Below are 72,089 nucleotides of genomic sequence, written 5' to 3'. Positions count from 1 at the left end.
CTCGGACATCCTTGGGTTTATGAAAATGGAGTGGTTCCATCTACTTTTTATCAATGCATGAAATATATGAAAGACGGTGAAATAGTCTGTCATGCCCCGGGGGGTATCCTAGACGTGGCCAGTACTTAAAGACCATTGCTGGTCTTCAAGTGAACCACTTGGTCCAATCATACCTTTATCTAATCATATTCTATCAGCGGAAGAACAAGAATACTACTCATAAATAAGGCCAAAGGCCAACCATCTATCCAATCAACAACTAGTAAAAATGAAACTTGTCAAAACGAAACAAATCAACATCATCAACACTCTAGTCTATGAAGCCTCTATTAATAATCTAAGAGGTGTCAATGACAGTTTCATGGCTACCACAAATCAAATAAAGGAAAGCTAACTCAAATCTGAAAAAATAACTTCGGTAGCCTCCAAAAATAGGAAGGACTCACCAACTAGCTAGAAGTGAATAGATCCTCAACGATGCGCCTGTTGATGATCTCTAGTACCTGTCTCTACATCATGAAATGATGCATCCCCAAAATAGACGTCAGTACATGGATGTACAAGTGTGTAAAATGGCAGAATGAAACATGCATCAGGGTTGAATCAAATCAAGTCAGAATCTCAACTCAGAAGAAGGAACAACTTAATCAAGATGTCCTAAGTCTAAAAAAGAATATGATTTAGACAAGACCAATCATATAAAATCCAATCCTACACAGAGTACTATCAAGACCTATATGTGAGTTTTTCTTATTCGACAACTATCACTTATGAGCCAGTGATAGTACAAAAAATCGACAATGTTGCCACATCCGTTCATACCTTGCCAGGGTAGGAACGAATGAATAATCATGAATCCATAACCAATCAAGACCTATCATGTCAGGACAATAATTTAGAAATCATCCAACTTTAACGGTTCAATCCTCTCCGATGTTTGGCAACGTAGTTATTGAGTTCTAGTTATTACTCACTCTTACCTAATTCGGTGCTCGATACTCCTTCCAAGAATTAAGATTATAGGACAATCAATCCGAATCAAACCAAATCAATAAGTCTCTTTTGGACTCTTTCAATTCATCCATTTTATCAAATCAATCCCTTCAACTAATCAATTTTCCAATCGTTTTCAATCATGTAATTAAAAAAGATTTTAGAAAATAATTTATGACAATATTTAGGACTATCAATTTGTCGATACTATCATTACTATCATCACACTGACGTTCCAATCACAATCATACATCCACAATTTAAGGCTCCAGACTCAATCTTAAGATCTATACAATTCAATATCAATTAACATGCTTCTAGGGTTTCGGTAAAACAAGTAGTTCAATTCATGTGTTCGAGGAATTAATTCATAGAAAAACAATATTCCATCAATAATCAATAAAACATGTATCTTTTTAAAACAAGAACTTCTCAAGGAATACAATCATGGAGGCTCAATCCGTACACATTCCATTTATCACAATCATAGGATTTTTGGCGACTCTATACAGTTTTCAACCTCTCCGGGATGATCTTTACTTTCTCCATCGCTTGATGAACCAAGTCTGGTTCAATTAAATCAGCTTCACCAACCTCAAACCAACCAATAGACGATCTACATCTCCTTCAATACAAAGTTACATAGGGAGTCATCTAAATGCTAGAATGGAAGCTATTATTGTATGCAAACTTAATAAGAGGTAAATGATCGTCCCAATTGCCTTTGAAGTTGATGACACAGGCTCTCAACATATCCTCCAAGGTCTGAATTATGCGCTCTGCCTGGCTGTTTGTCCGCGGGTGAAAAACAGTACTAAGGTTCACTCTTGAACACAAACCTTTCTAGAATGACTTTCAAAACTGAGCGGTGAACTAAGCTCTCCTATATGAGATGATAGACAAAAGGACTCCGTGCCATCTGACAATCTCTCGAAGATATAGTATGGCATACTTATCTGTGGTGTCCGTAGTCATAACGGGTAAGAAATGGGCCAATTTGGTCATCCTATCCACAATCACCCAAATAGAGTCATGATGTTTGCGGGATCGCGGTAGACCTGTAATGAAGTTCATATTTATCATTTTCCACTTCCATTATGAAATTTCAATATTTTGGGCTACTCCATAAGGCCTCTGGTGCTCAACTTTAATTTACTAGTAGTTCGGGCACTTGGACACAAACTCTGCTATATTTCTTTTCATTCCACTCCACCAATACACCTCTCTCAAGTCATCGTACATCTTTGTACAACCCGGATGGATGAAATACCTGAAATTATGGGCCACTGCCATGATCCTCTCTCGAATGCCCTCGACGCTTGGAACACACAATCTCCCTTGATACCTCAACACTCCATCTCTCCATTTGGAAAAATCCATTACCTTCTGCTTAGGAACATCATCCTTCAGTTGGAGGAGAATGGGATTTTGATCTTGCTTTTCTTTCACCTCTACAACAAGAGATGATTCAGCCCTGTTCTGAACAATAACAACAACTTTGCTGGAGTCAATAAGTAGAACTCCCAATCATGCAAGCCTATGCACATCTTTGGCCAATTCTTTCTTTCCTTTATCTACATGGGCAGTACTCCCCATGGATAAACTGCTAAGAGCATTAGTAACAGCATTAGCTTTTCCTAGGTGGTAGAAAATGCTCATGTCATAATCTTTGAACAACTCGAGCCATCTCCTTTGCCTCAGGTTCATTTTTTTCTAAGTAAACACATATTGCAGGCTCTTGTGATCTATGAACACATCGATATACACTCCATAAAGATAATGACACCAAATCTTGAGAGAGAACATTACAGTTGCCAACTCGAGGTCGTGAATTGGGTAGTTTTTCTCATGAATCTTAAGATTTATGAAAGCAAAAGCTATCACCTTCCCCTTTTGCATTAATATAAAGCCTTATCCAACTCTAGACGCATCATAATAAATCACAAAACCATCTGGTCCCTCGGGTAGGGATAGCACTAGAGTAGTAATCAGTCTTGTTTTCAATTTTTGAAAACTCTTCTCACACGTATCTGACCATTGAAACATAGCCTTCTTCTGGGTCAGCTTAGTCAATGGTGAAGATATGGATGAGAACCCTTCAACAAATTTATGGTAGTAGCCGTCCAGACCTAAGAAACTCCTTATGTTAGTTGGGGATGTGGGCCTTAGCCAATTCTTAATCGCTTTAATCTTTTGCAAATCAACTCGTATACCCTCTTCGAATACAATATGGCCTAGGAATGCCACGGAATAGAGCCAAAATTCACACTTTGAAAACTTGGCATAGAGATTCCTAACCTTGAGAGTCTGAAGGACTATTCTGAGATGATGAGCGTACTCCTTCTCACTCCTAGAATAGATCAATATATTATCTATAAATACAATCACAAATATTTCCAAATAATGTTTGAACACTTTATTTATCAAGTCCATAAATGCCGCAAGAGCGTTAGTCAGACTGAAGGACATAACCAGAACCTCATAGTGACCGTACGTGGTTCGAAATGCAGTCTTTGGGATGTCGCATTCTCTCACTTTCAACTATTGGTAGCATGATCTGAGGTCTATCTTTGAGAAACAAGTGGCACCTTAAAGCTGGTCAAACAGATCATCTATCTTGGGAAGAAGATACTTGTTCTTTATGATGACCTTGTTCAGTTGACGATAGTCAATAAACATTTTCAACGACCCATCTTTCTTTTGTATGAATAGGATAGGAGCGGCCCAAGGTGAGATACTCGACCTAATTAACCCCTTGTCTAGGAGACCTTTCAACTGTTCTTTCACTTTTTTCAACTCAGCAGGAGCCATTCTATATGGCAGAATAGAGATAGGCTGCGTATTAGGAAGAACATCAATTCCAAAGTCAATCTCTCTATCAGGAGGGACTCTGGGCAAATTCTCAGGAAACACTTCAGGAAATTCATTTACAATAAAAACTGAATTGAGATTAGGGGACTCAACACTATCATCTTTAACTCTAACAATGTGGTAATATACCTTTTAGAGATTAACTTTCTGGCCCTAAGGTAGGAGATAAACTTACCCTTAGGTACAACAAGACTAGCCTTCCATTCTAAGATAGGCTCATTCGGGAAATTGAATTTAACAATCTGAGTTCTACAATCAATAGAGGCATAACAAACATATATCCAGTCCATATCAAAAATCACATCAAAATCGATCATGTCCAGTTCAACTAGGTCAGCCATGGTATCCTTGTGATGGATAGACACCTCGCAATCCCTATAGACCCTCTCAGATAATATAGACTCACCACCAAGAGTAGATATACTGTAGGGTTATAGAAGACACTCAAGAATTTTATCAAATCTACTAGCCACATAAAGAGCCACAAAAGATAGCGTGGCACCCAAATCTATCAAAATATAACAATCAAGAGTAAAGACTCAAATCATACCCGTCACAATATCTGGGGAGTTCTCCTGATCTTGGTGACTACCCATGGCATATAGACGGTTTGTATCTCTTCTCGTACCTGAAGTAATGCTCCTCTAATTACCTCTAGCCTATGATGCGGTGGTAGAATATTGGGCTCTATTGCCCCATGTCGGATACTCCCTCTAAAAATGGCCCACTTCTCTACATTTATAACAACCATTCTTTCCTTCTTTGCACTCTCCCAAATGGAGCTTACCGCACTTACCACAGAGTGGATTTCCCCTCGAACCTTGAGACACACTAGTCTGGGATTGAGATCTCTAGGCTCTGAAATTATGGTGACTCTATCCTTACTAATCATACTTGTTATGTGGTGCAAGTGCACTTGTCGTAGATGGGGCATAGTTGGAAGACCTCTTTTGAAAGAAGGACTTATTTCCCTTGCTCTGCCTTTGCTCACTCTCATGTCCAGCTGATTTTGCCTATTGCTCAAGTGCTCCTCCTTGTATTTTCTCTTCTCATCCTCTACCTGCTGAGCATACACCATTAATCTAGAAATATCCATGTTAGAGATCAACAATGATGCTTTGCACTCCTTATTCATATGTCTTCCCAATCCGGAGACAAATTTCCTCATCTTTGATCTCATATCTGGGATCATCTCCAGAGCATATCTGGATAACTGGATGAACTTCAGACTATACACCTTAACTGTCATACCCTCTTATTTCAAATTCATAAACTCTTCTACTTTCGCTTCCCACAATTATCTTGGAAAGAAGTGATCAAGGAATGCTTTCTCAAACTCATCCCAAATAGCAGGCTCTACATCCTTACCTCTACTTTCTTCCCACCGGTTATACCAAACATTTGCCACATCCTTGAACTGATAAGACACCAACTCAACCTCTTCGATCTCTGTAGCATGCATAACTTTCAGGATCTTCCACATCTCATCAATGAAATTCTAAGGGTACTCATCAACCTTGGAACCCATGAAAACTGGTGGGTTCATCCTCAAAAAGTCTCGGATCCTCGCTGAAGCTGATGGCTCTTGGGAGCTAGAGCTGGGAGCCGGTGAACTCTAGTTACCCTTCTGGACAACTATCAATTAGGTGACACCTCTAAACTCAGCTTCTAAAGTAAGAGCTGGTTGAGTAGTAGGCTCTTGGGGTGCCTTAGTAGACCATGCAGGTTGGCCCCTAGTTCTCACTCCTGACGGTGGGAGCATCTCAGATTATGGAACTCCAGTATTGGCGGCATTTCTCTGGATAGTAGTGTGTTTAGGAGAGTTAAACTCTTTCGCACGAACTCAGAATATGAAGAAGGAAAATAATTCCTACTGTCCTATAGCCTCTTGATTATAAGTGTGGTGCACAACACACCCATAAGCAAGACTCTACTAGACACGGCTTCATAGACTCCTTAGGACTCTTGAACTCTAGGCTCTGATACCAAGTTTGTCATGCCTTAGGAGGGTACCCTCGATGTGGCCGCCACTCGAAGACCATTGTTGGTCTTCAAGTGAACCACTTGGTCCAATCACACCTTTATTCAATCACATTCTATCAGCGAAAGACTCAACTCACAAGAATACTACTCATAAATATGGCCAAAGGCCAACCATCTATCCAATCAATAACTAGTAGAAATGAAACTAGTCAAAACGAAACAAATCAACATCATCAACACTCTAGTCTATGAAGCCTCTATCAATAATCTAAGAGGTGCCAATGATAGGTTCATGGCTATCACAAATCAAATAAAGAAAAATTAACTCAAATATGAAAAGATAACTGTGGTATCCTCCGAAAATAGGGAGGACTCACCAACTAGCTAAAAGTGAATAGATCCTCAATGATGCACTTATTGATGATCTCTAGTACTTGTTTCTACATCATGAACCCAAAATGGACGCCAGTACATAGAATGTACGATTATGTAAAATGGCAGAATGAAACTGCATCAGGGTAGAATCAAATCAACTCAGAATATCAACTCAAAAGAAGGAACAACTCAATCAAGATGTCCTAAGTCTAAATAAGACTATGATTTAGACAAGACCAATCATATACAATATAATCCAATCCATTCCAATATGACTCAGAGTACTATTAAGACCTATATAGGAGTTTCTCTTATCCGATAACTATCGCTTATGAGCTAGTGATAGTATAACAAACCGACGTTGTTGCCACATCCATTCATACCTTATCAAGGTAGGAACAAATTGACAATCATGGATCCATAACCAATCAAGTCCTATCATGTCAGGACAGTAATTTGGAAAACATCCGACTTTAATGGTTCAGTCCTCTCTTATGTTTGGCGACGTAGATATTGAGTTCCAGTTATTACTTAGTCTTACCCAATTTGATGCTCGATATTTCTTCCAAGACTCAAGCTTATAAGACAATCAGTCCGAATCAAACCAAATCAATAAGTCTATTTTGGAATCTTTCAATTCATTCGTTCTGTCAAATCAATCAATTTTCCAATCGTTTTAAATCATGTAATTAAAAAAGATTTTAGACAATCATTTATGACAATATTCAGGACTATCAATTTTTTGATACTATCATTACTATCATCACACTGACGTTCCAATCACAATCGTACATCCATAATTCAAGGCTCTAGACTCAATCTTAAGATGTATACAATTCAATATCAATCAACATGCTTCTAGGGTTTTGGTAAAACAAGTAGTTCAATTCATGTGTTTGAGGAATTAATTCATAGAAAAATAATATTCGGAGAGAGATGAAGCCATCACAACCTTCGAAGGAAGTTAGAGGGAAGATTCAAACTTGGTAAAAACATCTTATCACATAATGGTGAAAGAAGGTCCACATCTCAATGATACATATGATGATGTTCAAAAGGGTCCCCCTCAATTGGAGGATGGTGTACAATCAACCGTAGATGACCTCAAGGAACTAAATCTAGGCACTTTGGAAGATCCATGCCCAACCTTCATCAGTGCACTTCTTACACGGCAAGAAGAGAGGGAATACTTCGAGTTATTAGTCTAGTACAAAGATGTCTTTGCTTGGTCATACAAATAAATGCCAGGCCTTAGTCCCAATATAGCTATTCATCGTTTGGGGATCCGAAATGGAATATGTCCTATAAAGCAGTCACAACGAGTGTTTCGCCCTGAGTTGGTAATATAAATTGAAGTAGAGGTCAACAAGCTCATAGAAGCCGGATTTATCCGAGAATAGAAACACCCATTATAGATTTCAAATATTGTACCTGTCAAGAAGAAGAATGGTCAAATATGTGTCTATGTTGATTTTTGAGATTTGAACAAGGCATGTCCAAAAGATGACTTCCTTCTACCAATCATTGAGCTCATGGTTAATGCTACAACTGATCACAAAGCGATGTCATTAATGGATGGATCTTCTGGATATAATCAAATCAGAATGTCTCCAAAAGATGAAGAATACACTGCCTTCCGCACTCCAAAAGGGATTTATTGTTACAAGGTAATGCCTTTTGGTCTAAAGAATGCCGGTGCAACCTACCAACGTGCAATGTAAAACATTTTTGATGACATGCTTCATAAGAGGGTAGAATGTTACGTTGATGATTTGGTGGTAAAAGCGAAGTGTAGGGACAATCATCTTAAAGATCTTCGAATTATTTTTTAGAGGTTAGGGAAATTTGACTTGAAGATGAATCCACTCAAATGCGCTTGTGGAGTTACCTCAGAAAATTCTTGGCTTCATTGTGCGTCACCGTGGAATTGAAGTGGATCCCTCAAAGATTAATGCCATTCAAAAAATACCTGAAACCAAAGAACTTGAGAGACCTGCATAGTCTACAAGGAAATCTGACTTTCATTCGAAGGTTCATCTCTAACTTGGCTGGACGATGCCAACCTTTTAGCCATTTAATGAAGAAAGATGCCCCTTTACACTAGGACCAATCATGTCAAAATGCTTTTAAAAGCATCAAAAGATACTTGTTGAATTCACCTATATTAGGGCCACCGACTCCTGTGAGGCCTTTGATACTCTACATTGCATCACAAAAGTGATCACTTGGAGCACTTCTCGCTCAAGAGAATGAAGCTAAGAAGGAGCAAGCACTGTACCATCTAAGTCGAACCTTAATAGGAGATGAGTTGAATTATACACCGATTGAGAAGATGTGCTTAGCACCGATTTATGCAATTAAAAAACTAAGGCATTATTTTGAGGCATACACTATCAAGCTAATTTCTCGAGATGATCCCATGAAGACGTCTAGTAATATGGTCTACATTGTTAAATCAATATGAGATCATATACACACCTCAAAAGGCTGTGAAGGGGCAAGAACTTGCCAATTTCCTTGCCGATCACTCTCTTCCAGGAGAATGGGAAATTTGAGATGAATTTCCTGATGAAGATGCATTATTTACTAAAGAACTACCGCCACGGGTGACGTTATTTAATGAATCTGTACGCCGAGATGGTGCAGGAACAGGAGTTGTGTTGATATCCCTAGAAAGAATAATCTTGCCATTTTCATTTGTTCTAGGCGAAACATGTTCCAACAACGCTGCAGAGTATCGAGCTTTGATTGTGGGCCTTAAAATGGCATCAGATATGAAGATTCCGCAATTGGATATTTATGGTGACTCAAAGTTGATCATCAATCAATGGCACTCGGAGAGAATGAACAACAAAGGTGCGTGTATATCATCAATGGGTTATTACTGGTTGTCTTGATCTTCAAATAAATGAAATCCACCATACATCCGTTCGAGTAGTTGACGAAGAAGATTGGAGGAAACCACTGATTGAGTATCTCGAACACTGAAGGCTTTCTGAGGATTTACGAAAAAGAGCAGACATTAAGAGACGGGCACCACGATTCATATTCACCAAGGAATATTATTTCATCTTTTTTATGAGGGACTATTCTTGCAGTGTCTTGACAAAGAAGAAGCTCAACAAACAATGGAGGAAGTGTATTCTGATATACGTGGAGCACACCAATCAGGGCCTAAACTTCATTTTCGCATCAAGAGAATGGGCTACTATTGGCCAACACTGGTGATGGACTGTCTAGAGTATGCTAAAAGGTGTCAAGCGTACCAATTCCATGCTAATTACATCCATCAATCTCCAGATGACCTTCATCCAACTATAGCCTCATGGCCTTTCGACGCATGTGGACTTGATGTTGTTGGACCTCTTCCAAAGTCGTCAAAAGGTAAATGTATATCTTGGCTGCTATTGATTATTTCTCAAGATGGGCTGAAGCCGAGTGAAGAAGGAAAATGTCGTTGATTTTATCAAGTCAAGCATAATTTTTAGATATGGCATACCAAGATGCATAGTTACTGATAATGGAACACCCTTCAACAATAAGCTCGTGAGGAGTTTGTGCGAGAAGTTCAGTTTTAAGCAACATAAGTCTTCAATGTATAATGTACCTGCCAATGGTCTTGCTGAAGCTTTTAACAAGACACTTAGTAACCTGCTGAAGAAAGTAGTTGCGAAGAATAAAAGGAATACATGAGAGGATTGGTAACGCTTTGTGGGCATATCATACAACCTTTAGAATTGCTACGCAAGCAACTCCATATTCATTGGTGTATGGCGTAGAAGCAGTCCTTCCATTGGATAAGCAAATTCCATAATTAGTAATAGCAATCCAAGAGGGACTTACAACTAAAAATATTACACAACTTCGTCTTGCAGAGTTGGAGGCATTGTACAAGAAGAGATTGGAAGCACAACAAAAGTTGGAGTGTTATCAAGCTCGACTCGCTAGAGCTTTCAACAAAAAGGTGCAACCTCGGTCATTTCAAGTGGGAGACTTGGTCTTAGCAGTTCGAAGACCTATAATCCTCAACAGAGGCATTGGTGACAAGTTTACATCAAAACGGGATGGGCCATATGTTATGAAAGAAGCATATTCAAGTGGCGCTTACAAAATTGTCGACCAAGACGGCGTAAGAGTTGGTCCAATCAATGGCAAGTTTCTAAAGCAACACTTACCATGAAGGTCGCCAACTCTCCTTAAATTACGAGCATAAACTACATGCCACCCCTGGCCCGCAAGAGTATAAACTGTGTACGACCCACCAAAAAAAATAGTCTGCTAGGTTTAAAACCTCGAAAGAGGCGGCCTAGGAAAAAGTTAGGACAAAAATAAATAAATAAAAACTCATCTTCTTGAACTACGATATGACTTGATCCTCTTCACCGAGGTACGTAGGCGCTTGGAGTAGTTACTCTAAGCTTAGTCACATGAGTAAAAAAAATAGGTTTATGGCATTGCTTGATCATCACAATAACTCTTTGAAGTGGCATAGATAGCACGTGAACTAGATATTCCTTAGCCAAATGTGCCGCAGATGGCAAAAGAGAAGAGTCAAGCAAGGGGCAAAATCTGAGCTGACTTCAAATGCATATTTTTGAAAGTTCATAAAGGTTTTGACCAAGATTTTTGCATATGTTGTAGTTCTTGAAGCCTTCTTCGCAAAAAAAGAAGCAACTCGTGATTCAAAAACTCCTGCATCGAGTTATGAATTTCCCACTACTGCATCTCAAAGTTACGAAGAAAACATGTCAGACTTGGAGAACAACTTCAAAAGTCAATTTGAAAGAAATTTTGATTTGAAATCTTGGCATACAACAGGCTGTCGAATTCCCTTGTTGTTGGATAAGTGACTTGCAATTCATCTTGAGTTTTGGCTTGTGGTAGAATGCCAATTTTGTGTAATTCATTGAAGCTTCAAGGAGTTACTCAAAATTAGGAGCATCTTTACCCACTACGTCAAACTGGGATACCCGTCAGATCGAAGCTTTACTTGTGTGTGTTGAAATGGTGTACTTGCAAAGGTCGTGACCTGAACACTACAAGCTCAAGAGACACACTTTTGTTTTGACAAAGGTGCATAAAGCTGTGAAATTGACATTCCAGGCATGTACTCAATAAAAAAAATTAATTATTCCTGTCAATTCAGAATGAATTTTGTTGCGATTTCTAGATATATTGTTGTTCTTGGTGCTATCTTCACAAGGAAATAATAAGATTATAGTTCCATAACTCCTACGCCGAGTTGTGGACTTCACACCATAGACACGCAAACCTGGAAAAAAAAGAATATATAAGAAAAGAAGAGTTGAGCGAAGCAGAACCTGAGCCGATGTTGAAGACATATCTGCACAAATACGGAGACTCTCTGGCTGTAATTTTTATGTGGATTGTATTTATTGGTGTACTATTTCCAATGGAACAAGAAATGCGTCATTTCGATGCTCCTACATCGAGTTATTGATTTTCTACCACAGATGCTCAAAGCTGAAAAGTTGCACGAGACAGAATTCGAGCTAACTTCGAGTACAATCTGTGCTAATCTGGAGATATTTTGCCCATGATTTTTACATATGTTGTATTTATTTGAGTTATTCTTCTAATGGAACAATAAAAGCTTCATTTCAATGCTCCTACATCGAGTTATTGAATTTCTACCACAGATGCTCAAAGCTGAAAAGTTGCGTGAGACAGAATTTCGAGCTATATCTGTACTAATCCGGAGATCTTTTGGCCATGATTTTTACATATGTTATATTTCTGTGATTATTCTTCTAATAAAACCATAAATGCGTCATTTCGATGCTCCTACATCGAGTTATTGATTTTCTACCACAGATGCTCAAAGCTGAAAAGTTGCGGAGACAGAATTTCGAGCAAAATTCAAAAATATATCTGTACTAATCTGGAGATCTTTAGGTCATGATTTTTACATATGTTGTATTTATGTGAGTTATTCTTCCAATGGAATAATAATCACGTCATTTCGATGATCCTACATCGAGTTATTGATTTTCTACCACATATGCTCAAAGCTGAAAAGTTGCGCGAGACAGAATTTGATCTAACTTCGAAAATATATCTGTGCTAATCCGGAAATCTTTTTGAAAGTGCAAGAGGAGGGGGGGGGGTGAATTGAATCTTTTTGTTTTCTTCAATCGGCTGATAAGTAAAACAATTAACTATATCAACTAAATAGTAAAGCGATAATTAAAGAGCACAAGGAAGAAGTGACGCCAGATGTTTTTATACTTGTTGGGATTCAATGTGGATCTTAGTCCAGTCCCCTTGGATTGCAAGAGTGTTCTACTAAGATCAGTGAATGGGTTACAAAGGTAAGTAAAGTAGATCCTATATCTACACTCAATTCTTTTCTTGTTCTCTCTTTCCTTTTCACTATCTTTTGATACAATGCCTCACCACTCAATTAAACTCTCTTCTCTTTTTGATTACACAGTAATTCACAAAGAAATGACAATGCTTAGTAAAATAGAAATGAGCTTGTAGAATGGATGGAAGAATGTATATTTTTGATCAACCACTGATCTTTGTGATTTATAGAGTGTGTGGCTAGACTTCTGCAACCCAAATGATTTGATCCTTGGAAGGAAGGTGAATCCTTCTTTCCAAGAATAAGGACAAAGTCTAGCTTGACTTTGTTTCTCCGGCCATTGAGGAGTCTTCAAAAATCCTTCTTGATATTCCTTGATTATTCTTCTTTCCTTCAGCAAGATAAGGGTTTGATTCCCCTTACCAAATTTGCAGTGATTATCTCTTTTCCTTTTAATGTCGTCTTCCTTGAATCAAGAAGTGTTGATGGATTTACAAATCTCTTTGGATTGATCTCTTTCCTTCTAATTGATATACATTTCTCCTTGGATTGATTCTTTCCTTCCTTGCAATCCTTCTCCTTTGATTGATCTCTTTCCTGATCTCCTTGGATTGATTCCTTCCTTGTAGTCCTCCTTTCCTTCCTCGCAGCCCTTGTATTGCTCTTCTTTCCTTTTTGATGGTTTGATGGTACCTATATATTTTATCATCAAAATTAACTCCAACAATCTCCCCCTTTTTGATTATGACAATAAGTAATGTAGTCGACTTCCATTTGTAGGTAGGCTCCCCCTGCATTAATGAGTTGAGTCAGTAGTCGACTCCCCATGAGTTGAAGCTGCTTTTCTTTTATCCTCCTTGCACCTGTTATTATATCTATTCTCCCCCTTTGACATTATCAAAAAGGAAAAAATAGGAAAATCAACCGACAAAGCACACTAATACAGGCAAGAGATATGTTAACATAGTCATAGCTGACAATAAAACAAAACAAGAGTAGCAAAAAAAATCATCTGAGGGCTTATGCCCTTTACTGTCCAAAAACAACAGTCAACACAAATCAATGCTGATTGCGGAGAAAGTAGGTAAGGGTGTTGGCAGTAGCAGTCTTGAGGGCTTCAAACTGAGTGGAAATGGTAGCACCAACTCCTTCAGTACAGGCATGAACTCGATTTGCAATCTTGAATGCTTACTTGATAACATGGTCCAACTTGAGTCTTAACTTGGATACATCGGCACTGGTCTCTTTGGTGACCTTGAGTTTTTCCATCTGAAAGTGAGACGCAAGAAAAAGATACTGAAGAGATTCAAACTTGCCATACATTGAATTCAGCTAAGCGAGAATATCCTCTAGTATCTTAGGATCAGATACAACAGGAGGAGGAGGGATGGAGGATGAAGGAATGTCTGATGGGGGAATTTTGGCCTTCGAAGAGAAGGGGGCACAATTTCCATCAGAATCAAACTTGAGTAGCCAAGAGTCACAAGTTTTGACATATCCCATACAGCCAAAGGCTTTGGAGTTGTAGCATTGTTTAACCAGGATTGGGGAAAGTCATCAAGATAAATATGATTAGCTTGGAGGATACGAGTGATTAGTATCCTAAAAAGAAGGCTAGAAGAATCAGTAGCTGAGTCTAACATAAAGTTAAGAATAAACGAAAAGAGCTTGATTCGATGTTTGAACAAAAGACAATAGGTGATGAGAGTATCACGAGTGGTAAGAGTGAGTGAGAACCAGCATGAGGAAGAAGAGTTGTTGTAGTTATGTGACCAACTACTCTAGTTTCAAAAGAGACATCTTTAGGACCCAACTGAGAGGGAAGATTAACAGAGGAATCCAACACAATGACCCTTTTTGCTTCTTCAAAAGTCACACCAAGATTTGAGGGCCAGGAACATTTAAGAGGGAGCAGATAAACCTAAACAGGAAATTTCAAAAATAACATCAAATATGTCACAATCGAGAAAGCTTCTTTTTCCAAGCACTAGAGTTTCTAACTCTCCAGGCTTAGAAGGCCTAATATTAGCATAGAAGAGACGGACAAGGGGCTCATACACAGTGTTTGGCTTAGAGGAAAAGATATTCCCCCATCCTTGAAAATCGAAGAGTTCTTTAATGGGACAGTTGAGAGAGGACAAGAGATTTAGATCGACAATGCGACCATGCACCATATTTTTTGACTGACAGAGTGGAAGAGAGATTCATGAGAGGGACCCCAAAAAGTGCTTTTAATATCTAAAGAACTGTCAATATCAAACTTTACCTTTTTCTTCATATCGCCACCTAAATCTTCTTTAATAGGGCATTTTGGGAGATGAGAGAATTCTGAGGAACCAGAAAGGGATTGATACTAGAAGCATCAGAATCGACAGGAATAGGAGAGGAAACAACTCCCTTTTCTTTATTTCTAGAGCTTTTTCGAGAGGGAAGAGAGGAGGATTTAGATGTTTTTGCCATTGAAGGAGATGATGAGAACATGAGAACGAAGAGGGATTTAAACTAGAGAAGAAGAAGATGAAGAGGAGAAGTGGAAAAGTAAACAAAATGAGGGGAACAAGGAGATTGAAGTGACAAGGAGTCAGGGAAGAGGAAGGGTTGGTAATAATTACCTAAAAAGGGGAGAAGCCGTCGGAAAATTAATTAGATGCATACATACAAAAAGGTAAGAAAATCAGCCAAATATTCAACACAGATTTTCAAATATTCCCAAGGATTTTCGGAGAAAACAAAATCTTTCTTCAAGAGGTTTTGTAAATATATCAACTAATTGACAATCAGTATTAACAAAAGATATGTCAACATCTCCTTTTAAAATATGATTTCTAATAAAATGATGCTTAATGTCAATACGTCTAGCTCTAGAATGATGCACGAGATTTTTTGATAAACATATAGCGCTAGAATTATCACACAAAATTTGAGCAGGTTTACAAGAAATATCATAATCCGCTAATTGATAAGTTATCCAGAGCAATTGAGCATAGCATAAGCCAATAGCAATGTACTAAGCCTCAGTAGTAGAGATAGAGACACGGTTCTTCTTTTTAATATTCCAGGAAATTAGAGAATTTCCAAGAAATTGACAGGTTCCACTAGTGATTTTTTGACCAATTTTTTCACCTGCAAAATCAGCATCTAAAAACCTTTTAAATTAAAATTAGAAGAATGATCATACCAAAGACCAAGAGAAGTGGTTCCCACAAGATATCTAATAATTCTTTTCACAACAATTAAATGAGACTCTTTATGAGTTCACTGAAATCTTGCACATTTACACACTCTAAACATAATATATGGTTGACTAGCTGTTAAATATAAGAGAGATCCAATCATACCTCGATATTTAGTTTCATATACAGGCTTACCATCATTGTCCAAATCCAGAGAGCATGTAGGGCTCATTGGAGTCCCTATTGCTTTTGCATTGCTCATCCCAAACTTATGAATAAGTTCTTTTATGTACTTACTTTGGCTAATGAAGATTCATTTGTCAGGTTGTTGAATTTGCAATCGCAAAAAGAATGTGATCTCTCCCATCATACTCATTTCGAATTCGCTTTGCATTAAATTAGCAAATTTCTTGCACAACACAACATTAGTTCTACCAAAAATAATATCATCTATGTAGATTTGAATAATCAAATTTTCCAGAGGAGACCGCTTGATAAAGAGAGTAGTGTCTATTTTCCTCCAGAGAAATCATGAGAGATTAAGAAAGATATTAAACTATCATACCAAGCACGAGGGGCTTGTTTTAGACCATACAGGGCTTTAGATAATTTAAATACATGATACAAAAATTCAGGATTTTCAAAACCTGGAGGTTGTTTAACAAAAAAAAATTCTTCAATAAAGCCATTTAAAAAAAACACTTTTAACATCCATTTGAAAAAGTTTAAAACCTTTGAATGCAACATATGCTAGAAGTATACAAATAGATTCTAACCTTGCTACTGGAGTGAAAGTTTTATCATATTCGACTCCTTCTTGTTGAGAGTAACCTTGAGCTACTAACCTAGCTTTATTTCAAACAACTTCTCCAGCTTCATTCAGCTTGTTTCTGAAGATCCATTTTGTGCTAATGATTAAAGTATTTTCAGGCTTTGTAACCAATGTCCATACTTCATTTTTCTTGAACTGATCTAGCTCTTCCTGCATTTCTTGTACCCAATGGTTGTCTTTCATAGATTCATCAACCTTTTTTAGTTCAAGTTGAGATATGATGCTATATTAGTGCTTTTCTTGCTAGAAGCTCTTGTTTTCATGCCTTCGTTTGGATCTCCGATAATGAATTTCTTTGGATAATCAAGTTGACTTCTCCATTTATTTGGAATTGCTTCGATTATGAACTGATTTCCTTGACTATCAGTCAGCTGTTCTGAATAGTTGACTTCTTTGAAAGGGATGGTGGTACTTTGTATGTTTTGAGCATCATCATCATCTGTACTTATACAGTTATCAGAAATTCGATTAGAGTCATCAAACATAACATGAATAGATTCTTCAATAACAAAGGTTCTTTTATTGAAAATTCTATAAGATCTACTGGTGTTAGAATATTCAAGAAAAATATCTTCATCGCTTCGTGGATCAAACTTACCAAGATTGTCTTTTTCATTATTGTGAACAAAATATTTACATCCAAATGGATGAAAGTAAGCAATATTGGGTCTCTTACCGTTCCAAAGTTCATATGAATTCTTTTTTAGGATAGGTCTGATCAAGCATCGATTTAATATATGAAAAACTGCACTTACTGCTTTTGCCAAAAAATGATGTGGAAGAGAGTATTCACAAATCATAGTTCTTTACATGTCTTGGAGTCCTATTTTTTCATTCGGCCACTCTATTTTGTTGATGGGATCTTGGAGAAGAAAAATTATGAGAGTATTCCTGTTCATTGCAGAATTTTTTGAATGCCTTATTTTTGAATTCTCCTCCATGATCACTTCTGATTGATGTTATATAGTAACCTTTGTCTCTTTGAGCCTTCTCACAAAAAATCTCAAAATTTCTCAAAGTATCATCTTTGTTAGATTAAAACATAACCCATTTAAATCGAGAGTAATCATCAACAATTACAAAAGCATACCTTTTTTCTCCTATGCTTGCAATTCTTGTTGGTCCAAAAAGGTCCATGTGAAGTAATTGGAGAGGCTTTGAGGTGGATATAACATCCTTAGAAACAAATGAATTTCTGATTTGCTTACCCATTTGACAAGCATCACAGATGTGATCCTTTGAGTAATCCAGCTTAGTAAGTCCCAAAACAAGTTCATGTCTAACAAGCTTTTCAATCAATCGCATGCTAGAATGAACAAGTTTTTTGTGCCAATTCATGGATCTTCATAAATTGATGCCAAACAGATGTGTTCTGAATTTCCTTTTACAGAATCAAGTATGTATACATTTTTGTCTCTACTATCAGGGAGAATGTTTTCACCAGAGTTTTCTTCAATTATGCATCCTGTTTTCTTGAATCTCACTTCTAAATCCGAGTCACATAGTTGACTTATTCTTAACTAGTTGTATTTCAAACCTTTCACAAGATAAACATTAGTAATATCACAGGATTCATTAAATAAAATAATACCTATACCAATGACAGTTCCTGTAGAATTAATTCCAAAGCGAATTTTTCCACCATTAAAATATGTAACTGATTTGAACAAATTTTTGTTGCCTGTCATATGATTTGAACACACACTACCCAAATACCATTTTTCTGTTGATTTCGAGTGGTGTTACTGAAAAACAAGTATATTACTTTCTTCTTGGTACCCAAGTATTCTTAGGTCCTTTAGGAACTTGGTTAGCAGAAGTTTTAGGATTCCAACCCATTTGGAGGAGTTTGAGTAACGAAATCTACAATTGAAATGTTTGTGACCAGATTGTCTACAATAATGACAAGATATGGGATGGTATATATCAAAATTAGAGAAACTAAAATAGTCACTTTGAGATTCAGAAGACTTAAGAGTCTTAGTCAATTGGTTAGATCTAATTGAACTTTGTTTTAGAGAATTCTGAAGATTATTTATATGAGTCATTAGATCATGATTCTCTTCTTGAAGGTCTCTTTCAACTGAGCAAACTTTCAGTTTTATTTCTAAATCTTTCTTTTCTTTTAGAATAGATCTAACATTCTCAAAAGTTCTATTTAGATCAGAGACAGCTTGATCAAGCAAATTTTTTAATGCAAAGTAGTTTTGACAAGATTCAGCTCTTACCTTGCTTGATTCTCCAAAGGCCATAAAGAAAGTATTTCCTGATTCATTGTGTTCAAATTATGAGTTGTCTTCATCACTCCAACTGCTGAGAGCTTTGGGTTTACTTTGAGGGTATCTTCTTCTAGCCTCAGGACATTCACTTGCAATATGTCCATACTTGCCACAGTTGTAGCATTTGCCATCGTTCCTGTTGAATTCAGTTATCTGTTTACCTTTAGAGAAATTTTGCCTACCTCTTCTTTGATTTCTGGATATCCTGAAGGTTTCCATTACTGATTTAGTAATGAGGGCAATTTCATCTTCTTCAATATCTTCTTTATCTTCATTGTTCTCTTCAATTGCATTGAAAGCAACTGTTTTTTTCTTGTCATCTTCTTGTCCTTGTTTGTTCAGATGGGTTTTCTCAAATACAATGAGATCTCCTCTTAACTCATCATAAGACATATTCTTCAGATTCATGCTTTCAAGTGCAACCACTTTCGCATACCATTGTGGTGGAAGACTTCTAAGAATTCTTTTTATGTGTTCAATGGGGGGATATACTTTTCCATTTTCCTTTAGCTTCCTAATGATCTTGCATAGTTGAGCAAACATGTTTTCAATGGTTTCACATTCCTTCATGTGAAACAGTTCATATTCATAAACTAATAGACTCACTATAGTTTCTTTGACTTTATCAATTCCCTTGTAGCTGACCTCCAATTTATACCAAACTTCTTTTGCAGTCTCATAACAAGATATCTTTTCATATTCTTCTCCACTTATAGCATTGTAGAGAATATTTTTTGCTTTGAAATTTATCTGAATAACTTGCATTTGTTCATCAGTATAATCCATTAGATCTGGAGTTGGAGTGGCTTGTCCTTCAGTGGTTTTTATTGGGATGGGAAAATCTCCTAGTTTGATTACCTTCCAAACTTTCATATCATAAGACTTGATAAATGTTTCCATCCTTATTTTTCAGTGAGATAAATGCTTTCCATTGAAGTAGGGAGGTCTAGTATGGGATGTTCCTTCTTGAAAGTGCAAGAAGGGGGAGGGGGTGAATTGAATCTTTTTATTTTCTTCAGTCGACTAATAAGTAAAACAGTGACGCCGGATGTTTTTATACTGGTTGGGATCCAATGAGGATCTTATTCCAGTCCCCTTGGGTTGCAAGGGTGTTCTACTAAGCTCAATGAATGGGTTACAAAGGTAAGTAAAGTAGATCCTAGATCTACACTCAATTCTTTTCTTGTTCTCTCTTTCTTTTTCACTATCTTTTGATACAATGCCTCGCCACTCAATTAAACTCTCTTCTCTTTTTGATTACACAGTAATTCACAAAGAAATGACAATGCTTAGTAAAGTAGAAATGAGTTTGTAGAATGGATGGACGAATGTATATTTTTGGTCAGCCACTGATCTTTGTGATTTATAGAGTGTGGCTTGACTTCTACAACCTAAAGGATTTGATCCTTGGAAGGAAGGTGAATCCTTCTTTCCAAGAATAAGGACAAAGTCTAGCTTGACTTTGTTTCTCCGGCCGTTGAGGAGTCTTCAAAAATCCTTCTTGATATTCCTTGATTATTCTTCTTTCCTTCAGCAAGATAAGGGTCTGATTCCTCTTACCAAATTTGCAGTGATTATCTCTTTTCCTTTTAATGCTATCTTCCTTGAATCAAGGAGTGTTGATGGATTTGCAAATCTCCTTGGATTAATCTCTTTCCTTCTAATTGATATACAGAGCTCCTTGGATTGATTCTTTCCTTCCTTGCAGTCCTTCTCCTTGGATTGATTCCTTCCTTGTATTCCTTCTTTCCTTCCTCGCAGCCCTTGTATTGCTCTTCTTTCCTTTTTGATAGTTTGATGATACCTGCACATTTTATCATCAAAATTAACTCCAACACTTTTGGCCATGATTTTTATGTGTTGTATGTAAGTTATGCTTCCAATGGAACTGGAGTCACATCATTTCGATGCTCCTACATTGAGTTATTGATTTTCTACCAAGGCCGCTCAAAGCTGAAACATTACGCGAGGCCGAATTCGAGCCAAGTTTTTTTTTAAAGAACGGTACAAATGCAAAGATCTTTTGGCCATGATTTTTATGCCTATTCTAGTTTTTTGAGTTATCATTTCAACAACATAAGTGACTCATAATTTTTAGTTATTAACCTCCTGCCACGCCTGTCAAAGTGCGAGGTTCGAAATGATTGAAAATAAGTTACATAGCACAAAAGAAAAATGCTTTTAAGGGAAAGATGTCGCTTTTATTTCATCAAAAAAAAGAAGAAGATTGTCACTACATCATAATAATATATCGAAAAATACAAAAACATAACAAGGAAAAGAAAGAGAACGTTCTTATGCAGGACAAAAGACTAAGGAAAAAACTTATGACTAAGGATTTGGTGGCGACTTGTCTCAGCGTCCTCCTTTAGCCTAGCTAGTTCTTTTACTTCTGCTTCAGACAAGGGACTGATTTTCTCAATGGCATGAATCTCATCTTCTCTGTTAGTGATACTCTTTTGATTTTCGGACAACCTCTTTTGATGCTCCTCTATAAGTGAGATGGTTTTTTTCTTCTTAGAAGTCCAGACTTCTAGCTCTTTTCAGCTCTTGTAAGGATTTTTTGAAGCTCTTCCAGGTGTTTGTCCATCTTGACTTTCTCCTGGTTCGCAGTATCAAGGCATTGTTATGCATCAGAAAGTAACTCTTCATGAGAATCTTTGGTTATCTTTTGAGAAGTAGACAACCTTGCAGCATCGTAATCTCCATGTTTCTTAAAAAAGTCTTCAAGCAGAACCTTCAAGGGAGAAAGGTCGATGACGTTAACTTCTTGAAGTCCTTTAAGATTCAAGGCAGCACCTGTCTCCAACTCTTTGAGACTTTCTGAGGAGTAAACAGAGAATTGTGTAATACACTCGCATAAGGTACCCCACATGCCGGAAACATAATATAATTTGAAGCTTGAAATAGTCTCTTGTGGTTCAAAATTTGAGGCAATCGATTGGAAAGGGTGGAGCAAGTCCTTTGAAATGTTTGAACATCCAATCCAATGTGCCCTAACCTCCACATTATTAGTTGAGACGTGTTGGGAAGTTCCAACCTTTTCAGAAAAAGGAACCGTTAACTTTCTCGATGGACTCTCATTTGTAAATTGACCCTTGACTTCAGCAAGTGGGAGGTGAAGACTCTTAGCCACATTAGGAGGGTTCGAGCTTATGATACAATCTTCAAATACATCTACATCACTGGAGATATCCCCAAGACCCAACAAATTTTTTTTTTAAAAATCGGGTTAATATCGAATAAAGAAGAAAGTTTAGTGAAATATTAAAGAAATGTTTTTTTACCTGATGTGCCAATTCAGTCAAAGGCATTGTAGAACCAGCAGCGCCATCTTCAAAGATCGCGGAATCAATACTAATGGAATCTAAATCAGCGAACTCACAATGTTGATCGTTCAAATCCTTAGGCTTTTTCTTCAAACGCTTCCAATGTTGCTCTTGGCTAGCATTGCTCTCATTGGAACTAGAGGCTGCACTAGTACTAATGCCAATCCCAGGGATTAAAGCAGGTGGTTTGGATGTGCTGCTGCAAAATGGCACAATGCCTAGTGCCTTTTCGACGCTTTTGTCTGATGAGCTGGAAGGTTTCTTCCTCTTGTGAGTTATGTCGATCACCTCAGATTCAGTAACGATGGCTGCCTTGGGGGTCAGTGATGGACTTTTGACTCCTTTATTCACCTGTGTATCCTTGCCCTTCGAATTTTTAGACTTGGAAACGACTTTGACAGATTGCGAAGAAATACCCTTTGTCGCCTTGGACTTTGAAGAGTCAGAGGGCTTTCCTTGACTATCCAGCTGAAGTTGATCTCCTTTGGTTGATAAGGAAGCATTATCCTTCCTCGGACCTCTCAAAATTATGTAGGTACTTCGTCTCAACACATTCTATCGATGGGATGGCCACTAATCTGAGTACTCACGAGTCATTGGAGACCCCTTATTGCATGGACGCATTGGTATGATGATCTTCGAAGAGTTTCCAAGATGAACACATGAATCCCATAGTTGCACCAAAGCTAGAAGTGAACCATCATAATAGTGCTCTATGAGAACACCAGGAACATCTTGACAATACCCAAATTGTCGACTAAATCGGTGAGGGCTATAAGGCTCCACAATCAGATCATCATCCTGCCTCAAAGTGACAAAACTTGAATGGAGGCCTATAAGGAAATCGCTCCTGTAATTGGACAGTTTGCCACTATCATCAATGTGTAGCTCCTTTCCTTGTAGCAGCGCCAAATTGTGGAGGTTATGAATATTCACTAGTTGAAATAACTTGCAAGCGTCAACAAGGTCAAAATGTTTTGCCATCCTTTCTCCAGAAATTTGCCACATTCGCACACCTCGTTGGGGGCAGGTAACACTGTAATAGGTTTCAAAATACTCACCTATCCATCCATATACATAATGAATGTGAAGTAGTATGTTGCAAGAACCCAAGTTTGAAGAAGTGAATATATCCCTAAGGCCGCGATAGATGCTTGCAAGGATCGGAACCGCCAAAGAAAATTTCTCTCCATGAGCCATCAAGCTTGCAACTTTGAAGACACTAGCACGAATACAATCAGCCTTCTTGTTGGGAAGCACAAATTTTCAAAGCCAACATGCAAGGAAAGCCGCCAGATATGTCTCATCTCTGAGTGATTCGTCCACACCTAGCTTGACGAAAGGGGCATTCTCCTCTTCAGTTCGTGGTAAAATGCTCATGTCAATGTTCCCAGAAGGATCATGATTCATCCTTGGCTTCGTACCATTCTTAGACGTCTTTGATGAAGGCTCAACATATTTTCTCGATCCTCGAAACCAGAACTTTGTCCATCCTCGAAAGGAGACTTCGTTAATGATACCTTTGGTAAGTCGGTAGAACGCCAAAAACAAATATGAGCAGCTTCCAGGGAGAAAAAACTTCCCTTGGTCATCTACATGCGTCAACTCCTTAGCCGAGGGTATAACTTCATCATAAAAGGAACCATGAACAGGAATACCACCAATGGTTCTCAAATCCCATAAAGATATAGATAACTCTACAATGAAGGTAGAGACTGTGTTAGTAGGCGGACGCCAATTCTTGCAAAAGGCCTGGAGAACATTTTCGTTATGGTCATATGTGAACATTGAAGCAAAAATAGCGTCATAAGTCTTGATGGAGTCTAAAGTCTCCTTGCAATGGGAAAGCACATCTTCTACCCACTCCCAATAGCCAGACGTATAGAGAACCTCACCAAACTCGGAAGGAGGAACATGCCAACTGCAAAGACTTTCGTCATGGCGAGGAGGGGTGGCAACAACAACATTCGGATGAGTAGAAGACTTCAAGAGGAGAACTTTTTCGGTTGTGACTTTGCCCGAGAAGTTGTCCATGACATCCTTAGTTTCTGTTGTCAACCATATTGGGAGATGAAGAGAAGTATCCATCAGCTTTCTAAAAAGTGGGAAGGCGCCAATCACCGGAAGATGAACTTTTAAGGCGAGAACTTTGGCACGAGAAATTTGCTTGTTGTCCACGATCTCAAGACAAGGATATGACACCTCTTGATCACTAAAATCCATTGTCATTGCTGGAAATCAAGATCACACGACTTTGTTCTGAAAAAAAAGAGTTACTTTGGTGAAAACACAATTAGAGAAACCAAAAGACGAAAAAAAATCTGAAACTGAGTTCAATATTAAAAAACAAAACTGTAGCAATCCAGGAGGAATTTGGTTGTGATCCTTGGATACATTATAGTTCCATGTTTCTAGTTTCGGGAAAATCAAACGGATTGCGATTTCAATTTTTCTACAATGAGATATGGATTTTCTACTACAGCCGCGCAAATCTGGACCATAAAAACGGCCAGCTGTTAAACAAAATTTAAAAGCAAAACTGTAGCAATTTCGGAAGAATTTGGCTGTGAACTTTGGCTACATTATAGTTTCATGTTTCTAGTTTCTTAAAAATCAAACGGCTTGCGATTTTGATTTTTCTACAATGAGATATGAATTTTACACTATAGATGCGCAGATCGGGGCCATCAGAAACGGGTAACTGCCTAGCAAGCTTAAATGTTACCTGAGAAAGTACAAATGGTACTGTCGCTTTAAGTTTCTGTGATGCGATGGAGCCACGTCTCTCGATTTGATAAAATCAAGCGGCGTCACAGCTTAATAGTTAAACACACTTATGCAACTTATCTTTGCAGCTTCTGATTTTTTTTTTCTGATGAAAAATCCTTTGTGCATTGAAGAAGATTATAAAGAGATTCTTGTGAATGATTTTCAATCAGTGCACAAGGAACGTTAAGGTAAAATTGGAAGAAGAAAATCTGATTTAGGTTGATTGATTCACCGCCCATTTTTGAAACCACACCGATATGGAAGGATGAACCAACGACATAAGAAAAAAAGAACGCCTTAATTTAGAACATGTAAAGTGTTTATGTGAGCTGGTTTTCTTTCATGACAAGTGAATAAAATCTCTGGCAAGGTATTATTTCCAAGCATCTGGTTCATTAATTGGAAAAAAAAAAAACCTACCATATTGAAGGAGATTTCTTTGTAGAGATTCTGATCCTTGGACAACAAAGGGAAGTTAATCTTCTTTGGTTCAAAGCTTAAGATCAATTATTTGATTTTATTTTACAAATCTTTTGACGTGCCTTAATGATGCTCTAGCGTGAAGTGGACTCAAGCAAAGATGAGGTGAAAATGTACGGGAATTGTTTTACTTATAGACAACTCCCTAGTAGCGGCCTAACGAGAATACGACAACAAGAAACAAGTACTTTTGAAGTCTCAAAAAAATGAAAGCACATTCACAATTCTTCAGGTCTCGTTGTCAAGTTCGGCAAGCATACACATTGACAAGTCTCAAAAAAAAATGAAAACACATTCATGAATACTTCAAGTCTTGTCGTCAAATTTCGACAAGTCTACACGTCGACAAGTCTCGAAGCAAGGGGCATTTGTAGACATAAAAATTTTATCGGGTTAAATTCATATAAAATTTTGAATTTAATTCATGTTCATTTGGGTTGATTAATTAATTTGGACTTTACAAATTAATTAGTCCATTTTAATAAATTCAAGCTCAAGGTCCATTACACCTTGAAGTCCAAACTCATGACACATGTCACGATGACTAGGCGTCAAAGACTAACAAGATGATGCCATGTGTCCAAATGAGGTGTTAGTCCCGGTCAAATGCAAGAACCAATCACAACTGGCCAAATGTCAAAATTACACCTTTTGACCAATCATAAGCAACCTTGTCCATCCCTTACAACTATAACAAGGGGATAGACATGACATTTTAAGGGCATTCTGAAATAGACTTCAACAACTATCGGAGAAAGCTACAACATCAACTACATAGTTCTTTAAAGGAGTGGTCAACAGAGTTCTTCCCAGAGATCGACTTGATACAAGGAAGCGCTTCCTCGACGTTCTCGGAGATCAAATACATCTCAAGGCTATTGCCGACCCTTGAATTACAGAAATATATTAGGAGAGAAGAATCAAGAGAGCGATAGAATTGTACTCACAAATTCGTCAATAAAAATCACATTTTCTTTTATTTATTTTTTATTGCAGTTAATTTTCGGCACTTTGAAAATTTGTTGCTAACAATGACTTTCCTATGTTTAGTCCTCCACTTCCTAGTTTCAAGACTTGGATTTGGTGTTGTTGACAAGTTATTCTTGACACTGAGTAGTACTCATCATGATGTTGGCATGAAATTTCCCAACTTGCAAATGGTCTTTCATCAATGAAACTCGAAATTATTCCACCCAAAAGTTCCTTTGTGGATTAGGAGGGCAACTCTTATACATCTACTTTATCAAATTCAACTACTATAGTATCATGGTTTGCAGGTAAAGAAGCTCTTGATGATGAGGAGATCATAGACGGTGTTTCGACAACAATATCGTTGTTTCTTGCAAATTCAAGAATAACTCAGATTCTGCAGCAGAAAATCGCCTAAAGTTTTCTAAGGTGCAAATGGGGTTGTTCTTGGGTTCATATACTCATATAGCTGTTGGATCAAGAGGAGATGATTTGGATGCTAAAATGATTTCAAAGAATTGTCCTCCATCATACCGAATACACACTAAATGGGGACTCGACAATTATCAAATGTTGATGATGAAGTTAAAGTGGATACAATAAAGAAGCACTTATCGGATCTAAAATTCTTCATAATTTTTTGGTGCAAGAACACAATACCAGAACTTTTGGATGCAATAAGAAAAAAGTTAGATATGATCTTTAACTAGATTTAAATTTTAACAAAAAATAAAAAATACTAGAATCATATTTCACTAAATTGTTTTAGATATTTTTGTAATTTTCAAAAATTATTAGTTTATAATATTAATGGGACCATATATTTATATAGGGTTTTTTTCAAAAATCTATTATCTTATCGAAATCGATGATTTTTTCTACAGGCCCAAGTTGAAACCGGAGAAAAATATTATCTAAAAAAATTATTAATTTACCGAGTACTAATTTAGAAAGGTGATATGTATATACAATTAGAGAAACCATCTGCAAGAATCAGAGAGAGAAATAAAAGGTAGCTGGATTAGTATCAAATGTTAGAAAAACATTTTGCAGTTTCATATAAAGATTTAGTGGTACATCAACATCAAGTCAATCAGAAAAATGTGATAATTGATAACAGCTCCTACTGGTAGAAAAATCCTATCTTGTGACACCTATAACAAGAGTGAAGTACTTCTAAGTTGAACTAAACACAAATTATGCCCTACTGCATCCTATCAAAGTCAATTAGTACTTTTTAGTATCCATCATATAAAGGGATCATGAGGCTAACAATTAGCAATAAGGTTACAACAGTACAACATTCAGTTCAATCAGGACGAAGGGCTCTGCTCTTTAGATTCGTCTCCGGGCAAAGAAATGTTGTTTTGTGACATTGAGATTCTTGAGCTGTATATAGAATTTGCAGAGACTAAGTTATCCCCAGGAAAGGAAATAGAAGCAGCAATGTTGAGACTAGGTCCAGAGTAAGCTCCGTCAGTCCGTTCTTCAGAAATGGGAGGGGCAGCAATAGCGGCAAAAGCAGCATGCTCGACTCTTTGCTTCTTTGGCTTCTGCTCCAGCTGGTGACCAGGCAGAAAGCTACCGACCACAACCTGATGCACTCAAGACGTTTAGATTAGTTTTGCAAGATTGCTTGCCAGACACGAATGAGGAAATAGTAAAAGTATTAAAGGAAGAAGATATTTAAAGTAGCAGTTCACTCATATCTGTGGGTGCAATTTGCCATTCATAAGATAACTTTCATGGACGCATAATATTGCACACAAAGGAAAAGTACAACTATGTTTTGTGTGGCAATTCCAGCCAATCATCCCAAAATGTGATTCTTTTCACTTGAACAGCTTGTTGCCTAGCACCTTGTTGGAAAAAGAAAGTGAGCCAACTATGTTGGTAGTTCCATACTAACCTGAACGGGACCAGCAGCTAACAACATGCCTGCAAGTCCTCCTCCCATAACCCGACCATCAGGGCCTGAAAGAGAGACACTCATCCCACCAGATCTGCTTTTTGTTACTCCATTATCACTAGGCATAAATGATCCTGACAGAGAGAGAATTTCAAAATGACCCTGTAGCAAGCAAGAATCATAAATCATAATTTAGATAAGAAGAAATGCTCTAATGATGAATGATCCATTATCGTTCTTGCATTCATTCCCAATGGGACAGAAGTATACTTTTTATGCATGCATGATTTTTTTCTTGCTCTTATTCAATTGATGAGGCTACACATCAGAATCCAAGGGGTGTTACAAAATGTATATGCTGCAGCAAAGAAATCAAGCACATCCATACATGCATAGTAAAAGTAAACGGCTCACACCTCGTAGGTCAAAGTACCACCAGAAGAATTAGGCTGACGAAGTGTGACATTTGAAATTGCACCATTTGCAGCCAACACACAAATAGCTCTAGATCCTTGTTGAGCAAATGAAATTATTTTCATGTTGACATCCTAATACACCAAAGAAAATAAAATAAAAAGATATTGGATTTTAAGTATACTAAGAGAAGTACAAACATCCAAGGAAATTTCAGCAAAACTAAATGTTCAGAAGCAAGGTTCCTCAGCTACTATAATTGTTTGCCAACAGTGAGATGGCATTTTTCTTGCATTTGGTGCAAGTTCTTGTAAGCATGTTTCATCAAATACATATTTTAACCTGGCGGACAAGCTGCATGAGAATTATTTATGTATCCCTCAATTGACTACGCAACCAAGCCCCAAAAATTGGATTGGGTTAACTGTCTGATATTTGGACTGAAAATTACTACCTCCATCCCGCTTTGTTTGGCCTACTTTCTACTTTGTATTTCCCAGAAATATGGCAATTAAAGTCCTACCATAATGGGAAGAGGGTATCAATCTAAAGCACCAAGTGCATGTGCACAAGTAGGTTAAACCCTTGAGGTAAGCAACTGCATCTTTTCTAGACAACTATCACTACAGAAATCAATACATGTGGAAGTATGGAAAAAAATGTTCTCTAGGCTATAAACTTTAGAGTCTCCAGATCTAGTGTTTAGTTTCTTCAGGTATGATGCACCGTGAGCGAAGAGCAAATGAGCATTAAATTGAAATTTGTTTATTCCACCCATATTCAAGATTCCAGTATTGCCTTTCCTAATTCAGATGTTCAATACTGCATTATTGAAAACCACATAAAATACTTGATATAAGGAATGAACTTTAAAAAAGGTCATCTTGATACAACCACTGCATCCAGGAGTTGTCTAATTTCCAAAAGTTCAAGAGATGTTGGTTTCAAGACATACTAAATAGAAGTAATTAGCGTTACGGTGTCAGCACTCAAAAATGTAGTTCTTTATTATAAAATAGAAATAACCGATAAGCACCAACAAATTGTTACAGGATATCTACTAGCTGTACATCAAACTAATCACAATTACGTATATCATAGGAAATTTGTTAAATGTAAATATGTATAATTGAGAAAGCAGAAAACTTGAGGAAAGCAGGTGAATTGTAGCCATGTTAATTACTTATCCAGTTACAATATAGGATATTGTATCAATCATACTGGCTAGGAAGTAATAATCACAATAAAAGTAACAACTAGAACTACCTCCGCCCCACTCGTTGTCCTCTTTGACTTTCCTTTCCCAAAAAATTGACCCTTTTGACGATTCATTTTTTTAATCAGAAGAATTCCACAGTTCCTCAGCCTATGATGCCTTAAAAACCATGTTGATAATGTCTCATTTCATTCAGCAGTAGACAGCAGCATGCAACCAGCAAGAGGCTAGATGCAGATGAATTGCAGCAAAGCGAAAGGCAAAGTATTTGCCTAAATGGGCTAGTTCTTGATATACAAATTTATTTTTCACTTTTGAAGGGATAACACCGAAACTCCATTTGTAGGTGTAGGTGAAACTTTTGTACATCCCACTCAACTGCTTTAGTAGGAATAGCTATTCATACCAGAGAAAATTATAAATATAGAATACAGCAATGACATGTGTGCATCAATCTCTACTGCATAGGAGACGGCCATATAATATATTCCTATTACCCAAGGGTCTAGGCATCAGACCAAATTTGATTCCTATCATTCAAATGAAGCACTCAGTTGGTGGGGTAAAAAAAGAAAAGGAGGAGATGGAGAACAGAGATGGCAGCCAGTTTAAGCTCATGCCAGGAATTAAAAATACATCTTCTTTTAAAGGAAACAAAGGTTCAGTACATGTTTCTTCCATCAGATCATATTAACACAATGCAGAATACCATGTGCCGACAACACACTTCATTCAGGTGCTTTAAACCGTTTCTGCTAAAATACATTAGAAATTATATACCTCATGTCAAATTCAGGAAATTCTTACTTTTCACCAATATATTCTCTATTGTCTTCACCAAGGGGTGGCATGTGTATTCACTATTCATCATTTGTCCAAAAGCAGAACAGTGAGAAATATAGGTCTGACACCTTTGGCTGACTGACATATATAGCCAAAATCCAAAATATATCTGTATGGAAGTTCTTTTTTGCTTATTATTCACCTCTTATCGTTACTCCTTTTTGACTAGTAAAATACATTATAGAAATTTGAACTTGACATATAGAATCATATATTTAATCGATAATCGACATGTCTGACCCAATATCCCTCTTTGTGCTTTATCAGTGCTTTCCTAGAAACACATTGCACATATCGCCAGCTAGAAGTCATATTTAACCCACTTCCGCAAGAGTATACCTAGAAGGGGAGATGATGTTTTAAACATTGAGTACTGATGAACTTTCATTAGTTAGGTTAACTGTTCCTTCTATTTCAGTCACACCACTATTTGGCTGGATTAAGTCAAAAAGAAAACTTTGTGATGCAGTCCATAACATCAGATTAACTTCTCTTGTATCCCTCCCCAATATTTTTACAATTATACTCATAACTCATAAATGAAAGAAACAGATGAGATAAGTCTCTCTATAATTCTAACTACAACACACAACATCTTTCCTTTTTTCAGGTCATAAAGCAGGCATAATGGAGTATGAGCATTTGAAATTCATTAATACATAAGGCTTACCTCACCAGCATTAACAGTGATCACGTGCGGTGTAAAATTTGCACCAACAGAGTATGCCATCTTCTCCCCTAAGGAAATACAGAGTTTAGTAATAGCTCAAACGAAGTTAAACCTTCAAGACACAGGGAACTAAACTTTTAAACATAATATCAGCTTCCAACAAGTGAAATTCATAAGCATGATAATTAAATAGTATTATATTGAAGCAAAGCACAAAGAGAGCAAGTTTAACCAGTTTCAATGGCAAATTGGAGAAAACTAAAAGCTACTAAGTTTCAGAATGGCTCACTGGTAAGGTCTACTAATGGATTCACTTCTTTAATTTTTTTGATAATTTATTAATAGATTCAATGAGGCTCATTTAGTGGCGGAGCCAGGATTTTTATTGAGGGGTGTCAAAATATAAAATAGTAAGCACACAAAAAAATAAAGAAAAAAAGTCCGGGGTGTCAAAATATAAAGTAGTAAGCACACAAAAAAATGAAGGAAAAAAAAACGCTCAAGTAAAGACCCTTGAGCCAGGTTCGAACACCTGACCTGCTGACAATTGAGAGCTTTTGCAAGCCCTCAACCGTTGCACGAACTCTTCACCTTGTATCAAGAGGTGTCAACATTAATATATATAGGTATAAAATCAATATTTGACCTATCTATACAACGTAATTTTCCAACGACGGAGTGTCGCTTGACACCTCGGGCAAGGGTAGCTCCGCACCTGCCTTCAATTTACATGATTATATATGACAATAGTATTATATCTATTGATATATTGTCAAAATGTCCACGTATATTTGTATTCTAGTTTCCGAAATTCGATATACAGCATAGCAAAAAGAATTTTGTTACTCGCATGCATTCATTCATGAAGACATATCTTCAAATGTCTCATAATGATGATAATTCTTTTATTACTCTGAAAGAATCAACTATCTTAGAACACATAGCTGTTAAAAACAAAAATTTAATCTTGTAGAGATCGAGAAAAATAAACGATCAATGAGGTGGTAAGAGAATATTTACTTTAATAGGGCCATGCAAATATATATGATTACTGTTCTAACTGAATGTCTAGTATTTTCTATTGTCAGCAGTAGAATGTCTTGTACATAGTGAATGACTGAATAACATCATTAGCTTGTATAATTACTTATACAACTAACTATAACTGAATAAACTGATTTCGAGCTCAGTATTTTTTTTTGTCTTGTAGAAAGATGAATAGTCCAAGTATGTGTCTCATGGGTCAGATCAATATAGATTCCATCACTTTCTTGTCTTTGTAAAAGTTAATCAGCATCTTTATATGCACTTGGTTATTTGTTCTTATTCCATCTCACAATTATTGGGTAAAGACGGACCTGTCTAGTCATATCAGTTTAAAAGAATACACAGCCAAAGTGGTCCAACTCTATTTGGCTCAATGCATCAAGAAAATAGCAGCTTTAGATGCAGTGAAAAGATTCTCTCCTTTCATTATCTTCTTCAACATCATAATGTGAGGAACTCAAGACCCTTCTTGATAAGGGGGACCCAGTCTAAGTTAAATACTTACAATAACTCATTTCAATGAACAATGCAGAAACAAAACAAACCATATCCACACCAGTAGATCCAGCCTCACACTGAAACATTTATAATTCTAATCTCATAACTGAGCATTCGATTCAAATTCTAAAAAATAGAATAGCCTGGATGGAAATGTTACCTGGAGTTTCGACCTCAAACTTGTTCTTCGTCTTGAAGGAATCAACGGGGCGACTTCCACTGTTTTTCCAAGCTGAAAAATCTCCAGCTAGAGGAATTGAAGCTGATATTGGCATTGGTGACAATGCAACATTTACTTTACCATCTGGTCCATACTTCCTAGGTCTACCCCTCTTCTTTTTCGTCTCTTCTGTCACACTTAATGGTGTTGTTGCTACAATTGATCCACTAAACTCGATATTTTTACTTTCACTCCTGGGAGCCACTATGTAGCTTTCAGGAGCTTCATCACCTTTAACTGTAACGCCAGAACTATTAACTCCTCCTTTCTCCATTCATATACACAATAATAAAATAACCAAAACCCCTTGAACCCTGAAAACTCCAAATAACTTAAGCCCCCAAAACAGAACAAATATTTTTTTTTTATCAAGAACTCAAAACCCCTTAAACCCTGAAGACAACTCCAAATAACTTAAGCTCCCAAAACAGCAAAAAGATTATTTTTTCAAGAACTCAAAACACCTTAAACTCTGAAGACAACTTTAAATAACTTAAGCTTCCAAAACAGCGATTTTTTTCAAGAACTCAAAACCCCAGAATAACAAGAGAATAAAAATACAATCTTTTTCAAAATGCGAATATATATGACAAGCAAAATACCAAAAAAAGGTATAAACTCAGCAAATCTGCAAAAGCTAGAATTAGTTGTATCTACAGAAAGATAATCTGACCACGTGCAGTGGAAATCTAGTGACTAACTTATATTCTGCTACTGCAGAAGAAAGTACAGAGCTTAAATGAAGAAACTAATTTTAGGGAAATGGAAAGAAAATATATACTGGTAATTTTCATTTAAATTTTGCGCTTTCACAATTTCTTGAGTGAGTTGGTGAAATTAGGGTTTTTGCAGGAAAAAGATGGACGATTTTATTTTTGTGGAAATTCGGGAACAATAATTTAAAATTTAATTAAGATATGGAAAAATTAAGTATTAGGTAATATTTAAATTGAAAATTCAAAGTAACATTAATTATGATTTAAGTAAATGATTTGACGTCCGTCTTGGATTGTTAATAAATGATGCTTTTAAAAATGACTAAGTTAAGTGAATTGAATAAATAAATAAAAAATTGGGAATAAGAAAACTCCCTGCACTTTTAAATTGTGGTTTAATTATTTCAAACTGTAAAGCTAACATGGGAGCCATACAATTTTTTCTTTCTGACCTTTTCTTTGTCTTTTGGCGAAAATCATCGGTGGCTCCTTAAAATTGACATCAAATTTCATTTAAATATCTTAAGTAGGCGATATTCACTTTAAACACCTCATATAGAATTTCGCTATATCATTTTGACACTTTTTGCTTATATGGCAAAGTGAGTGTGATATACTCAATAATAGTGCGTGAAAGACTTTATTTAACCATTTTTTATTTTATTTTTTCTTCTTCTTCTTCATTTCGCAAGTTACCATATCCCACCTTTTTTTCAAGTTTAAACTCCTTCAATGGAGGTCGAATTTTTTATTCAAATCCATTTTTAAGCCTTTTTTTCTTCATTGTATTTCTTTTCTAAATCTACCATTAGCTCCCTCCACTCTTTTCGCCTAAAAAATGGATATCAACACTCATATTTTATATTTCTTCTCTCTTTATTTCTTCTTCTCACCATCGTCATTAATTTTATCACTATTGTAAAAAAAATTAATTAGATTTGAAAATCGCACCCACTATCATCTTCTTCTTCTTTATTTTTTTTAGATCCAACAATTATAATTATGAAAAAAAATAATCTAAATCTAATGAAAATCCTAAAATGAAAAAAAAAACAAAGAAGAAATTGGAGGTTAGGGAGGTGCTGAGAAAGTTTGGAAAGAAAGGAGGAACGAGGGGTGGGATAGTTGTGGTGAGGGTTTAGAAATATGTATTTTTTATTATTATTTATGGTTGAAATTTAATTTTTTTTTCCTATAATATATTTTTAAAATATTATTTTGCACTCAAATGTCATGTGTTCTTTTCTAATTAGTCGTAGTGTCAGGTCATTCGTGAATATGTTACACACACTATGTAATTTTAGTTGATTGTTAAAAAAATGTTAAAATGACATAGCGGGACACTACATAAGGTGTCTAAAGTGAACATCACCCAATTAAGGTGTCTGAGTGAAACTTGGTGCTAATTTTAAGGAGGCTACCGATAGATTTGTCCTTGTCTTTTTAGGTGAATTGAAGTTGACTATTCAAACAACATAAAAAAAATACCCTTTATTTTATTTTCAAGAAATATTTTTTTTACTGTGAATTTTATACTTTATAATCAAAGTAGAACAAGTAGCAGGGTCAGAGGCGGAATCGGGATTTTAATTTTTTGGGTGCCACACTATACAAAATTTAGACTTGTTCTACTGGTTTCAGTTAAGATTTTATTTACAAGAGTTCTAGAGTTTTAATCTACTTATTCACAATTTCTTTACAATAAATTCGCTAATGATGTGCATAGCAAAAAAGATTTTAAAAAATACACCCAACAGCAAGGCTTGAACTTACATTCCTACAGTGGTAAACCTGAGCTTTAACCACTAGTAGGGCTGTACAGGACAAATCGATAAACTGCACCAAACCGACAAACCGAACCAAATCGGAAAAAAAAATCCGACTAGTGGTTTGGTTTGAGTTGGTTTGGTGTTTGAAAAAAAAACCTGACCATTATAGGGTTGATTTGATTTTAACTAAAAAAAGTCAAACCGAATCCAAACCGACCCAATTATAGATATACTACTTTTAAATTATGTTATACATAAAAATATTTATTAAAATGTAATTTATAAATATTTTTTTAAAATTTTTCATAATTTTTGTTTTCTTTCTTACATTTATATTTGGACTTGAGAATCTCATCTAAATAATATACAAAAAAAGTCCATCTTATAAAGTTATATTTTAAAGTTAAAACTTCAAATTGTATTCTGTCTCCATCTTATATGTTGATATTTTGTACAAGAACTCTTTTTAAGAAGCACTGCTCTGTGTTTTTTATTAGATACTATAAAAAACTCGAGAAACTTGAAAAAATCCGAAAAACCCAAAAAAAAATTGATAATTTAGTTTGGTTTGTAAAAAATTCGAACCAACCCGGTCCATGTACACTCCTAACTACTAGCACTACAAGATTCATTATTTATAAAAGGACCATGTATAATATTTATACTTTCCTTATAAATATATAAACACATTTATGTGTATATATAAATTTTCAACAAAAATCACGGGGTGACATAGTATCCCTTTTCAACTACATAAATCCGCCACTGAGCAGGGTCAGAGAAGGAAGCAGAATTAGAGATTAGATTGTTCGAAAAATGCTAAAATGTCACATCTGAAAATCGAACCAAAGTTTAAGAGGGGCAATTTGCAAGATATTTGTAGAATTCTATAATTATGACTTATATAAAAAGTAATTTAGAACATGCTAAATTGTCACAGTTGAAAGTTGAGCCATTTTAATTAGTCAACTTTGGCAGAATTCAAAGAAGGTATTCCTATGTTATCCTGTGGGACTTGAGAATGATTTGCAGCACATTTTCTTTTTGGATATGTAGGTGGATGAGGAAGCAAACTATGTGGAAAAGAATATACTCTGGGACCATGGGGAGTTTAGATTGTCTTAAAAACCACGTAGCAATAAAATCTAATGGAGATTCCCAATTCCAAACTGAAACTGATTATAGAAGTTTCATAAATAATTATTCTTTTGAGGTTATAGTCTATGATTATTCGTATGGAATGCATAAACAAAACACATTTATGTTAGGAGATTTTCATCTACAATGATTATGTATTCCAAAATCTTTCGAGTTATGTATCTATGTTATCTATCGACTATCATCACTCTTACATGATTTGGACGTTGTGAATAGTCAATGTACAAATACTCCTATGCAACTCTCCTTCATGAGATTTTGGTATGGTATGACGGAAGTTATTTTCCATCAAAAAGGAGTAAGAGTCGGTTTTGATGAACTTAAAAAAATAACTTTTATGTATGAAATGCTTTTAGAAATTTGAAGTGCTGAAAATTATTTTTATAAATAAGCAGTTGAGTGTTTGGATAAAAGTACTTATGTTGAAAATAAGTGTTTGAATTTTAAGGTTAAAAAAATAAAAAAGATAGTTTGAAAATTTAGTTAAAATATAAGGAATATAAAAGTAATTTCCATGGTCAAACAAAATGGCTTTAAGCACTTAGAAAAAAAAAGTTAAAAATCCTAATTTTTCATTTTTGAGACTTTAAGAACTTTATGGTTTAAAATTAGCATTAAACAAACACGTTTAAAAGCTAAAAAAAGACTTATAAGTTGGTTTGACCAACTTAAAACCCATCCAAACGGGCTCTAAATGACTTCTCTTATGCGCAGAAAATTATTTGAACTTTTCTTAACAAGGTCAAAAATTAAACATATCTATCCTTTTTAAAGACATCCCGTATGATGAGATACAGTAACATAAATTAAGCAATTAATTTATCAACATTGAAATTTAGAAGCTGAAACTGAATCATGAAATGCGAGAACAAACAATTAAACTTGCAAGTGTTGGGACAAAAAGTCTACCCTTAGCCTTGACGGCATTCATACTTGGGGAGGTTGACTACTTATACCAAGCTGAAATATAAACGTGTTGGCACCAGCAACTGGTGGGTAGCTAGCTCTGACCACCACAGCATTCACAATGAGTACTAGTGGCACGGGTTCAGCCGGACAGAGCTACTTTTTCTAACTGCTGTGTTTCTAAGAGAGAAAGAAAAGGGTGCATGCCAAATCTGCAACTTTGAGCCCTTTATTTGCTTCAATGTATGATGATGATGCTAAATGAATGTATCAGCATAGCATTCACAGAAAAAGCACAGGATGAATCAAGTCAATATCCAATACAGATTTGCTTAAATCAAGTAAAATCTCGCCATAGCTCCCATTACATTGTTCTCGCAACTGCCTCACGATAATCAACTCAAAGTAGTTTGAGTGACATCTACCTTGTGGGTTACCTGTACAGTAAACATACGTTCTGCCTCATTTGAAAGTTGGAATAGACATTCATCTCCAGGTTTAAGGCCATAAACTTCAGTAAATGATGCCCAATTTCCTGTCAAAACCTTAGAACCGAAATCCTCATGATAGATGACAGGCCTGGGTCTATTATCTGGTCCTTTGAGATAAATAGTAATCTTTCCCATCTTCTTCCTGCTCCCTACAAATTGTGGCCAGCTTTGTGGTAATTCCTACACAGTAATTTAAGGAGGTCAAAATTCAAAGATCTCATGGAGAAGAAAAGCATATACATCCGGGAATCAAAAGACAATTTCAGCCAAATACATATAGTTAAGCACAATGCGGAGTGGACTACAGTCTCTAAGGAGAGAGCTTTATGCCTTAAATCATGGCAAAAAGAAAAAGAATGAACAGTGTAGTCAGATAATTGAAAGTGCCAAATATTCAAATAGCAATGGTAAGTAGACCCTGCTTCACAGAAATGAGATATTGACAGAATGTTATGGAACATCCGAACTTTTTCTACTTGAGAAACAGAGAGAATGTTCACTCTTCATAGCATAAAAAGTTTGTTGAAATCAGCCATTTGCTATGACCAAGAAAAAGAGCAAGAAAACAGTGTCCATTGCCAATCACTTTGACTAGGTTCTTCAAAAAAGATTGTCATATCAATCACAAAGGATTCTCATTAATTTTTGGATTAAAGTGAATACAAACTTTACCATCAGAGTGGTGCTTGCAATCAAAATTAACATAATAATTTACTATGAACCTCCTTTGGTAAAAATAAACATGTACTGAAATTCATGAGATTGGCTTGCAATCATATCTTCTAACATTCTGTTTTATTTTCTTTATTCCTTTTCAACACTTTACTGACAAAGTAATCAGCCTTTATCCTCAATCTTCATGAATAATCGAAAATATTAGAGTATTTAGGCCGAAAATATGCTTACAAGCCCCTATATAATATCTTTCTTTGATTATTCAATGCCAAGGATAGGTGAAAACAGTACTAAAACGCATGTCACACCAATGAACAGTGTATAGTATATGCTGCAGGGAAGAAAGCAAACAAATGAATTCCTCAAAATCCAGCTAATAGCAGAAGGAATGATATTTCAGCAAGGTTTTCACCAGGAAATTTCGACCATCCACCCGCAGCAAACATGAGAAGTTTCCAGCATCAGGAAATGATGTGTCTCCTGAATCAGCAGGCTCGCTTCGTATAGCTTTGTTATTACCAGTTTCGGGCTCAGGGTAACCTTGACCATCTTTCTCTGTTACTTTTGGCTCTTTTCCTGCATTTACTCAAATCCAGTATATATCAAATAAGAAAGTAACAGAGAGGATGGTAAAAGGGACTGAGCAGTGAATACATTCATGGGATGATGAGCAGTTACGCGAAAGGATATCAAATGAATTATAAACTAAATATGAAAATGTTATACCATTTAACTTTTTAGAAGGGCAACGTGTTTTTGCTGCCATCTCCTTCTGTTCTCGCTTATCAACTCTTGTTTTCTTACCTACATGACGCAGAGCCCCTCAATAAACAGGTAGAAATTTTATACATTCAAATGTTGAGAAAACAAACAATCTTATCTATTCACTATTGCCCATCTCAATATTCTGATATATATTCATATTCAGATCTCTAAATCTTAATGCACATCTTAATATTCAAATGTGCATTCAGATTAAGACGTTTTAATCTTAATGAAAATAAATGAGGCCTAAGTAATTGAAGAAAAATTACTTTAAAGAAAAGCTATGAAGAAAACAGAACAAAAATATGCTTAATATGAGAGACTGGAAGCTTTGGATTTTTCTCCCGTAACTTGATTGTTGCTGGTATAGTGACTTTTTATATTAAATAAACACACCAAATGACTGACTAATGAATCATATCACTGTGTTGTTGAGAATATATATTGGAGCAAATCAAAGTAAATCACAAATTTGCACAGAAAATAAGGGAGAGGAAGGGAACTAAGGGAAAAGTACAAATTTTCTTTTTCTTCTTTCGTTTAACTAGAGAAGTAGGATGGGAAGTGGGGAGAGAGAGAAATCAGTTTTCTATTAGCGCCAGTAAAAATTCTCTCTCACTTCCTTTCTATATTCTCTCTTTGTATTTTTCCTTTCCTTTCTTTTTCCCTTCCAATCTCTCCAGACACGGTAAGGATATTAAGAAAACATGACATATATGAAAAGGAGAAAATTACCCTTGACACCATTTTCAGCTGATTTCAGAGATGTGCCAGAGATAAGACCCCTATGATCTTGGGGAACTATTGGTCGCTCTCCAGTGTCAGCATCAATGTTCGATGCAAAAGTTGTGATCACTGGCTGGTGTCCAGACCTTTCAGATACTGGTACAGCAGTAACTGAGGGTGTTGAATTCGAGTTTTTCCTTAGCTTTCTGTCAGTTCCTGGTGACAGCTCATCATGGGAAGTTGCTGTAGAATTAGTTCTCAGTCTTTTCTTCCCCGTGCGAGTGCCATTGTAAAAGTTGATCTTCTCACAACCAGTTGTTCCATATATTTGCACAACGAAGTGCTGACACTGTACATAGTGGAAAACCAAGAAGTCTCCCATTTTTAGACCATGTTCTGATGAAAAGGTACGCCATCCTTGTTGAATTGCAAGCGAACCGTTATGATTACATATTCCCACCCTCCATCGCTGTCCAGTTGAGTCTTCCAGCTCAGTTTCTTGATTAGTCAAATGAGATACCAATCTAGCAAATCTGGACGGAAAGTACTGAAAATTTTGTACATAAGAATATGAATGTCTATAAACTGATATGTATCTCAACATCTAGGCTAAAGAGATAATTTACGCACTACACCATCGGAAGAGTTTGAATTGTAGATTGAGGATTTGGTTATCATACAAAATTCCAGAAATTTTACACCAATTCTGTCCTTTCATGTGGTCAATTTAAATTGCAAAAAATAACAATTAGGAAAGTTAAAGTAACAAATGTATGCCAACTATTTCGGAAGAAAAGAAATGCACGAACATTGACTTTGCTAAAGCATAAAGGACTGTAAGAATATTTTTCACTCAGAAGCTTCATAGCTTTTCTTTAAAATAATTTTTCTTCAATTACTTAGGCCTCCTTTATTTTCATTAAGATTAAAACGTCTTAATCTGAATGCACATTTGAATATTAAGATGTGCATTAAGATTTAGACATCTGAATATGAATATATATCAGAATATTGAGATGGGCAATAGTGAATAGATAAGATTGTTTGTTTTCTCAACATTTGAATGTATAAAATTTATCTTTGTTTAAAAAATGATAAATATAAAATTCAAATAAAATACTAAATTGATTTAATATTATATTAACAAAATATTTTAAAATTTTTATATGGCCATCGGTGGTGCTAATGACTAACGATGGTGATTGTGTATATCGATTTGGGACGATGTTGTCTTTGATGGTGGTTGTGGGTAGTATTTTATGGTATAATGGTTGCGGTAGTGATTAACCTTGGCTGGAGATGGTGGCGACGGATAATTAGTAATGGAGTGATACTGATAGCTAATGGCGGTGGTGAATGATGATGGTGGTTAGCGATATATAATGTTGACTAATTGTGGTAATAATCGATAGTGAGTAGATGTAATAACGATTGATGGTGATGATTGCAAATGATGGCTAATGGTGATGACAATTGATATTGGTGATTGATGATTGATGATAATGATGGTTGTTGTTGTACTGAAGATGGTGGTTGTGAATGGTATGTGGTGGTGATTGAAGGTGGTGGCAATTGTGGCTGAAATGGTGATTGGTGGTGGGGGGTGAAAGTAGATGGAGTAGCAGTAAATTGTCTATCATCTTTGTAGAAATTCTTAAATAAAATATTAGTGATATTAAGACTTTGTTATGAATCGTAATCATTCAGACCCATTAAGTGGTTGTAAATAAGATAAACAATTGCACCTAATGATTAAGATCTGAATGATTAAGATTCAGACCTTAAAAACAAACAGACTTAATGATTGAGATCTGAATGATTAACACAAAAACCATCATTACATGCAAACAAATGAGGCCATAAGAGGGTTTGGAAGGGGAAAGGGGATAATGTGAATCGAACTCACACTTGTTGTAGGGAGGCTCCCCACTGTTACCACTAACTATAAGCTATGGTGGTATAAGAAAATTACAACTTCCCTGGTTGAGGGCAGCTAGCTAACTTGGTGAGCTCTCAGCTTTCTACAATAGAGGTGGAAGGTTCAAATATCTTGTTCACATGATCATAGGCCTTTTCCAAATCTAGTTTGCACAGCATACCTAACACTCATTGCTTACTCCTCGAATCTACCGTTTCCACTTAATCATTCTGCAAAGTAGATATAGTCTCGTCTAACATCTTCTTAAGTCTAATGAAAAGCACCTTAGAGATGATCTTATAGATGTTTATCCCACTAGACTATAGGTCTATATTCTTCATGCTCATGGCTCCCTCCATTTAGGGATGATGATAACAAAGGACGCATTCAAACTTTTTTCAAATTTACCCCTTTCTTAGAACTCAACAATAACATCCATCACATTAGTTTTGACCACATATTCCAGCAGTGCTGAAAAGAAAAGCCAAGAGAAACCATAAAGACCCAGAGCTTTGTCACCCACACAACACTCTATCGCCTTGTTCACTTCCTCCACCTCAATCACCTTCTCTAGCTACACACACTCCTCCACAATAATTTGATTGAACCCTAAAAACTCCAAATTCTTCCACTTTGAACAAACGTTTGTAAAAATCTACAATTTCTCCCTCTACTTCCTTCTCACCCAAATGCATCACCCCATTTAAACAAACTCTATGAAGTTCTTTCTCCTTTTCTCGACTACTACCCAGATGAAATTTTTGTTTTAGGGTCTCTCTCACTTAACCATACTGTCTTCGATCTTTCTCCAACTAACCTCTTGGGCCAAGGCCAAATTGATTGGCTCCCTTTTCAACCCCTTTTGCCTCTCCTTCTCCCTCTCTACTTACTCCCTCCTCACTTCTGCCATTTCTAATTTCCCACTTTATTTATAATCTATTTCATTTGCACCTCTAGCCTCCCAAACTCTCTCCTCACTTCTCCACCATTTCTTCTAACTCTTGCTACCTCCTCTTCTGATCCAACATTTGAGAAGGTCTGTTGTGTGTTCCGGCAGTATCCAGTTGCTTTCAGATAGACTAAGGAATAATGCCACATTTGTGAGGTCATTCTGCAATGTAGGAACAAGTGGTTATTAGTTTCAACAGCTTCATTACATAGGTATATCCCACATCCCCATCTCAGCTTCTAACTCCTCCCAAAAAGACTACTTTGACCCCTCCCCCATAGGTCCATAGAGATCCCCTAAATCCTCACTCCATTCCATTGCTAATGTATCTAAACCGCACGCCAGACACAATCTCCCTCTTGTTAACCTCCAGAGACTCCAACTTTTTATCATCTCAAGGAATGAGTATTCCACCCAAACATCCCCCGGCCGAAATATACAAACTCCCTCTTGTTAACCTCCAGAGACTCCAACTTTTTATCATCTCAAGGAATGAGTATTCCACCCAAACATCCCCCGGCCGAAATATAGTCATACTTCACCCACCTTCCCCCAACAAACATCTAATAATGTTACTGTCAAAGTCTCTAATTCTCTTTCTTGAATAGATATCAAATCTGCCCCTCATCCTCTAAAACCTACTTTGATGGTGGCCCTTCTATTGGGGTCATTCATTCCCTCACAATCCAACTAAATAAATTTACAATCCATCAACACATTTTCCCCCCTCCCCCTTTACCCCTTCCATTACTTCATTTTCTCCATCCACCTCCTTATTTCACCCTCCTTACACCACAATCTTACCTCCCTAATTATGTGTCTCAAAAGTTAGCATTACAGGACCAAATAACTCAAGTATCTGATTTCAAGGTTCAACTAGTTTTTCTATTAATTTCTCTAAGCACAAAATATTTTATTGTGGAATTTTAACGTCTTTGAAGACTGACTTGCATTTTTTGTTGAGCAGTTTTAGGCTATGTTGCTCGGACTCTTCAAACAATTCAACGGGTGCGTTTCCGATTCTCCAAAAGTAGTGTATTTTTGGAGAACACGACACAGGTGGGGCATTGAAAGTGAAGAGTCCGAGCAACTTAGGTTTTAGGAGCATATTTAATGGACTTAAAATAGCTCATCCTTTTTTGGTCAATTCTTAAGAAGTTATTCCCCTGATTTACACTTGACAGAGAAACACACTTGAGAAAAACTAATCCAGATTCCAGTGTTAAACAGAAGGGTTCAGGATTCTTCGATTGTTGGAAATTTGGGCACTCTCTATTCAAAAATTTCAACAATCCAGATCAGGACCATTAGAAAGTGAAAGGAATATAATTTTTTATAACGAACTCAAGTTGCCGTAAAGACTTTTCAAATGATATATATGCAGCAGACTTGATGATTGAAGGATGATGAGACAGATTTATCCCATTCCAAAATTGAAAGGGCCTATGATGAGACAGATTTATCCCATTCCAAAATTGAAAGGGCCTTCCCCCTTATGACTAGCTTGAAAGCTTCATCTTATTTCTCTGTTGCCAAATCTACACAATGCTGTAATGCTTCAAAAATTTTAAATTTCCCAATTGCAGGTAGGCACTGTACTCGAATATTGGAAGAAGTTACATGGATCACCAATTGAAGTTGGTCTTATCTGGTCATAGTTTGAATGTCTTTCTGTTTAAGCATCACTAGGTGAATAGGGGAAAAGGACTGAATGTATTGATAGAGATTCCAGCCAAGAAGGGTCATCTCTCTGAAGAAAAATATAAGTCCATTCATGATGTAAAATGGAATTGCCTAGTCTCCCTATTTTTTTTGGTGTAAAGAGAACTGCATAGAGGAAGTAGATGACTTTGTAGATTTTTTAGGAGCCTTGTAAATCTAGATTCTAACTTCTGTTTCTACACCAATTTTTCGAGGTGGCCAGCATTTGTTAAGGCTGAGGAATACAACAATACCTTTTGTCAAAAAAGAAGGGTCATCTCTCTAATGTTTCTACTCCGTTCTCTTTTTTTTTCACATTCTATAGGCAGTGTAATCTCTACGAAGTTTGAAACACGTAATGCTACGATTGACAGAACTCATTCGACAACTCAAATGAGATTATAAAGGTCCCTTAATCGGAAACCAACGCTCAACTTAGGCTTTGTCAAGGGATTGTGGTCCTAAATGCAGGCAATCCAAATATCTAGGCTGAGTTTTTTAATAGAATGATATGATAGTTGAAGATGTAATACACATACTAAAATAGGATGGTTTGAATAAAGGAGCATTATAGGAGCGCATTGCAATAGGAAGTTACAAAACAAATTCAATGAAGTTATATATCATGGTTGTAAGAGCAGTAATATTATATGAGAGCATATGTTGAGCAGCTAAAGCTAGAGAATTGTACAACTACAGATGTTAGAATGGGTGTGGAATTCTACAAGATTGGATGATGTCAGAGAAAATCACATCAGACAAACTATGCAAGCCGCACACACAAAAAAAATATAATGAGAGAAGGTCGTCTGGGATGTTTTGGCCATGTCCGACATAGTATTTTAAGTAGATAGCTCCATAGGTGCGATAGCGTACTAATTAAATAAGCTAAAAATAAATGAAGCAAGTCTAGAACTGTGAAAAGAAAGAAAGCTTCTCCAAAATACAAGCAATTGGATGTAACAAGTAACTTTCATAAATAAACAAACAAATTAAACCTATATTGTTATTAAAACCAATGCTTTCTTTAAGAGGCTTTGAACTCAAAAACAAAAAAGAAAGAAAAAACAAGTGTAAGATCATATTATACCAGAACTTTGGAGAAATGCCTGTCGATCATTACTTTAAAGAAAGAGAAAACAGTTGGTGAGGGATCCCTTTGTCCATGTATCAAAATGCACATGCGGGTGCACAATTCACAGGCTTCATGGGGGTGGTTAACCATCTCTCTTCCGGACAAAGTATGTTAGCTTCCCACAAATTTCTTCCCCCCTGCATAGAGCAAATACAAAATTCATGTAAATATTAGTTAGAGATGGTCGACTAGAAAGGGGAGGAGGCACATCGGAATGCACAAATTTGTTCCGAGGCCACTAAATCATGAGACTGATGGAACATTTTTGAAGCAATGGATCAAGATTCATCAAGATGGGTCCCAAGATTTCTTATTATGATACCAATGTAAAAAAGATTGGCAACAGAATAAATGGTTGGCAAGGAAGATTCTTATCCTATGGTGGAAAAGCAGTGCTTATAAACCATGTTCTTCAAGGCATGCTCATTCTCCTGTTATCTACTATCTGCTCTTAACCCACCAATAGGAGTGATAAGGACGATTCATTGTATGTTTGCAAAAAAAATTTGGCATAATTCAACAGGCATAAAGGGTAGACACTGGGTGCGTGGGATACTCTATTTTATCAAAATCAGAGGGAGGAATGGACTTTAGATCCCTTTTTTGATGTCTCCAGTGCTTTGTTCTGCAAGCTATGCTGGAATCTGATCAGCAGACCATCCCCCTGGGGGCTTTCATGATTAATAAAATACTGTAAAAAAGTTGCACCCTGTCATTGCTCAAAGTAGGGATGCATCTATGTATGGAAGAAACTGATAATAGTGAGGGATATAATAGATCACCAGATATTGTGGCAGATAAGGAGAGGTATTTAGGAGGGGTATTCAAGTTTCTAGTTTGATAATTGGACCTCTATGGGAGCTTTGTATCACATTTTACAAGAAGGGAAGAAGAAGTGGAGGTAAGTCAGTTTGCTGATAATGAAGGATGGAACCATCAAAAACTGCTGGAGTACATTCCTTTTTTTGAAATAAGGGTAACTTTGTATTCACAAAAAATTCATCATCCAAGAAATGATGAATTGGAAACTTACATCCCATAGTGTAATGGGCACACACCCATGAGGGTAGTCAGATTACAAGTTTCCTAAGAACTCAACTACTTCAACCACCTCCCCCATCAAATCTTGTTTACACCAAAAAAATAGAAGACTAATACAGTTTGTTTTAATCCTCTGAAAAGTAATTTTATGTCCTTCAAAGAACCTAGTGTTTCTTTCCTTCCATATGGACAACCAGATACATGTTGGGATGAGCTTCCACCATTCTTCCTTTTTAACTCTGCTTCCAACTCCTGGCCAACTGTTCAGAAGCTCCAAAGTAGTCTTTGGCATCACCCAGCTAACCCCCAAAACGCATAAAAACATATTCCACAAACTGGCAGCTATTTGGCAGTGTATGAATAGATGGTTGTTCACTTCAGCCTCCTGTTCACACATAAAGCACCTTGAACAAATTTGCATGCCTCTTTTCTGTAGGGCCTCATGAGTGAGACATGAGTAGCCAAACAAAACATGAGACTTTCAATGGACATTTCACCTTCCAAAGAAGTTTCCAGGGCCATCTATCAACCAGTGAGACATTATAGTTCATCTTCCAATAGCATGATTTCACTGTATAGATACCTTTTTTGTGTATCTTCCATATTGGCTTATCAGACTTCTGAGAAGTACATAGAAAATTATTAAGAACCTCTAATAGCATAGCAACCTCCTCAATTTCCCAATCATTCAATGCTCTCCTAAACAGTAGATTCCAACCCTGTTGACTCCATATTTGTGCCACGTTGTCATTGTTCTGTAGACTCAATGTATATAGGTGAGGGAATTGGTTTCTCAAACTGTCCTCCCCTATCTATACTTCATTCCAGAACTCTGTCTTCATTCCATCCCCAACACTAATGCATATGTTGTTTCTGAAATGTGGCCATAGTCTTCTAATGGTCTTCCAGACACTGCATCCAAATGTGCCCATAACCTCTATAGTTGTCCATTGGTTAAGTAAACCATACTATCCTGCTATAAATCTCCTCCACAAGGCTCTATCTTCAGTACAGAATCTCCATAGCCATTTTTGGAGCAAACAACTGTTCTGGAGACTTAGGTTCTTTAGTCCTACGCCTCCTTGTTTTTTGCTAAGTGTGAGACTGTTCCATTTCACCAAGTTGTAACCTCCCTTTTCCTTATTGCCTTGCCAAAGAAAAGATCTCCTTAGCCTATTTATTTTCTTCTCAATGTTCTTGGGGACTGGAAATAGGCTCATCATATAAGTAGGCAATCCATCCAGTACTGACTTGATGAGGGTCACCCTGCCACCTAGTGACAAGTACTGGCTTTTCCATCTGGCTAGTTTCTTATCACATCACTCCAACACCACATTCCACACTTCCAGCTCTTTGTTCTTTGCACCCAAAGATAGTCCCAGATACTTTGTTGTAGTGCATCTACGCAACCCAATGTCTTAGCTAGCTCAAGAAAAGAGATGACTCTTCAACCAGTTGACATGGAGGCCTGAAATGCCCTCAAAAATAGTGAGTATAGCCCTTATGTGTCTAATTTGTGCCTCCTCTGCCTAACAAAATATAAGAGCATCATCAGCATAGAATAAGTTTGTGATCTCCAGCTCTTCCCCTCTCCCGGTAAGTGCACTAAATCCTCTCACCCACCCATTAGTCTTTCCCTTCCTTAACATATGATTCAAGCCCTCCATGGCTAGTAAAAATAGGAGAGGGGACATAGGGTCTCCCTGTCTAAGACCTCTCTCAGACTGGAGGAATCCTTCAGTGCTTCCATGTCCTTTAGAATTTTTAGGAGGAAATTCCAATTGACATGGTCATAGGCTTTCTCGGTGTCTAGCTTGCATACCTGGTTTCTTCTGCTTTACCCAGGAGTCTACCAATTCATTAGCCAACAGTGTTGCATCCATTATTTGCCTACCTCTCAGAAAAGCCATTTGGTGTTCATCAACCAATTTCCCTATCATTGTCTTCATTCTCTCAGTCAGCAACTTAGACATGATTTTATAGACTCCTCCTATCAAACTGATTGGTCTGAAGTCTTTTAGCTCAACTGCACCATGTTTCTTAGGGATTAAAGCTATGAATGTAGCATTAAATGATTTCTCAAACACACTCCTCTGATGAAAATTTTGTATACTCAGCATCAAGTCTTCATTCAAAATATCCCAACATTTCTTAAAGAAATCCACAGAACAGCCATCAGGGCCAGTTGCTTTGTCCCCATCACACTGGTTGATGATCAGTAGCACCTCCTCTTCTGTAAATGGTCTTTGTAACTATTCATTTTCTTCTGTAGAGACTGTTGGACAACCTACAAAATCAAAAGAGGGTCTCCAGGATTCAGGTTCTAAGTAGAGTCTGGCATAGAAGTCTATCATGGCTCCTTTAATTTCTACATGATCCTGTATCTCCTCCCCCCTTACCACCAGTCTGTCAATTGTGTTGTATCTCCTGTGAGCAGTTGCTAGCCTTTGAAAGAACCTAGTGTTCTTATCCCCTTGTTTCAACCATAATACTCTTGATTTTTGTCTCCATCTGTCTTCTTCTTGTTTGGCCAATACTTCTAGTTCAACAAGGATTGTTGCTCTTATCATCATTTCCTCATCCTGAAGTATTCTATCATTTTGGATTCTGTCAAATTCAGCTAATTCTTCAAGCAGACAGTTTTTTCTGTGAGCTAGTTCAGAAAAAATCTTCTTGCTCCATTCTTTTAGCTTTTGTTTAAGCATCTTTAGTTTACTGCTGAGCTTGTAATCTGGGAACCCTTCTACCTCAAAGCTGCTCCACCACCCCTGCACCATATTATTGAAACCATCAACCTTGAGCCACCAATTTTCAAATTTGAAATATGGTTGTCTATGTTCCCAGTTACCACTGTCCAACATGATAGGATTATGATCAGACACTGCTCTGAGGAGAATACTTTGCTTGATGCTTTTGAAGTTCTCCTCCCACTACATAGAGTATAGGAACCTATCTAGTCTAGCTGCACTGTGATGGTCACCTCCCCTGAACCAGGTGAATTTTCCTCCTATAAGACAAGGATCATGTAGCTTTAGGTCTTCAATCCATCTAAAGAAATCATTCATGATGTTTGTGACTCTGTTGCACCCCCTTCTTTCCACCATGTGCCTCACAGTGCTAAAATCTCCACATGTGACCCAAGATCTTCCACACAATGCCTTCATTGCAGTCCTCTCTTCCCAACACTCTAGCTTCTCGTTTCTTCTATGTGGGGCATAAACTCCAGTGAAATACCAGGAAAAGTAGTTATGTGTAGACTCAAATTTGTAAGTGATTGAAAAGGTCCCTTCCTCCACCTTAGTACCCATCCATACTCTACTGTCCCACATAAGAAGTATTCCCCCTTGCTACCATCTGCCTCAATGAATCCAAGTCTCATCCATCTGCAAGACCATAGTTGATATGCAATCCCCTTATTCACCTTGGTTTCCTGTAGACAAACCACACCGCTTTCCATTTTTGCAAACACGTCTTAACCAATTCTTATTGGTGTTGTTAAGACCCCTCGCGTTCCATGTGATCAGCTTAATATTCATTTAAAGATCAGACTCAGAACCCTCCCCCTGCTTCTAGCACCTTCAACCTCTTTGTTAAGACTAGATTGGAGCTTCTTCAATTCATTCTTATTTATGCCCCTGCTTTTAGGGGTGGTAATAGCTTTCCCCTGCTTCTTGTTGTTTTCCTTCCATCAATTCTCATGAGTAGTGCAAGTGTCTCCTTCTCAAATCCTTCGAATGCTACCCCATACGTATTGCTCAACTCCAATATATGTGAGTTGACCCAATATGATGCCTCCGTTTCGACCAGATCTTCCTTTGCCAAGTTCTGCATAGCCACTGGTTCAGCTTCAAGGATTTGTTGCAACTGTAATTCCGCCTGGTTTAGATCTTTGGTCGTAATCTCTTCTTCAGATTGTTCACTCGTGCTACTTAATTCAATGATCTGTTTTGAATTTTGGGTTTGCATGTGTTTATTCTCACCTGCTACTTTTTCTCCCGCCATCTTCTCCTTTGTTATATCCTCTGTAGAATTTAATGGCTAAAAGCCCATTTATGTCTTTAATTTGGTCCTCATTTAAACCTAAATGGGTTCCAGAATTTCCTTTGTATCTCTGGCCCAAACAAGTTGTTGGGCCAAAAAAAATTTCCCCGGATATCTAGGCCTGTTTAGCTCTTTTCATTAAATCCACTGTATGGTCCCCAGATATCCAAGTTCGCCCACGTGGTTCATCACATGCCCCTGACACCTTTTCCTTCCATTGTACTTCTTCTGTATCACACCTCCTTTTGTCCAGTGGATTTTCTTGCATGGACTGTTGGGTTAAAGCTTCAGTTGGTCCTTCCGCTCCGATAGTTACCCTCGCCGGAGCTTCTACCCAAAGTTGCATCGTGAATAAGTCCCTCCGTTTTCGATCGTCACCTCCTTCGAAATGTTACTTCCGTCGCCATGGACCTTGATTCTAGCCCATTTGATATGATTCCGTAGCATGGTTTCTTCCTCTGTTTCCTCCCAGCCACCACACTATTCTCCGATGATCTTGAAGAGTCTTTGGGACCAGAGGTGGAGTGGAAGACCTACGATCCTTACCCATGTCGTTTTGGGTCTATTTGATGATTTTGATGTTTCGATGGAGGGGCTCCACCATCGTAGTTTTATTGGGCTTTTCATCCAGATCCATTCTCCTTCCATGACCCGCTCTGCTATGAGTTTGGAGGAAAACTCAAATAAAAAGAGACCATTCCCCATCTCATAAATGTTTAGACCAGGGGCTTGTTTCCAGTTGTTGTTGGACCACCTTCTGACCTCGGCGAGGGTTGCAGAGGCATTGAAATCTCCCACCAAACTCCTTTTCAATACCTCGTTTTGGTTTATTAAAGAATCATTAATGCTAATGATTCCTCCACTTTTTACTGTGAAGTTTGTCTCTGTTTCTTTCCCATCTCTGCCTTCCCACTTAAAGATCCTGACCACCATTGCATATGGAATATTGCTATCAGATAGCCTATATTCCTCTAGTTTATTCACTGTCTTGTGACTGCAAATGAACCTAGCCACCTTTTCTGCAATATCCCCCCATCCAGAGTTTGTCGTCAACTCTGGTATGATAAGAACTGTTCTCCTCCTTCCCCTTACATTTATCAGACTGATGTAGCATCCAAATTTGTTGTAGTTGAGGGCTATGAAAACTTCAGACAAAGTTTCTACTTTCTTCCATCTACGAACAACATTTCCTTTGGTCTTAAATGCCTCTTTCAACACCTGCACTATCCATTCCATCGATCTTTTGTTGAAGGAAGTCCTAGAAATCGCGCTTCTACTCCTTTCAGTCCAGTCATACCAGACTCCTGTCGTCCCTGATATCATCTTCAGGTCATATGATTTGAATCCTACTGCAAAATATATGGTGCTCTCCATTTTGATAGAATGGGGGAAGAAGAAATAAAGGAGGAAAGAAAGAAGGGCTAAGATTTCCGGGACCACCGGAGGTGGGGAGAGAGAGTTTGGCAGAGGGAAATTTAAATTTTATTGGGAGTTGTGCCTGGGAGCATTCTTACCTTAACTTCCTGGAGTACATTCCTGTAGACTATGTCCTTAATATAATCAGCAACATTCCACCTCCCAAAACCAACAACAAATTAGACAAGACAGTCTGGATGCTAGAACAAAATGGATGTTTTTCAATAAGGAGTTCATGGAAGTATATAAGGCACAAGGCTGAAAAAGAAGACATTTCTGAATGCATGTGGCCTAAAAAGTTACTCCCTCCGTTTTAAAAAGAATCACCTAGTTTGACTTAACACGAAGTTTAAGAAAACAAAGAAGATTTTTTCATCTTGTGGTCCTAAATTAAAGTTATGTCAAATGTACCAAAATACCCTTTAATCTTGTGGCCTTAAACATCCCAAATGGAAAGTTGAAATTGAAGTTTTACCAAAAAAGAAAAGGGGTCATTCTTTTTGAAACAGATTAAAAAGGAAAGGAGGACATTCTTTTTGAAACGGGGGGAGTACCTTTCAAAATGTCTTTCTTCTTATGGAGGGCTTGGAAGTTCAAGGTTCCGGTGGATGATGTTTGAAGCATATGGGTATAAACATAGCTTCAAGATGTTGGTGTTGCTCACAACCACATTCTGAGACAATGTATCATCTTTTTTCTGACCTGCAGCTGTGGAGACAGTTTGCTATTGTTGCACGTACTATGATTGAAGGTCTACAACTATCACATGTGATCACCAAATGGTGGACAACAAATTGTAGTCCAAAGCTGAAACCACTCATGAGCGATGTACCAATTGTGATGATATGGCACCTATGGAAAAGAAGGAATGATCTTAAACATTGGAGACAGTGTTCATTTAAAAGCCTAGTTTATAAGGCTAACAGTGATTTATGGAGATTGGGATTAACTCTATACCCTAGGCTGCAGAATTTTCCTATTGTATGGGCTAACATGATGGTTTTCCATGGAAATTATAAACCACAATTGTACTACACTACAGTATGTTGGAAGCCACTAGAAGGGAACTTGCTAGCGAGCAACACAGATGGTGCCTCCAAAGGAAACCCTGGAAGATGTTCCTATGGATTCTGTTTGAGAAATCAATCTGGAGATCTTATCTATGCTCAAGGGGAGGAAATTTAGGAAGGAACTAATATAGAGGAAGAGGCTACACCTATTAAAGAAGCACATGCACAATGTGCTACTGCGCGTTTATCAGCAATTTGCCTAGAAACAGATTCATTAGTCCTACTCAAAGTCTTAACCAAATCCTGGGAAGTTCCCTGGAACAATGCAACAAGTTGAGGATATCTAGCATATTTCACGACTATGTGAAGTTCAAATTCAGCAAATTTATCGTGAAGGGAACAGGCTGGCAGATTACATAGCTAATTTGGCTCTAGATATACCTGGCCGACTGGAATTTAACTCTTTTACTGAGTTACCTAATCAAGCTAGAAAGCTACTCAATTTGGACAAGCACCAAGTCCCCACATTAAGAATCAAGAAGGAGGGAATCAATTGGCCCAGGATCAAGTGAATAGGAGAACCTTCAATCAACACATGAATACCATATCACAGGAGAGTGGAGCATACAGAAAAAATGATTACATTAGAGGACGACTTCGAAAGGAAATAGAAGCAACTACAACTTTTATTACACATCAGGCAATCAGATTTTAGTCCAAGTCTCTCAAAAATCAAAAAGAGAGGAAAGCAAGTGCACAGTGAGAAGACAATTACAGCAGAGGCGTAGATCTGGAACCAAAGCTTACAGGAGGTGGGATCAACAATCTCAGAGCAGCTATGGTTTCAATTCACAAAACCAAAACAAAGGGCAAACATTTCGCATGAGGCTTGGAAAGAAGCATAGAGTACAAATCGTACCTCAAACCGTCACCAATCAACAATCTTTGAGGAGAGAGGGTATGCAGTGCACAAATATGCCAGTAAAGCTGAAATGGAGAGGACAGATGGGATAAGAAGCTCAAGGAACATACCTAGGTCAAGGATTGAGCTTTGGGATTCACAGTTGGAGACCACAATTGACGGAGCTTCAGGAGACCTCTCAGTTTCCTTATCAAGCTTCTTAAAGCCGATCACATTGAGAAGCCTCAGTCAAAGAGGACAACAAAAGCTCATCTGGAAGCATCCACCTGGGCCGGATTGGGCCGGCCATTTATTTTAACTTTAGTCTCTTTTTCATTTGCCCATTGGGCCTTCTTGTTTATTTGCTTTTGTAGACATTTTGGTTATTTTCAATGTATATGGCCTACGGGTCATATTTAATTTGAAAAAAACGACACTTCATGCTCGCCTCTCTTCTTCTGCTGAAGCGAGCACTTTTTTCATCTTGTGCCCTGAAGTGCTCGACCCTCGCCTCACGTTTTAAGCGCTAAAGAAATGGCTTTTAATAACACTGCAAGTATGTAATCACATAAGCTCCTCTTTTTTTTTTTTTGAGACGGGAACATTTGTGTATATTGACAAGTCAGTACATGGGTTGCACTGAAACCATATTTACAACAAAATCAAAAGACTGAAAAACTGACTCACAATCCTAACAAGATCCTAGGATGTCTACAATTGAGTCAGTATCCTCTAAAGCATATTTGTTTGCACCAGAAACAAAAAAGTCCAATGCAATTTAGTTTGATCATCTGTAGAACACAGTTTTTGCTCTCAAAACATCTTGAATTTCTTTCCTTCCATATTGTCCACCAGATGCAAGATGGGACAATTCTCCGTCTGTCTGTCTGCAGCTCCTACACCTATTTCATCCCAACTATATAACAAGTGAGTTATTTTGTTAGGGATGATTCATAACCCAGCTAATGCCCCTAAGGCTAACAAAAATCCTCCACAGCTGTGTAATTATCCTGCATTGTAGAAATAGATGACTAACTGTCTCAACCTCATCACCACAAAGGTAACATCTGGAACACAAATAGAATTTCATCTTCTTGAGATTCTCTTGTGTCAAACTATAGGTTACAGATCCCTCACTTCCCCTGCTTTTGGTAGCTCCACTTCTTGCTTTCGGTGGGGACACATATATCTTATTCAGCCGGAAACAGCCGTCCTACCTTGGTAGGAGTAAAGTCTGCGTACACTCTACCCTCCCCAGACTCCACGATGTGGGATTTTACTGGGTGTTGTTGTTGATAGTCATTATCTTCAGTTTAGAGGCTTCATAAACAATCTTTTTGGGTTATGTATTCAATTATGTGTATTTTTTAGAATGATAAGAAAATGCATAAAGACATTTATATTGAGCAACTTGACAATTACACATGCATGTAAACCTGCTTTGGAGTTGGAGCATACGAGCTCACATGGACCGTTGAACTGATATTCGGACCTGGGGTCTATAAGTCCACAGGGGACCCATCTTGATGAGTCTTAATCCATTGCTTCAAAGATGTTCCATCAGTCCCATGATTTAGTGGCCTCAAAACAAATTTGTGGCATCCCGATGTGCCTCCTCCTCCTTTCTAGTGGACCATCTTTAACCAATATTTACATGAATTTTGTATTTGCTCTATGCAAGGGGGGAAGAAATTTGTGGGAAGATAACATTCTTTGTCCGTAGAAGAGAGAAGGCTAACCACCCCAATGAAGTATGTGAATTGGGCACCCGCACGTGCATGTTGATACATGGAAAAAGATATCCCTCACCAATTGTTAGCTCTTTCTTCAAAGTAATGATCGACAGGCATTTCTCCAAAGTTCTGGTCTAATATGATCTTACATTTGTTTTATATTTCTTTTTTGTTTTTGAGTTCAAAGCCTCCTAAAGAAAGCATTGGTTTTTATTAACAATATATGTTTAATTTGTTCTTGTATTTATCAAAGTTACGTGTTATATCCAATAGCTTGTATTTGGAATATCATCCAATATCATCTTAAGAAAATTTTGGGTGGAATACAAGCAATTTGACGTAACAAGTAACTTTGATAAATAAAAGAACAAATTAAACATATATTATTTTTAAAAACCGATGCTTTCTTTAAGAGGCTTTGATCTCAAAAACAAAAAAGAAATATAAAACAAATGTAAGATCATATTAGACCAGAACTTTCGAGAAATGCGTGTCGATCATTACTTTGAAGAAAGAGCTAACAATTGGTGAGGGATATCTTTTTCCATGTATCAACATGCACGTGCGGGTGCCCAATTCACATACTTCATTGGGGTGGTTAGCCTTCTCTCTTCTACGGACAAAGAATATTATCTTCCCACAAATTTCTTCCCCCCTGCATAGAGCAAATACAAAATTCATGTAAATATTGGTTAAAGATGGTCCACTAGAAAGGAGGAGGAGGCACATCGGGATGCCACAAATTTGTTCTAAGGCCACTAAATCATGAGACTGAGGAACATCTTTGAAGCAATGGATTAAGACTCATCAAGATGGGTCCCCTGTGGACTTATAGACCCTAGGTCCGAATATCAGTACAACGGTCCATGTGAGCTCGTATGCTCCAACTCCAAAGCAGGTTTACATGCATGTGTAATTGTCAAATTGCTCAATATAAATGTCTTTATGCATTTTCTTATCATTGTAAAAAATACACATAATTTAAATAAGCATATTCTTACAAGCCTCTAAACTGAAGATACTGACTACATAAAACGAATAACTGAATAAGAATATATGTGTCCCCACTGAAAGCAAGAAGTGAAGCTACCAAAACCACGAGAAGCGAGGGATCTCTACCCTATAAATAGAACGTTAGTACAATCCACCAGACTCCGAGTGTTTCAACATCCCTCTCACTAAAGTTAGAACAAGGTTTAAATAATCATGTAATAACATAAACTTTGAAAAGGAAAGGTTCATAAGAACTCATCACGTAAATAATGTCACATTTAAGCAACCACCACAATATATTTCTTAGTTAAGTACATTTCCTTCTTTAGCTATTAGATAGTTCTAGTGGACTGAATGTTTCTTAGTTGTGGCGATTAGTAACCCGTTTTACTGTTACTCATAGCCATTTATACGGCCATCAAATCTTTTGTGCCTTATTATGGCAATATTAGCAACCCTCAATACAGCTGCTTGTGTAACCCTTTATACCATCATCATTCATGGTGTGCCTAATTATGGAAAAACTAGCAACTCTTTGTAATGTTACTCATAGCCCTTTATACAATTACCATCAAGTTATGTCTCATTATGAAAAAGTTAGTAACCCTTTGTATAGTTACTCGTAACCCTTTATACCGTTACCATTCATGTTATGCCTCATTATGGAAAAATTAGTAACCCTTTATAAGGTTACTCGTAACCTTCTACACAGTTACCATTTCATTAAGGTTTGATTTTAAATCTTCAGGCTTTTAACCGTAACATAGTTATGGCACTTAAAGCACATCGTAGAATTCTTCATTTTAGAGCATGAAAATCAAATCTTTAAACACTTCATAACAAGTATGATGAAACTTCAAATTTACATAATTTCATCAATAAATTTGAAAACAAAAACATGGCTTTGAAAGCTTAAAAGAATACTTCTTTCATATATTGATGACATGTAAAGCTTAAGTCAGATAATCATGAATATTGTGAGCTCACTCGCTCTAATTAAACTCACATTATCACAAACCATATCGACAACAAAATCAAAAGACTGAAAACTGACTCACATAGGATGTCTATAATTAAGCCAGTATCCTCTAAATATATTTGTTTGCACCAGAAACAAAAAAGTCTAATGCAATTTAGTTTGATCATCTGTAGAATACAGTTTTTGCTCTCAAAACACCTTGAATTCCTTTCCTTCCATATTGTCCACTAGATACAAGATGGGACAATTCTCCATCTGTCTCTGTCTGCAGCTCCTACTCCTGCTTCCTCCCAACTATATAACGAATGAGTTATTTTGTAGGCATGACCCAGCTAATGCCCATAAGGCTAACAAAAATCCTCCACAGATGTGTAGTTATACTGCATTTTATAGAAGTAGATGACTAACTGTCTCAACCTCTTCACCACAAAGGTATAATCTGGAACATAAAGAGAATTTCCTCTTCTTGAGGTTCTCTTATGTCAAAACAGCCTCTCTTGCCAATGACCAAGTAAAACAGACCACTTTGAAGGGGATTTTGGTCTTCCATATATGCTTCCATGGCCAATGTTGTGTCTGTTGGTTTCCTTGGTTCAAGAACTTGTAAGAAGAATTCACCTTGAATATTCCCTTGCTATCTAATTTCCACCAAAGCCTATCTGCTTCATCATTAGTACCTTTAAACTCCTCCAACATTCTGAAGAACTCAATGATATAATCAATTTCCCAGTCATTGAGGTTCCTCCTGAATTGAATGTCCAAACCTTATTGTGTCCATATGTCAGCCACACTCGCTTCCTGTTGTACTGCCATACCAGCTAATTCAAGGAGCAGACCCTTTAAACTATCAAATCTCAGCCACTTATCCTCCCAAAAATGAGGTCCTGCAACCATTTCCTACTTTAATATTGGTGTGGTTCTTCATAAAAGGCCATAGTACTCTAATTGATCTCCACACACTAACCCCGTGTGAAGTAATTACTTCCTTTGTCATCCACCTATCCTCCTCGCCATATTTGATTTTGATAACCTTACTCCAGATTCAATCTGAGAGCCTTACTCTGTAACTTAAGGTTTTTAATGCCAAGCCCCCCTTGTTTTTTCTCCAAAGCACTTTGTTCCATTTAACTAGGTGAAGTACTCTTGAGTCAGTTTCCGTATTTCCTTTCCAAAGAAGTCCCTTCTAGCCTTGTCCAACCTCTGTATGACACCATTTGGAATGGAGAAAATGGACATCATGTAGGTAGGAAGAGCATCCAACGCTGAATTTATGAGAGCAACTCTTCCTCCTAATGATAAATAATGTCACTTCCATCCAGATAGCTTCTTTTCACACTTCTCAATCACAGAGCTCCAAATGTTCATGGACTTTGATTTGGCTCCCAAGGGCATTCCAAAATAGGCGGTACATAGAGCTGTCAAAATAGGCTTGGCCCGTGAGGCCGGACCAACCCAACCCTTGAACTAAGTGGGGTTGGGCTAAATTTTTCCAGTCCATTTAAGAATGAGGATTTTTAGCCCAAGCTCATTTGGCCCGTCAGTCTCATGGGCTCAACCCGCAAGCCTCAGAGGTCAGCCCGTGAATCATGAATTTTTAAAATATTTATTATATTTATTTTAAGTAGTGTCTTATTTTGCCAAATCTTCAGCAACTAGGCAATTCAAGTTATTATAACTATGAGTCTTTGACCTCTTTCACTTTTGTGTTTATGCCTAATTTCTCGTTTCTTCTTTCTTGTCTAGTTTATGAAAAAATGATCATGTGATGTATGCTGTTATGATGAATCTTATAATTGTTGACTATTGTATCTTGCATGTTCTATTGTTTTGTAAGTATTCCACTAAAGTGTGGAACTCATGGACATGTGAATTTTTAACGTATTAGTGTTGTGTTGATCAATGTTCGATAGTCTTTCTAAGAGGCCAATGTTGTCTATTTTTTTGATTGAAGGGCCAACCTGTCCCAACCCGTAGCCCGCTTAGGGCTGAGTTGGGCTGCTATTTTATAGGCTCTTTAGTTAAAAGGGACAGCTCATCCTAACCCATTTAACTCACTAGCCCTTTTGGGTTGGGTTGGGTTGGGTTGGGCTGGGCCAGCCCATTTTGACAGCTCTAGCGGTAGGTAAAGCTCCTACTTCCCCACCCAGAATCCTAGACAGCTCCTCCATGTTTGTAACCTCATTGATAGGGAACAACAAACTCTTCCTCCAATTTATATGCAAACCAGAGACTCCTTCAAATAATACCAGGATTGATCTCAAGATCAACAGTTGGCCTTCATCAGCATCACAAAAGATTAAAGTATCATTTGCATGCATACTGGGATGTGTGATTTCCAGTTTGGGGACAGAATTTAAGTTTGTTGCCACCTCAAAACCTCTTAGACAGTTGGTGCTTCTTGCTACCTTGATCATATAATTCAAACCCTCCATGGCTATGATAAACAAGAAAGGAGACAAGGGGTCCCCCTGCCTCAAACCTCTTTGATTTGGGAAAAAAACCTTCTGGTGATCCATTAATCAGAACAGAGAATCTAACAGATGAAATCCAAAATCTCACCCATTTGATCCATTTCCATCCAAATCCCATACATGAAAGTATATTCAGAAGGTATTCCCAGTTTACATGGTCATAAGCCTTCTCAATATCCAATTTACATAATATTCCTGCCTTCCCCTAGGATATTCTAGAATCCACCACTTCATTAGCTATCAGGATGGCATCCATTATTTGCCTGTTTAATATGAAAGCCATCTGTTGAATATCAACCAACTTGTCTATCACTTTCTTAATCTTTCTGTAAGTACCTTTGATAGCAACTCGTAGACACTACCTATGAGGCTAATAGGTCTGAAGTCTCTCAGTTCATTAGCTCCTGTGTTCTTTGGAATTAATGCAATATAGGTGGCATTAAAACTTTTCTCAAAAACACCATTTGCATAAAAATTTCTTAAAGTACCCATGATGTCCTCTTTCAGAACATCCCAACATTTAATATAGAACCCCATTGTGGAGCCATCAGGACCTGGCGCTTTGTCCATGGCACACATCTTCAAACAGGAAAGTACCTCTTGTTCATCAAATTCACCTTGTAAAGCTTCCTTCTCTGCTTCAGAAATCATATGACAATTTATCAGATTGCTTGTGGGTCTTCTAACCAATGTTTCTAAATACAATTTTTGATAAAAGCCAGTGATTTCCCCTATGATCCTCTCTAACTCCACTATGGTTGTGCCTTGAACCACTAACTGATCAATGTTATTATTTCTCGTGTGCATTGGCCAGCTTGTGGAAGTAGATGGTGTTTCTGTCCCCCTCTTTTAGCCAGAGGGCTCTAGATCTCTGCCTCCATCCTGTTTCCTCATTTTTGAGATGCTCTTCATACTCAATCAGAAGAGATGCCTTCCAGGCAGAGTCCTCTTCTGTCAACAATCTGTTTTCTTGGATAGCCTCTAATATGGCCAGCTGACACAGATTCTGTCTTTTCAGTTCCCAGATTACCCATGTTGGTCCTGCTCCACTCTTTAAGTTTCCCCTTTATTGCTTTCAATTTTCAAGCCAAGATGTGATCAGATTTCCCTGTGAATTCAAGAGACTCCCACCACCCTCTAATTTTGTCTGCAAAACCATCAGTGTTTAGCCATCAGTTGTCAGATTTGAAATAAGATTTGTTTGGACCCAACTCTCCACATTGAAGTGCCACCGGGTTGTGATCAGATACCAACCTCTGCATTAGATCTAATTAATCTTGGTGAAACTGTCATTCCATTCTTTGGAAACTAAAACTCTATCTATCCTGGATGCCACATTGTTACCGTGAGAAATATAGGAGAAAAACATTATAGAATTGTATCTTTACATTATTACAAAGAGATCCTATTTATAGGCATTACAATACAATCATTTACCAAGTAGGGTACTAATTACTATTTCTATTCTTATTGTTCTAAGTAGGATTGTATATACATATTCCTATTCTAACACTGCCCTTAAAGCTAGTACATACAAGTCATATGTACCTAGCTTGTTACAAATGTAATTAATATGAGGACCGATGAGGGGCTTGGTGAGATATCTGCAAGTTAATCACTCGACTTTACAAAATTCTCAATGTGCTTAGTTTTCTCATGAATACTAAATTTGATGTATAATGTCAGTCAATCTCAATGTGCTTGGTCTTCTCATGAAATACTGGATTTGATGCATAATGTCAGTCAATCTCAATGTGTTTGGTCTTCTCATTAAAATACTGGATTTGATGCATAATGTCGATAAAACACAAAGTGATAAATTTCCGAATTGCAGTGTTGAACTTCCCAAACCAAGCTTGAGAAGACTGTTTCAGACCATAGATTGACTTACACAATCGACATACAAGGCTACCAGACTCCCCTTGAGCAACAAAATTAGGTGGTTGCTCCATATAGACTTCTTCCTCAAGATCATGGAGAAAAACATTCTAATTAAAAAGCCAATGGAGAACGACAATCATAGATATGCTATTTTAGCCACGAAAGAGAAAACATCACTCCAATCCAACACAAATATCTGAGTATATCCTTCTTTTTTTGGCAGAAGTAATCTGAAACAGAAAGCAAACACTACAGAAAAACTCAGATCTGTCGGAAACAATGATATGCTCGCTGGAGAGTGCTCGAAATCTGGTATAAAATATATGAATCGTCTCGAAATCAAGAGATGAGTAGATCTTAAACAAGAAAGTCACTATAAAACTGGCTGGAACATGCTCATGTGCTTGATTATTAGATTTGATAGCTGAAAGAGGTCAGAATTTTAGAAATAGAATTATATAGGTAGGGTCAAAATGATGGCACGACCCTACTGATAAAGAGAATTATATGGATAAGGTTGGCTTGATGACACAACACTACTAAGAAAGAGAATTATATGGATAGGGTCGGAATGATAGCACGACCCTATGCAATTAAATTTGAGGAGTCACCCAAAAGGCGCATGGAACTACGCAAATCAAATCTGAAAAGTCATCGAAAAGACACGGTGCTACGCAACTCAAATATGAAAACTAGTTCAAAAAAATTCACAGTACTACGCAAATTAAATATGAAAAAGTAGTCACCACAGAGATGCACGGGGCTACGCAAATTAGATATGAGAATATAGTCACCAAGAAGTTACACGGTGACTCCGACTTTTGCTAACATAATCATTGGCCAGAGGGGCGACATATATGGGTAATAGCTGCCCGCCGGCAGCAGAAGCTCTTTGATTCTCTACCATGATCGTAGAAGCTCTGATACCATTTGAGAAATATAGAAGAAAAATATTATTGAATTGTGTCTTTACATTATTACACAGAGATCCTATTTATAGAAACTACAATACAATCTTTTACCAAGTAGGATATTAATTACTATTTCTATTATTATTATTATTATTCTAGATTGTATATACCTATTCTTATTCTAACAGTTACTATCTCCTTCGAACCAGGTATAACTGTCCCCTTCCAGTTGAGGGTCTATCAACTCCATGTCTTCAATGAAATCTGAGAGTTCCGCCATGGCTATTGATCTTCTTCTACAGTTTCTCTTTTCTAACGGGAATCTTGTGACACATTAAAATCACCACAGACAACCCAAGGCCCCTAAAAAGTCTCCAGACAGCTCCTACGTCCTCCCATACATGTTCTTTTTCAATTCTGCAATTTGGAGCATATACTCCTGTTATATGACACCTAAAATCTTGTAATTGTGCCTCAAATTTAAAGGTTAAAGTTTATGATCCTTCTTCCAACACTTCTCCTTTCCATGATCTACTGTCCCATATCATCAAAGTACCTCCTCTGGTACCACTAACTTGTAAGCAAGCAAACTTCACCCATCTCCCACCCCAAATTTCTTTAATAAAATCTTTGATATCCCCTTCTAATTTTGATTCCTAGAGGCAAACTATGTTGCATTCCAATTGTGAATCAAACTCTTCACAAATCACCTTTTATCCCCACTATTCAGACCCCTTACATTCCATGACACAATTTTTACCTTCATGGCAACAACTTTCCCTCCTTCCCCTTGTCTCTCTTCTTTTTTTGTCTTTGAATTTGACATCAAAGGAGGCAAGTCTTATAAGCTTCGGTACCCCTTTATACCTTGGCCTTTTGGTGATGCTTTCACTCTCCATCCTCCTTGCCTATCTACAGGTGTCTATCTGCATGAGAAGCTCCGGTGTCTCTTCCTCATGCCCCTTGAAGTCTATTCCAAAGACTTTCCGTAAATTAATTAAATTTTGTCCTACCTATGTTAAGGTCTCCTTATCTTTTCGAAGGAGTCGAACTTGGTCTGTTGAATTGGCATAGCATCCTCAACCACCTATTCTTCAATTTGTATATTGCTAACTAGGATTGTGATGACGTGATGATCGGTTAAAATTTGACCCTTTGCCCCCCTATTACTGGCAATTTCTATCACCATTTCCTCCGGCAATAATTACTTCTGCATATTTACAGTTCCCAAGTTTTTTAATGAGTTTCTTGGTGTCGCATCGGTCTCCTGGTTGGAAGACTCCAAGGCCAGAGCATTGTTTCCGCTTGTTTCCTCTAAATGAGGGTTGAAGAGGTATTCAAACATTGGCCTCATTAAGTCATTAAATATGACTTGGGCTGCTTCATCAGGCCCAATTCTCTTATTTCTTCTATTTGTAAGCTTAAAGTCTGTGTTTGAGACATTAAAATGGCCATCTCCTTCTCATGTGACTTGTTTAAGTCATTTAAATGGATACCAGTTGTCTCTGCTCCTCCCACGTGATCTCTCTGTCCTGCACTAGAGTTTGACTTAGACCCTTGACCTTTTCATGTACCAAAGACTCCTTTTGTACAAAAGTCCAAAGGATTTAATGGACCTTTGAATCCTTCATTAAATTCCTCCATCTCTGGCGAAGCTCTCAAAAATCGAACCTTTTATACCACCCAGATAGGAATGAAAAAATTTATCCATCTCTTTCTAGCAGAAACTCGTTTGGACAATTATCTCCATCCCCTGTAACTCGAATTCTGCCCATTTTAAAAGGTTCTTCAAGTCTGTCTCTTCTTCTCTTGAGATCCAACCTTTACACAAATTCTCAATCTCTTTGAATACTTGTTGAGACCAAAGTTGCAGCGGCATTCCCAAGGCACAGATCCAAGTGGTGTTTGATTTTTGTGTTGTAGGTACACAACCAATAACTGGGTTCCACCATTGGAGGCTGACTTTGGTCTTCTTCCATTTTCATTCCTTCTGAATTACTTGCTCTGCCACATTCCTATTTAGAAATTCAAAAAGGAACATGGTGAAAATCTCGTAAATATTGATCTTTGCTTTCGACGCAACCGAGGACCATATCCTGAAGTCTGATAATGACTACATAAAATGGATGTAATTATGCGCATTTTTTAAATTACATTCAATTATGGGTATTTTTTACAATGATAAGAAAATGCATAAACACATTTATATTGAGCAACTTGACAAGTACACATGCATGTAAACCAGCTCGGAAGTTGGAGCATATGAACTCACCTGGACTGTTGAACTGATATCCAAACCTGGGTTTATAAGTCCCCTAGGGACCCATCTTGATGAATCTTAATCCATTGAGGCCACTAAATCATGAGACTGATGGAACATCTTTGAAGCAATGAATTAAGATTCATCAAGATGGGACCCCAAGGGACTTATAGACCCTAGGTATGAATATCAGTTCAACAGTCCATGTGAGCTCATATGCTCCAACTATAGAGCAGGTTTATGTGCATGTGTACTTGTCAAGTTGCTCAATATAAATGTCTTTATGCATTTTCTTATCATTGTAAAAAATACACATAATTTAAACATGTATTTTCTTACAAGCCTCTAAACTCAAGACAATGACTACATAAAACAAATAACTGAATAAGAAAATATGTGTCTCTACTGAAAGTAAGAAGTGGAGCTACCAAAAGCACAAGAAGCGAGGGATCTGTAGCCTATAGTCTAGACGTCTGCAAAATTGGCTCCTATATTGTACCGCAAACCATCGTTAATTCCCAACAAAGAGAACGTTAGTTAAATCCACCAGACTCAGAGAGTTTCAGCATCCCTCTCACTAAAGTTAGAACGAGATTTAAATAAACATGTATGTAATAACATAAACTTTGAAAAGGAAAGGTTCATAAGAACTCATCACGTAAATAATATCACATTTAAGCAACCACCACTACATATTTCTTAGTTAAGTACATTCCTTCTTTAGCTTTTAGATAGTTCCAGTTGACTGAACATTTCTTAGTTGTGGCAATTACTAACCCTTTTTATGGATACCCATAGCCGTTTATACGGGCTACCAAATCTTTTGTGCCTTATTATAGCAATATTAGCTACACTCTATTCGACTGCTCGTAACTCTTTATATGATCATCATTTATGGTGTGCCTAATTGGAAAAACTAGTAACTCTTTGTATGGTTACTCGTAACCTTATATACAATTACCATTTATGTTATGTTCAATTATGAAAAAATTATTAACCCTTTGTACAGTTGATCATAACCCTTTATACCATTACCCTTCATGTGATGCCTCGTTACGTAAAAATTAGTAACCCTTTATAAGGTTCTGCATCTTTCTTTGTTACTTTTGGCTCCATCTTCATTACCTGTCTGTAGCTCTCTATCTACATGACAAGCACTAGTGTCTCTTACTCATGTCCCCGGAAGTCTATTCCAAAGATTTCTCCCAATTTAATTAAATTTTGGCTTACCCATGTTGAGGTCTCCTTACCTTTTTGAAGGAATCTAACTTGATACTGTTGAATTGGCTCAGCATCCTTAACCACCAAATCTTCAATTTCTATATTTTTGCCTAGGACTGTGTTGATGTGATTATCTGTTAAAATTTGACCCTTCGCCCCCCCTTATTGTTAGCAATTTCTATCGCTATTTCCTTCGGCAATAATTCCTTTTGAATATTTACGGTTCCCGAGTTTTTTGATGAGTTTCTTGGGGTCGCATCGGCATCCTGGTTGGAAGACTCCAAGGCCAGAGCATCATTTCTATTTGTTTCCTCTAAATGAGGGTCGAAGAGGTATTCATATATTGGAATTACTAAGTCATTAAAGATTACTTGGGATGCTTTATCAAGCCCAATTCTCTGATTTCTTCTTATTTGGTAAGCTCAAAGTCTGTGTTTGAGACTTTCAAATGACCATCTCCTTCTCATGTGACTTGTTTAAGTCATTTAAATGGATTGCATCTGTCTCTTCTCCTCCCACATGATTTGCATGTCCTTCACCAAAGTTTGACTTAGTACATGTTTGGCTTAGCTTATTTAAATCAGTTTATAAGTTGTTTTTCACATTATAAGTTATTTTAGATAATCTAAGCCAAACATGCCCAATTAATTTTTGGGGGCTTATTTTAAGCACAAAATGATTTTAAGTTGACAAGTCAAACACTCAAAAAAGCTGAAAACAGCTTATAATTTTTTTCAGCAACTTATAAGCCAATCCAAACAGGCTCTTAGGCCCTTTTCCTTTCCCTGTACCAAAGACTCCTTTCGTCCAGAGGTCCAAAGGATTTAATGGACCTTTGGATTCTTCGCCAGATTCCTCCATCTCTGGTGAAGCTCTCAGAAATCAAACCTTTTTTCCACCCAGATAGGAATGAAAATTTTTATTCCATCTCTTTCTAGCAAAACCTCATTTAGACAATTACCTCCAACCCCTGTAATTCAAATGTTTGCCCATCTTCAGTGGTTCTTCAAGTTTGTTTCTTCTTCTGTTCAAACCCAACCTCCACACAAATTCTCTATCTCTTTGAATACTTGTTGAGACTTGAGACCAAAGTTGCAGCGGCACTCCCAAGACATGGATCCAAGTGGTGTTTGATTTTTGCATTGCAAATACACAACCAATAACTAGGTTCCACCATTCGAATGCCTTTGGTCTTATTCCATTTCCATTCCTTCTAAATTATTTGCTCAATATAAATGTGTTTAGCATTTTCTTATCATTGTAAAAAATACACTAAACTGAAGACAATGACTACATAAAATAAATAATTGAATAAGAATGTTTGTGTCTCTACTGAAAGCAAGAAGTGGAGCTTCCAAAATCCAGGAAGCGAGGGATCTCTAGCCTATAGTCTGCAAAACTAGCTCTTATGTTGTACCGCAGACCATTGTGAATTCCCAACAAAGAGAACGTTAGTAGAATCCACCAGACTTAGAGAGTTTCAAAATCCCTCTCACTAAAGTTGGAACGAGGTTTAAATAAACATGTATGTAATAATATAAACTTTGAAAAGAAAAGCTTCATAAGAACTCATCACGTAAATAATATCACACTTAAGCAACCACCACTACATATATCTTAGATAAGTATATTTCCTTCTTTAACTTTTAGATAGTTCCAGTCAACTGAACATTTATTAGGTGTGGCGATGAGTAACCCTTTTTACGGTTACTAGTAGTCGTTTATACGGCCACCAAATCTTTTGTGCCTTATTATGGCAATATGAGCAACCCTCTATATGGCTGCTCGTAACCCTTTATACAATCATCATTCTTGGTGTTCCTAATTATGGAATAACTAGACACTCTTTGTATGGTTACTCGTAACTCTTTTAACAATTACCATTCATGTTATGTCTTATTATGAAAAAATTAGTCACCCTTTATATAGTTACTCGTAACCCTTTATACCGTTACCATTCATGTTATGCCTCGTTATGAAAAAATTAGCAATCCGTTATAAGGTTACTCGTAACCTTCTGTACAGTTAAAATTTCATTAAGGTTTGGTTTTAAATCTTCAGGCTTTTAACCTTAACATAGATATGGCACTTGAAGCACATCGTAGAATTCTTCACTTTAGAGCAAGAAAATCAAATCTTTAAACACTTCATAACAAGTATGATGAAACTTCAAATGTACAAATTTCATCAATAAATTTGAACGAAAATATGGCTTTGATAGCTTAAAAGAATACTTCTTTCATATATTGACGACATGTAAAGCTTAACTCAGATAATCATGAATATTGTGAGCTCACTCGCTCTAATTAACTCACATTATCATAGAAATATATTTCATCAAACATCTTGTGGGCATGACTTTCTTGAAGAGTAAAACTCTAGTAAAGGAAAGTCTTAACTCACCTCAAGGTTCTTCCTTTGTAGCAAGGCTAACTTTTGTGCTAGCCAAACTCTAAAACATAAAACAGCCAGGGGGGAATGCTACCTGGAGTTTCAACCTCAAACTTATGCTTCTTGTTGAAGGAATCAACAGGGCGACTTCCATTGTTTTTGCAAGCTGAAAAATCTCCAGCTAGAGGAATTGAAGCTGATATTGGCATTAGTAACAATGCAATAGCTACTTTACCATCTGGTCCATACTTCCTAGGTCTTCCCCTCTTCTTCTTCTCCGTCTCTTTTGTCACAATTGATACAGTAAACTCAATATTATTACTCTCACTCCTTGGGGCTACTTTGTAGCTTTTAGGAGCTTAATCTCTTTTAACGGTAACCGAAGAACTATTAACTCCTTCTTTCTGCTTAATTCATATAAAAAATAATAAAATAAGCAAAATCCTGAAAAGTCCAAATAACTTAAGCCCCAAAACATCAAAAATATTTTTTTTTCAAGAACTCAAAACCCCAGAATAACAAGAGACTAAATGCCAAGAAAAATACAAACTCAGCAAATCTGCAAATGTTGTGTCTACAGAAAGATCATCTGACCATGTGCAGTGGAAAGCTAACGACTAACTGTTATTCTGCTACTGCAGAAGAAACTAATTTTATGAAAATGGGAAGAAAATATGTACTGGAAATTAGGGTTTTTTTTGTAGGAAAAAGGTGAAGGACCAAAAAGGAAGTTGGAAATTCGGGAAAAATAATTTAAAATTTTAGTAAAACATGGAAATTTAAGTACTCTAAAATGATTTGGCATCCGTTTTGGAAATTTAATAAATGATGTTTTTTAAAATGGCAAATTTCAGCGAATTAAAAAAGGAAAAAAAAACTCCCTCTAAAAGTTATGTCGGAAGCATACATATTAAAGTTGATCATTCAAACAGCATCTGGCATCCTTTATTTTGATAATAAAATTGTATTGTCTTACTATGAAATTTTTGTGAAAAATTAAAGTTTGATATTTTGAAATATCATAAGAGATTTAGTGAAGTTTCTAGAAAGGTCTAGAGTCTCATCTATAGAAAATTAAATATTCATAGTAATTTATAGAATAATCTAGATCTTGTAGTATCTAAAAACCATCTGAAAAGTAAAAATAGGGGATGGTCTTATACTTTTGTATTCAACCAAACCCAAAATCAAAATTCAAAACGAGTTATCCTTTTTAGAATTCTCATTTTCCTTTCTAACTTCCTCTTCTTTGATTAAATTTTTCCATCTTAATTAACGATTTTAAGCTAAAAGAAAATTTACTAAATTTTTCTTCTAGTATTCTCTACATGGTATCTGAGCCATAGCCAATAGTAATCTATTGATTTCTGAATTTTATTTCAAGACCGAATTAGTGAAAAATTCAACTGTTTCTCTAAATGAATTTCAACAATCGTGCTAACGAACTGGGGATGGAGTTGTTGAATCAGTCCTATTACAAAGGTATGGAAGATATGTAAGGAATCATACCTTGTGGACGAGAATTTGTGTTATGTTATAGTAGGAGTAAACCAAATCCCCTTTTACTGGCGAATCAGAAAATAGCAGTGCATACAAGAAGTGAAAACAAATTAATGCAAAAGCGGAGTTCATCCATATGAGGTCAATCTCCTCCAACTTATTTGATCATATTATATATAGTGTAAATCAACTCATGAAATATGGAGGACCTTCAATCGTTTGTTCAACCAGAAGAATGAAGCGTGACTACAAGTTTTGGAGAATGAATTGACTAACACCACTCAAGGTAATTTTTCTATCGCCGAGTATTTTTTCAAGATTGAGTACTTATGTTCTGAAATATCTGTATTAAATTCGGATGAGGCTATCTTTGAAGCACGAATGGGAAGAATTGTTATTCATGATTTGAAATCTGAATATATTTCATTTTTAACACTGATTCAAGGATGGGATCAACAACTATCCTTGGATGAGTTTGAGAATTGGTTGTCGCCACAAGAGCTACTAGCCAAGCAAATAATTGGGGTATCAATAAAAAAAGATGAAGAAAATATTCTTATAGCCAACAAGAGGAAATGTAAAGGAAAAGTAGTAAGATAGCTACATTCTCGATTGCAAAGTGGTTTAACTTCGCCTAAAAAAGAGGAGAGTCTACTAATAACTATAAGACTCTTAAATGTTATTGGTGTGACAAAATAGGACACATAAAAAAATTTATTGAGTCAATGAGAGCTATATAGCTCAAACTGAGAGAGTTACTAAAAACGAAGGCTAAAAAAGTGTTTCGTAATTGAGACTTGAGCAATAGATGTCATGACTTGCATCAATTACGAAAAAAACTGAATCATGAATTCAGAATAAAATATAGTTTGTCACATGAAAACGGAAGGCGTATTGTCATCAATAAAAAGCAAAAATATTATAAAGACATTCAGACTTGTAATAGCAGATGCTATGGAGGGGGGGAAAAGCAGATCTAGCAACTGGCAATAAAAATTTGGTTGTGAAGGATGATGAAACGAAATTCGAGAAGGCAATGTCTAAAACTACATATATCAATGGTGATCATTTTGGAACATGGAGGAAACTATAGCGAAAGCTGAAGTCTTTGATCAATCATTTGACATATTAAGGTCAATCATTGTCGCAGAACAAATATTAGAAGCAGATAAAGAAGAAAAAGATCAAATAAATGAAGAAGTTGATCTTTAAAACTCAATTTCGGAAGGAGAG

At 36.9% G+C, this 72,089-nt stretch overlaps 2 protein-coding genes and 1 long non-coding RNA gene across 11 annotated transcripts; all 3 read right to left on the bottom strand.

Moving 5' to 3' along the window:
* Positions 1–21,013: 21,013 nt before the first annotated feature.
* LOC129895549 (uncharacterized) lies at positions 21,014–22,977 on the bottom strand. The gene is made up of 2 exons (XR_008767801.1): positions 22,122–22,977; positions 21,014–22,019 (listed from the first exon to the last, which is right to left on the bottom strand). It is a non-coding gene; the product is annotated as an uncharacterized LOC129895549 (long non-coding RNA).
* A 4,438-nt stretch (positions 22,978–27,415) lies between these two features.
* Positions 27,416–34,092, bottom strand: LOC129893794 (AT-hook motif nuclear-localized protein 1). Of its 2 annotated transcripts, XM_055969191.1 has the most exons (5): positions 33,139–34,092; positions 31,434–31,501; positions 28,707–28,838; positions 28,291–28,452; positions 27,416–27,976 (listed from the first exon to the last, which is right to left on the bottom strand). In XM_055969191.1, exons 1-5 carry the CDS (start codon positions 33,470–33,472, stop codon positions 27,695–27,697), a joined length of 978 nt encoding a protein of 325 aa, XP_055825166.1. In that variant the 5' UTR covers positions 33,473–34,092; the 3' UTR covers positions 27,416–27,694. The 2 variants fall into 2 exon arrangements, with proteins under 2 accessions (XP_055825166.1, XP_055825167.1); XM_055969192.1 differs by lacking the exon at positions 28,707–28,838.
* Positions 34,093–37,692: 3,600 nt separating this feature from the next.
* Positions 37,693–70,098, bottom strand: LOC129893793 (B3 domain-containing protein Os11g0197600-like). 8 transcript variants are annotated; one of them, XM_055969188.1, is made up of 8 exons: positions 69,907–70,098; positions 69,369–69,760; positions 54,648–55,526; positions 46,063–46,244; positions 40,414–40,951; positions 39,640–39,717; positions 39,326–39,489; positions 37,693–38,418 (listed from the first exon to the last, which is right to left on the bottom strand). In XM_055969188.1, exons 4-8 carry the CDS (start codon positions 46,195–46,197, stop codon positions 38,143–38,145), a joined length of 1,191 nt encoding a protein of 396 aa, XP_055825163.1. In that variant the 5' UTR covers positions 46,198–46,244; positions 54,648–55,526; positions 69,369–69,760; positions 69,907–70,098; the 3' UTR covers positions 37,693–38,142. The 8 variants fall into 8 exon arrangements, with proteins under 8 accessions (XP_055825163.1, XP_055825158.1, XP_055825161.1 ...); XM_055969183.1 differs by having other exon boundaries at positions 54,648–55,066; positions 69,369–70,098; XM_055969186.1 differs by having other exon boundaries at positions 54,648–55,066; positions 69,451–70,098.
* Positions 70,099–72,089: the final 1,991 nt, after the last annotated feature.

The sequence above is a fragment of the Solanum dulcamara genome, chromosome 7 (genome assembly GCF_947179165.1).
Source record: "Solanum dulcamara chromosome 7, daSolDulc1.2, whole genome shotgun sequence".
In the NCBI taxonomy this organism is placed as follows: domain Eukaryota; kingdom Viridiplantae; phylum Streptophyta; class Magnoliopsida; order Solanales; family Solanaceae; genus Solanum; species Solanum dulcamara.
This window is presented reverse-complemented; position numbering and strand designations above follow the sequence as displayed.

Coding starts and splice junctions, on each gene's coding strand:
- LOC129893794 (XM_055969191.1), bottom strand. CDS start 33,472: ATGGAGAAAGGAGGAGTTAATAGTTCTGGCGTTACAGTTAAAGGTGAT. Junction 31,502..33,138: donor GTTTGAGGTCGAAACTCCAG/GTAACATTTCCA, acceptor GTATTTCCTTAG/GGGAGAAGATGGCATACTCT. Junction 27,977..28,290: donor TAGCTGCTGGTCCCGTTCAG/GTTAGTATGGAA, acceptor TGAGTGCATCAG/GTTGTGGTCGGTAGCTTTCT.
- LOC129893793 (XM_055969183.1), bottom strand. CDS start 46,197: ATGGTTAACCACCCCCATGAAGCCTGTGAATTGTGCACCCGCATGTGC. Junction 40,952..46,062: donor GGCATTTCTCCAAAGTTCTG/GTATAATATGAT, acceptor CAAAATTTTCAG/TACTTTCCGTCCAGATTTGC. Junction 39,718..40,413: donor AGCTGAAAATGGTGTCAAGG/GTAATTTTCTCC, acceptor TGCGTCATGTAG/GTAAGAAAACAAGAGTTGAT.